The 72,089-nt window shown below is 43.0% G+C and overlaps 1 protein-coding gene across 1 annotated transcript; it reads right to left on the minus strand.

Annotated features, from left to right (window-relative positions):
* Positions 1 to 22,060: 22,060 nt before the first annotated feature.
* NICOL1 (NELL2 interacting cell ontogeny regulator 1) lies at positions 22,061 to 32,927 on the minus strand. The gene is made up of 3 exons (XM_009482975.2): positions 32,780 to 32,927; positions 26,002 to 26,090; positions 22,061 to 22,126 (listed from the first exon to the last, which is right to left on the minus strand). Exons 1-3 carry the CDS (start codon positions 32,910 to 32,912, stop codon positions 22,061 to 22,063), a joined length of 288 nt encoding a protein of 95 aa, XP_009481250.1. The 5' UTR covers positions 32,913 to 32,927.
* Positions 32,928 to 72,089: the final 39,162 nt, after the last annotated feature.

Below are 72,089 nucleotides of genomic sequence, written 5' to 3' on the forward strand. Positions count from 1 at the left end.
TGCTACCTAATATTGCATGAGCATGAGAGCTCAGAGAGGTCCTGGTGACCCTGCCTTGAGGGATCTGTGCCTCCAGCTACACAACAGCCTGGTGGTGTTAGCTGAAACAAAAGCACAAAGCTGAGATGTCTCAAATGTGTGGGCCAGCTGCATCTGGACTGATGATTCTTGTGCTTCATTTATTTTGTAGCTGCCTGTCAGTGCCCTGATAAAGCTCTTGCTGCCACACAGGCATCAGACTTTCATGCTGGACCTGTGTATTTGGCCTCAGACCTGAGCAAAGCCAAAGCATTTAGCACATCGTTGTGCTCCTGCTTGCACTCTCCACAATGAATGTGTATCCTCTGTCTCTGTTGCCTTGGGCCCTGAGATTACAGCCAGCTTGCCCAGCTCCTGCAAGTGCTTACAAGCTCCCGAGTTGGCATTCTGGTTAAGATATTGTGCTTTCAAGGTGGATGGCATGTAAACACATATAACACTCAGACTGGTCAAAGATCACTCATTATTGTAGGAAGAAGGAGCCAAAGGGGCAGAACAGCGATCGCCTAAACATTCTTCCTTGCAATGCTTCCCTGACAGACTGAATTGCTCCTTGAGCTGGGGTTGGGTGATTCCAGATCTTCTCTCCTCTTGCACCTCCACGGCTCCTTTGTCAGCAAACCTGCTAACAGGCCCATGAGTCAACAAGAACTCAGGACCAGGCGATACACTGCTTAATTACCAACCTGCCTGTGCTGACTACATTGCTTGGTCTGGCCTCTTTTCTGACCAAAGGATACTGCCATACAAACAGAAGATTTCCAAGGTTCAGTGACTATCAAATTTGGGCACTATGTCATGCCCTCTGGACACTATTTTGTCCCAAAAATAGATGTAAAGAAACAGAAGAGTAAGATCAGCCCTACATTCAAAAGAAAGCTTGTAATTCAAGCAAGATACACATATAGCAAGTCCTCAATATCAAACAGAATTTGTAAGTTGTACAGACAGATTTTCCAGATCACTGCCAAGCTGTTTTATTCATGTACCACAGCTGTCAATAATGATTTGCAGTTGCTGCTAAACAGCACGCACAGTGTAGGATAAGTTCCAGGATTGTGGGGCAGGAGGTTGCAAAACCAACGCTCTGGGTCTTTTGCCCTGGCTTGGACAGTGTGTACAGTGCTGAGGAGAACCTGGTGTAAACAGACTTAGTTTTTCATCTCTTCCTGCACTTACTTGGGCATGTATCTCCAAACGTGACCTCCAGGGGCTCCTTATCTTTGCAGAGGAGTAGCATGCTTTGCCTCTTATAGGGACTCCTGCCTAATTCTGCGCTTGTACCCTATCCTAGCCGGTCACATAGACTCCTAATACCCAGGAGCTTGCTCTAGGCTTGCTTAGCTGTATCTCTGCTGCCACATATGTGTTGGAAAGTATTTCACAGCCCATTCAGGTCCTGCTCCCAAGCTCATCATAAATCCACCCTCCATTCGGAATCCCAAGACATGCTCCAGACCTACAGCCTGGGGTCACAATCTCTTAAACATGCTCTCAGCACTACTTTAAACACCAGAGTGAACAGCCACATTTCCAGGAGCTCAGACAAAATGTTGCTACAGGAGTTGTCATGTCAGGAGCCGCAGGATTGCAAGCACTCTGGAAAACCCAGACCTTTTTTGGGGTCTTCCTGATCCAAAGCTGTTTTGATAAGCTGTGCCTCTCTGGCTGCAGTATCATTCAAGATGATGTATTTCAAGCAAATATCTGTTTTCCATTCCAGAAGTCAAAAAGGAATGCTAGTGACCCTGAACTCAGACTCTAAAACACTGTGAGCAGGGATGTTTTTCACAGCTCTCATATGTGTAAAAGTAAGGATCATTTTAAGGCTCTCCTGAACACAGAGGCTTGGCAGACATGTATGGAAGTGGGCACTGCTTCTAGGTCATCTCATGTGAAATAGCAGGGCGAAGTTTATTGAAACAAATACATACACAGTATTTGTATGCTGATGATTTTTTTTTAATGTCTGCTTTTATGTTACATTATTATTAAGCAACTGCCTCTGCCAATTTTATCTAACTGTGATCCTTTGTGTTACTAAGGCAAATTGATTTTCAGGATCGTATTGAATACATGGAGGGAGGGGAAAAGGTTTTGTACAATGTTCTTTGTTTCTTTTTTTCTTTCTCAGTTTTGGGGAATTTCTCCACATTAAAAATACAGCAATGTTTTGTCTGCTGCCTTGGTTGAAATTATACAATGTTAAGAACTGTGTATTCACTTAAGTTTTAATTGTCAAATGAACAGGTTTTTTTAAAATAACATGGGTTTAGGTGTAACGTTGTCCTTACTGTACATCTGATGTTCCAGTCCTGAAAGGATTTTGAATTAATAGGCTCAGCTTCTTATATAATGAAAGCTAGAATAGAAGAAAATAAATATACATGAAGATATTTAGCTTCTGATATTCTGAGTTTTCTAAACTCCCAGTGAATTCAATGGAAATTGAAAGTGTAAAAAATCAGCTCATGAATGGCTAGGGATGAGTTTGTGGCTAATAAATACATTTGCTTGTGGCTGATGATAAAATGAATGTTGTTTGGATGTATTCATGAAGATATGAAAAACTTACTTGAAACGATGAGTTTCTTTAAGATTTCTAATGTTTTGACATTCCATTTACATCTTATTCCTAACACATCTTTGCCCTGTGAGCACTACAGACAAGTAGATATGGTATAGTTATATTTACATTCCAGATTAATTTTAAAGGCCTACAAGGATGGACTTCATGATGAAGATGGAAAGTTGGAACTGTGATCACTTTTCAGTTCTTCTGTCAACCACCTTTCATGAATCACATAAGTACCAGCACTTCCACCATTGTCCATGTTTTAGGAGGAAAAATAGCAGGTGGCTCTGAAACCCAGTGCAGCTTAGGAAAAGGTTTCAGACTGAATCCCAGTTTCACCAGGGTGCTTAATGGCAGCCATGGGGAAAGTCTCCAAATCCAGGTGAGTGCCAAGAGAGTTAAGATACATCCCTGGCACTGGCACGCTGGCTGATTTAGGAGTCATAGCAAATCCCAGCCTTGGCACTCAGCTCTTCCATAGTCTTGTACATCTGACTCATCCCACATACCTCTCACCTGGAACTGGAAGTCACAGCTCACTTCACATGTCGTCCCTCAATTGCCTGAGCTGGACAGCACCTATGTGATGGCATAGCTGCACTCCCCTGTCACTCTGGTTTGCTGCAAATTTTGTGCTCAGAGAGCTGCTTAATGGTGGGGATGACAAGGGCCATGTTGGTACTTAGATAAATAGTGAGAACCAGCAATTGAGCAACTTAATCTGCCTCTGAGAAGCCACTTTGTCGAAATGGCACGCAAGGGTGGAGGGGGTCACATTTACTGCTTCTCAGGGTAGCAATGCTGCCCTTCCTGGTCCTGGCTGCCACCTCTTCACCTTTCACATGCATGGGGACAGTCACCCGTTCTGGTGACAGTGAAGAGGTGGGACAACCCGGTTAACCCTTGCGAGCTGTACTAGTCCTGCAGGCTGCTGCTTGCATGGGAAAGCTGCCTGACTGGACACCAAGTTGCTTCAAGCAGTTTCACCGCTCCTCTGATCCATTGCACTTCTCCTGGGGGGCTGAGATGCTGGTCTGAGGAGCCATGCAGAGAGTGGTAATTAATCAATTTGGATGATAATGAGCCACTGAGCATTTCTGACACTGTTAGGCAGCAAGCGGTTAAAGCCCCAAGGTAGTACAGTTTTACTTGTCTCCCCTAACGTCAGATCTGACATGAGCAGGGAGCAAAGCCACTGAATAAGAAAATGCCATCCTGACAGCCCTTTTTCAGGGTAAAACTGCCCTTTATCTCACTCAAACAAAAGTGTGTGTAATGTTTTTCACAGTCCCAGGACAAGCATAATAGTTGCTGGCAGTAGATCTACTTTCATCATTATCAAGGGCCTTGTGATTATGTGTGTTATTGGTTCCTGTTGAGATTGTTACAGTGAAAACCATTTGTGGAAAATTAAAATGAACAAAAGCTTAAAAACATGGTATCATATTTCACTCTTGTCTCTTAAGGAGTGAAATTAAACTATCTATGTAGGGAAGAAAGAGAAGAGATCTTGTAAACAGGAACATTTCTTTGCATGGGTGTTTATATCTAACAAATGTGCTTTATCCTTGATAACTGGCCCTGTTTGGGTCCAGGAGAGCTCAGTCATCATTTAAGCGTGGAACAAGGTGCAAATGCTACTAGCAAAGAAACTGATGCTGGATTGAAGTGTGTCCACATGAGAAAAGCTTGCCTGTAGAGTATACTGATCCTTTGACAGGCTTTGGCACAGATTAGAAAAGTACCAACTGAACTAGAAAATAAAAAATCAGAGAAGTATCATTGGATGTGGATCAGCTGGACCAAATTTCCTGACTTTGGCCCTACCTGATCAAAGGTAGTGTCAGTTTGAGTGAGATAAATGAAATGAAGAACCAGCCGCGATCACAGCAGGTCTTCTCCAGGAGAAGATCTAGCAGATCCATCCTGTATCATGGAGCAGATGTCCTCAGAAGGTGCAATGCCACCGAAATTCATGTCAGTGATAAAAATCCACAAGGCAGCACTGAAATAAGAAGGTCTTTCCATTTACTTCGTGTTCAGTATCAATCAGCAAATGGCCTATAGGATGAAGGGAAATTTTAGGAAGGACTTTCTCCTTCCCAGTTTCAAAGGGATCAAAGTAGAGGAGGCCATGAGGTGACAGAGACATTATTTTTATTACTTCTTATTTTTATATCACTGGTGTCCCAGAGGATGATGCTAGTTACATGATATTTTTCCTTAAGCCCTCGCATCAGTGGTTCTAACAGGGTTAGAAGGTTCTCACTGTGCTAAGCACACACCTGAGGCAAACTCATTTGTGAAGAGGCCTTTCTCACAGTGCCCCAGCACATAGTTTTATCACTCCATTTTCCCTGGCCTCCCTGGCTTAGCTCATTGGGTTACTCAGGACTCCAGAGCCTGATCAGTGAGAGCAAGGTGGCTGAGATGGCACCTGGTAAGACTGGAGCGATGCTGACTGGCTGGGGAAAGCATCCAGAAGAGGCATTTGGGATGATTTTGAGCTCAGCCATTTGTTGATGGAGTTTGTCAACTGAGGGCTCAGTTCAGCAGCCCAGATGATGCCAGCAGGAAGTCTGAGCCCCTGGTCTGAGTGAAGGATGTGCAATGGTGAGGTTAGGTACCGCAGGGCTATCTAGTCTATGCCCAGCCTCTCCAGGAAGAGTTTAGCTGCCGGCTTGTTCAGTAACATTTGTCAACTTTGGTTATGCATCACGAGGTTTGCAATGCTCATCGCACCTTCTTTTGCTCTATAGCTTCTATTCCTCTCCCCACATCCTGATACTGGGGAGAATTTCTATTTTATCTGCATTGTTGGGAAGTTAGCAGTTTTGATATGCGGTGACTGACACGTCTGTTTACTTAGCCATGTGTTTATAACGGTCATGGGCATAACTGTAGTGCAATACAAGGCCAGCTACACGAGAGAAGCTGTTTTCTAGTAAATCCAGTCCCCATTTGTACCTATAGTTCACAGGGATCAGTAGATAAAAGGCTTCTCTACATATTTCACTGAAATTAAGCAAGCATGGGTAAATGAGTATTTTATTGTAACAAAAAACCCAATTAATATCTAGGAGAGATACCTCTAGCAGGAAATGGCAGAACAACATGAAGAATGGTGGAACATCTGCTTTACTTTACCAGAATAACTGTCAACAGCTGGCCAAAAGGATGAAAAAGCAAGAAGAAAAGCAAAAAAAAAAAAAGCATGGCCAAGAAGTCAGGTTAAAGAGAGGAGACAACTCTACAGAACTACAAATCACAAGAAGGCAGCATAAATATGTACCATTAACATCCACTTTCTAGAGCAGGCAGGATGGCACAGGGGTCTGTGTGGAATACTGACAGTAACTGCAAAAGCTGCTGTTAAGCCCTTGCACTCTGTTCCTGGCTGTGTGCTGAATGCTGCTGCAAGCATTCAGACAGGGGACAACTGGTCTATACTGGGTTTTGCACTAGAGTGATTTTTGTATTATTGTTGAAAAACATGAATCTCAACCACCAGCTGAAATCAGGTGTCCTCCTCCTGCAGACCTCTGCATATGATAGGACAGCTATTAACCCAAATTGCTTCCAAGTAAAACAGAGCAGGCACAAGAAAAAGGGAACGTGAGTTTCATTCAACTGGAAAGTGGGGCACAAAGGGATTACAGGGGTTCCCAAAACTGCTCTGGAAGCTGAGCTGGCTTCTGATGAGCCTTGAAGCTGTATCTGTGAGCCTTACCTTAGTGAAGAACATCAGGTGGTATTCCCCAGTGAGCTATGATGTTCATTTTAATGCAGAAAGAAAATTTTTGTTTCCTAACAATTGCTACAGAGAGAATGATTTTTGGCCTCTTTCTCTCTGTTACTCTTATGTAAGAACTTCACTTCAACTCTAATTTTTCCCTGAATAGATTTTGTGAGGCTGCAGGCTGACCCAAAAGCTCTCAGCAAGCAGAAGAAAAATGCTAGTGCCAACAGCTCTGTGATAGCCTGCGGCAGCTCAGCAGTGCACTGAGGAGCCAGAACATCTGAGTGCCAGTTTGGGAGCCCATTGCTGCTCATCTCCACTGTCTAATTGGCAGAGAACTTCCTAATTGCTACAAGTCAACAACAGCAAGAGTTCAACACAGAAATCAAACAGGGGGGGCAAATTAGACGACTGTACATGGCAGGTACATGCTTCTAGCAAGAGAGCCAAAGGCTATGCATCTCTCAGCAAGTGAACTATAAAGCAAGTTCCTAACACATGCACATAACCTCCAGCATGCAAATGTTGTGAGCTCAGTGAAAATACTGATGAGCAGGGAGTTTGGCATCTATATAACTCAGGGCACAGGGAGGGAGCTTTACATAGTTAGGTTAGGAAGCGAGAAGCATTCGCCTTCTTCTGTAAAGAATTTATGAGACACACCTAGGCCCGTGAGGCCAGGCATAGCTCCTCACTGCTCAAAAGAGGAAAGCAGGTTTCCAGCTCTGCTGTATTCCCATTTGCAGGGACCAGAAGGTTTCTAACTAACCTCATCTAAACCTTGAGAAACATCTCTCAGTGAAGTGCACAAGGAACATTCAAGGTTTATTTCTTTTGATTCATGTAACCCGTCTAAATGGCCTTCTGCCTAGACCCTCACGCATTCCCTCTGCTGCATCATCTTGTCTCCCACTTCTCTGCAGACTCACAGAAGAGCAGCCAAAACATGAGAGCAGAATGATTTCAAAGCACTAGTGCCAGCCTGCCCTATAAATAATGCATAGAGATCTTTCATAGTGGTGAATTTTTCTTCTGAATCATCAGCAGTGTTATCTTTCCCATTCCTGCCTTCTGCTGCAGCATTCCTGTAACCCTCCTAGAATTAGTTATGTAAACAGCAGATTTGAAGTGCGATTTTTTCTACAGGTTCAGCAACCCACCGAATGGCTCCTACTACTCCCTGACTGCACAGATGAGCAGATCTCCTTTTCCAGGCAACAGGCAGCTGTGGAGCTGGTGCTCAAAGACAGCAGTAGAGAAGAGGCCTTGAATTATAACAGTGCTGCAGTGCTCAGTGAGAAAGGACATTAAATACAGTTTTTGTAAGTGAACAGGACTGCATCCAAGAAAAGCCTGACCTTGACCATCCATTTTTCCACTTCAGGGGGCAAAAAACCCAAAGGTTTCAAATGCTGGCAAGTCAGAAGTAGAAATTCAAAGATCAAATCAGACATTTGCCTATAAGCCAAAATCTAATTACCTCCAATTGCTGACTTAGAGATAGCATGCTATACCAGTACAGTGGGGTGTGAATAATTGGCTAAGATACATGTTTGTGCAGTTCCCTTCCTTAAAACAAACACAAAAGTGTAAGACTTGTAAATTTAAGAGCCATTGGAACATTAATTTTTTTGCTTTGCTCATGGAGACGGAGAGCCTGCTGAAAGTGTCATTCCAGCTAGAAAAAGAAGTGGTTACTTCAGGAATTCAAATGTGGGGCTGAATATTGCACCTCCATGTCTGAAAGGTCCCCATAGTGAAAGAAATAAACAGCTCATCATAAAGCCTGAATTGTGGCTCAGCGCATTTATAATTGTATCAAGCGTACTAATGGCCCTGAAGCAGAGACTACGTGCACGAGAAAGCACCCATGCCTTTTGCAGAAAAACATAAACAGATACTAAAAGCAAAGGAGATAATAGGTTTAAAAATAATGCCCTGCAAATCTCCACCAGCTGAGTGATATTTATATAAGAGGTGCTTGCCAGATCCAAAAGCACCCAGAGGAGTACTTACTGTCACCTCCTGCTATCCACCAGTTTGGTCTTGCTGGCTCTCTGAGGCTGAGCACAGAGGCAATCCAACGCACTTGGATTCTCCAGAGGTCACTGCTGACAAAAGAGATCCAGTTTTTGCTCTTCCCATCCCCTGTTCTGCCTTGAGAGGATGAGCCTGCTTGTTGGCCACTCTTGCCTGAACTGAGATGCCAAGATCTGAAGTGAGCCCTGCAGTTGTGTCTTATGGGTCTGTAATGCCCCGTATTTTTGGATGCCAGTGTCATAAAAGCAGTCCAATTCTCAGACAGCACAGATGGAGCAATTCTTAACTGAAGTGTGTTTTCTGCAATGGCAATAAACAGTAGGGAAGCACTCTAACAACCCAACCTTTCTGACTAAATAAGCAATATATTCCCAATAGCTAACATGTATTAGCACATAAGACACAGTCCCTCCCCACCATCAGTAGGGACAACTCCCTCTCCCAGAACTGTAGAAGTCCCTCTCCTAGAACTGTAGAAGCTGGTCCCTTCTCTTTCTCAGGTTGTTGCAAAGCAAAAGCTTGGGGTAGAGATGCTCCAGATTGCTGAGCTCTTCCTTTTCCTTTCTTCTGCTTCTGTAGGGACAGTGTTGGCATGGAGGTGGCAGGATGGAGAATCCAGAGTAGCACTGGCTGGCTGCTGTACACTGGTGGCAGCCCCACAGCTCTTGGAGTGCCCCTCTGCCTCCCTGACCTCCCAGTGCTGGGAGCACTGGCAGCATGGGGACAGCGTGCTGGTGGTCTCTGTATCCTTTCTTTTCCATCTCCCTGCCCCTGAATTATTATGTGCCCCAGGCTGGCACTGTCCCCTGTGCAGTGGGTATCCCACTTTAGCTGAGGCCTTTAGGATACCACAGTTACTTATTCTGTTCCCCAGAAACAGCACATGTTCTTAGTAATTTCTAGCACTTTCACTACCTCCCAGCGTATTGTCCCCTGAACACTGGGTTCTCCACATCTAGCCCAGGAACAGACTGGCACCTGGGTCACTTGGATGTAATTGCTGGCAGCACATTCGTCCACTGACATTTCCATTCCCCCTCAACCACACTGGATCATTAATGAGTCTGTTACTTAGATCATTAACGAGTCTGTTACTTAGATCATTAACTATTATTTATGCAGAAACTCAATAGAACATTGTCAACTTGAAAAATCATGTTCCTAGATGAAAACATATATTATGGCTAAAGCTGAGAACCAAGTTTGACCAAGTTTTCTTTTTCAAGTTCTTGATGCACCTGCCAGTAAGCTGAGCAGACCCATGCCACTTTCTTGCTGCACTTCCATTTGTGTTCTCCAACTCAGTCCTTACCACCACTGTTAGACTCTTCTCAGAAGAAACAACAAAACTTGATTATTAGAATTGTGGAAAAAAATTATTTAGGACAAGCTTCCCTTTCTAAAGACATAAACCTTCATTATCACTTATAGCTGTGCTTTCCTCAGGCACTTTCTAGCAGTGACTCTTTCAGTCACAAAAGAATAAAGCTCCAAAGCACTGTGCTTGAAAGTGTGCCAAGCTTTATTGACAAGGAAGCACCAAGGCTTTGGAGGACTGTGAAACAGAAGCCTACAGAGAGGGAGATACATTATGTATAAGAACATATTGTAGAAAAAACCCAAAGGGAAAAACTAGCTAGCCTTGAACAACTGTGACAGAGACTTTCAGCCTCAGTGCTTACATTTCTGTTGAACTATGGCGCGGAGACCTGATCAAGAAGCTGAAATCAATGAAATATGACAATTCACAGGTTTCACACAGCGATGAACCTCTGTAAATCAGTCAGATGGACAGGAAAAGGAAAGACAGGTGAAAGAGTTGGTTGCTTGTTTTCTGTTACAAATTAGTAAGAACTGGGTTTTCAAACTCCCTAAGAGAGAGGAGAATTCTAACTTTATTGTCATAAAAACTCACAGGGAAATGTGGAACTGCACAAAGTTAACAGATTCATGGAAACTAACTGTCAGCACATGTGAAATTTCAGCCTGGATATCTGCACATATGTGGTAGGCAAAGATCCAGCAGGTACCGGAAAGGCCTGGAGGTCCAAATGTACTCAAGACATTGACAAAACACATCATTGTAAACCAAAAATAAACTAGTCTATGACTGACTTTATATTGACTGTGACTGTAATTTATACATTCACTGCCTCAAGTCCTTCTCACATAGTTCAAATTCTTGAGTGATCTTACATATGCTTTAGTTTGGGGCAGCCACATCTATCTATGCTTTGGCTAGACGCTCCTAATGTTTCAGGCCCCTAGTTCCAATAAGGAGCTTATTCCTTTACCATTATCTTAAAAGCAAGATGAAGGTATTGATACACAGTACAGTTTAATCCATCCCAGAAGATGACTCCCAGCATCCCAAAACAGAGCCTAAAATGGCCATAGCCTAGTCATGCTTTTCCAGACAATAAAGAAAATATATTGTTTAAAGTCTAGCAAAGGTACAAATGCCACCATTTTCACTTGCAACAATACAAAGAGCACTTGTTTTCCAAGAAAACTCGTCAACACAACTTAAAACCCACTGTGATCTGCTTGGGCCCTTTTTCCCCACCCACAATCTCTTCAGTGCCCTAGAAGCAGACCCGTTTAAGGAGATCCTAAGGAATGCCTCTTCCATCTATGAAATGTGCAGGCTGAGACAGCTGTTGGCTTGTTCAACGTTTCACCACAACTTTCCCAGCCTCAGTTTCCAGCACCGCATGTTTGACAGGAGTCAGCCTGAAGCCCTTCCCCTTCACACTTCCTCAGACAGTCCTGATGGATAAATCTGGGCTACTGAGTATAGTGGCATCTGCTTCTCTCTTCATTTATGAAAATTCATCTTTAAATGCTTCACCCTCAAATTTCTCCAAGTTAGAGCTCCAACCCTACTTTTCTAAATATTTTTGAAAGAATTGTCCCCAAGGAATGGGCTGGAGCCTTTCTGTTTCCTTCAAACATTCCTAGCCAAAGCACTACCTTTTTCATCAGGGCCTGGAGGATAGCTACAAGGGTCTATCAATACAAAGCCCTCTGACTCACAAGCAGCATTTCCTAAAACAGTCCTGCTGGGGTTCCCAGCTCACTGCACAGGAGGGCTGAGCTACCCTTTATGTTCTTCTAGCTCTTGTCCTGTGGGGCACCCCATGAAAGAGGACCTACCGGAGCTGGTCTGTGACTTCAGCTGGCCTAACTCTGCAGCCCAGTGACAGTGTAAAATGAAGTGTCCCATGACACTGTCTTTAAGTGGGAAAAAGCTGCTGGAAGCCACATTGAAATTGCCTTTCCTGTTCTTGTTAGTGCCTGTATTATAAAGTCCCAAACAATTGTTCTGAAATGCTGTTTGCAAAAACATTTGGATAGTTTGCATGCTACATCCCATCTGGAGCTGGTCTTTTTTTCAGCAGTTCCAAACACATGGATACATAATGGAAAAAACTGTCATGGCTTGAACAATGCCACCATCGAACAGAGAGAAAAACTCACCAAGCGATGAATCCCAAAGAGTACTGAGCCCTCGAGGTCCAATTTTTCAAAGCTGTTAAGCATGGATGTATTGTGTTAAGCAAGCTGCTACTGTAGCACCTTGCAAGATTTATTGTTCCTACTCCAAAGGCACATATCGATACCTGGGGTGTGCAGAACTGAAACAGTTGTTACACAAAGTATATCTACAGCATCAGATCTGGAGCATTGTATCTTGGCTCACTGTTCCATCCAATCTCTCTACCTTTGTTCATCAGTATCCCATGCACAGATACCCTGTCTTGCTTTTCAAGCAAAACTTCTTAAAGCATCCCAAAATTGAATTGATTCTAAGATCACACCTAGGTCCCTTGAGCTCCACAATAATTTCCTCAGGAAATATTTGAGAAGCCATCTGTGTGCAAACCCAGTATCTGCTTTTGCTTTATGAGGCACAACAAAAGGCAATTCAACAAATTGAGTCCAAGTCTACATCAAAATGTAATGAATGACGCGATGTGGAAGCAACCTTTGCCTGATTCACCAGACTAAATTCATCAGTGGCTGAACTCTGAGAAAGTCGATGGAATTCTTTGACTACAGGCTGCAGGGATCTTTGCAGTAGCATAGGACTCTTCATCTTCTATCTACTATAACAACCAAAGGCAACACATTAAACATCTCAACTCTCTGGGTTTACCAGCTTTTCAGATTTAATATAATTTCTGCACTATTTCCTGCTGTAATTTCCAGCTAGCGTGACTTAAAGTTTGAAAACTGGCACAAAATTAAAAGAACCAAAATGGATATATTAATTTTGTCTTGTGCTTTTTATAAAAATCCCATTAATTCTCCTGCAGTGCTTGTGATTCTGGACTCCTGGATTTGGCAGTGCAAATAACGTGGCAGATTCTGTGACTGACAGTGAGGTTGTAACATGGTGGTTCCCATGTAATTTAATCACAATCATGCTATTGAGATAATATAGTAGCAAAATGCATTTTAGGTCTGCTCCTTCCTTGCAAACGAACAATACACCAGCATTATGCTGGAATCATCCCAAATTCTGCAATATGGCTGTCTCAAAATGAAGGGGCAGCTTTGAGCCATGACTGTCAAATACTACAAGGCTGGGGTTTTATCAAAGGCTGCTGGAAGCCAGCTCAGGCAAGGGGAATGCCCTTCCTAAGGGGCCAAACCCAAGTGCCTCAGGCAAAAAGCAGTTGGGGATCTCCATTCCCATATGAAGCCTGCATATGCTTTTCTCCCATTAACACACTGGTGTCGGCTCACAGAGCCAACAGAGATAGGCAGAGTTGTTGGTTTCTTTCTGTATTTTCAGGTATGTAGGACTCTGTCCTTCTGCTTGGGCTTTGCATTTGCTTTACAACAGACGGGCCCAAGGGCAGTTCTAGTCCCCAGGCACAGCCTGCTGAACACTTGGGGAAGTCACATGTCCAGGAAAATGGAGGGTGACAAACACCCGCCATTTCCCCCCCCTGCTCCAGATGTCTGTCATGGGTCAGTGCTCCAGAGTGAGTGTTTCCATGCCCACAGGAAGAAACAGAGGCTCCCACTGCTGCCAGCAACCTCATTCTCTGGGGTAGAAGCCCAGGTCCTCAGTGTGGTGACAGCACGGCTGTCCTCTGCCCTCAGGCTCTGCCCACTGGTGGCCATTTTGTCCACCCCTCTCATAGGTGCCAGTCTAAGGGCATACAAAATGGCGCCTGGTCTAGGGCACACAAAATGGCGCCGTAAGTTCTGGGCATCCAAATACAGCACCTTGAAAGGCTGATTCTCTTCACTGGGCATCCCTTTTCATCTTGTGCTTTAGGAAACTTTGGGGCATGCCACATCTCCGGCATGTTTGTGTGTATCAAAGATGTGCAGAATACAGCTGGTATCAAACACAGAACCGAGATTTTGGTTTCTGAGTTCTTCTTAACCGGTTCAGGTATACCTTGACATGCTTCTGTGCGCCACAGTGGCTGCACCACATCTTGCAATGTACAGCATTCTGCTCTCCATGCTCAGTGCTCGGCCACGCCATGCTAGTCAGCCTGCAAAATTTCTCCCTGCGAGGATGACAAGCATCCATGCCATTGGGTTCCTCGAGTGAGGTGCTGGTGGCTCCATCCTCCCAGCCTTTGTGTGCAAGAGCACTTTGTCAGTGGGGCTGTTCTCCTCAGAGCCAGTCAGTGACTCAGGCAGAAGTGGCTGGATGCTTTCTCCAGGTTGGCAGTGACTGGGAGGAGTATGTGGGCGTCCAAATGACCAACTGTTTGCCAGTGTCAGCCAGAAAACCTCACACTTGTTAATTCCAGACTATGAATCTTGTTATAAAGTTCCTGGCCTGATGTACATGAGGTATCTGGTGGCATTCCATGAATAAACTGCAGGTCTAAATGGTAACTAATCTTGAGGAGGCAATGCAAAAAAGTTGTTTACACGCCATGTACAATGAACATTTTAAATGGACATGGTATAAATCAGACCTCATGTCAAGCGGAAAGCAGCTAAATGCATTTTTCCCGAGTTTACCATATTTGTCTTCCCAGCCTTTAGCTACCAGTTTGACTTTTTTTTTTTTCTCAAGTGTTGCATATTTGCACTTGTTCTTAGACACCTGGCCATGGTTCAGCACTCATTAAATCCATTGAGGCCTTCATTTACTTTCAGGTCCAGGTCCTCTCAACAAATGTTTAAATGAAACTCAAACTCCATCACAAGAAAACTGTTTGTTTCTCTTATATAACTGTATGTATGGGAAACACCTCTTTATTTGCAATGAAAAAGGTTTTAAATTTTGTAACTTCTCCTTGGGGTTTTTTTTTTGCACAACAATGAAGCATTCTGGAGTCCCTACAATCCATTCTTCAGAATTATTTCACAAATTCAGAATCACAATTATTCAATGCATTATTGGGCATAGAGTACTTTTCTGTTGCAGGCAATATACAGCAGTATATTTAGATACAGAACGTCATGTTATGATGGGTCTTGCAGGTCACATATTAAATCTAGTCTCTGAGCAGAAATTTATAACCTTCTCCTTAGTCCTCCTTTGTGAATGTTCATAGAATAACCTTGGTATTTCCTTGCTGTTGCCCGTCTTGGTATGGAAACATACTCATGTGGTTGTTAGGGGAAAGGAAATATAAGAAGCGTAGTTCAGGAAGATGTGTTAGAAATGTGGACCAGAACTTGAAGTAAAGTTTTTTTCATTCATTTTCAAGTAGGAAAATCAATGATTTTATAAAATGTATAACACACCTCTTGATTTCCTGTATAAATTATCCAAATGTTAGCTAAACAAGCAACAGTTAGACACTAATTTTTTGTATCTTTGACACTAGAAGTCATACAGAGCTACGATGTCTACAGATTTCACCTTAAAACAATTGTAACTTGAGGATTTTGCTATTTTCATATATAAATGACATGTTTGCTTTTAATACATCCACAAGTGAGACACAGTGGTCTGCATTCTTCTTATGAAAAGATTATTCCTCCATTGATGAATTTGGAGGCCAGAGATGGCAAAGGAAACATGGCCTGTACCTCAAAGCACCTGAGTGGCAAAGCTGTATCACAGTTCAAGAATTCCTGGTTTCCAAATTCTTCTTCAGGCTTATACTACACTTAACTGCTACTGATGAGCTTTACATGCTTTACAGTCTGCTATACATTCAACTCTCATGCACACCTGAGTAGTGAGATACAGACGCAGTTTCTTAAGCAATTAAAAAAAAAAAGGAATTAAACATCAGAGAAGGTACACTTGTTATAATATCATTATTGTGTCTTTGCAAAAAAAATGCATAGATCCATAGTTTTACCTCACCTTTTTCATTTATTCATATAGAATGAAATCTGACATAAAGACAATCCATCCTCTTGAGAAGTGTAATTCTGTCCCCATCTATAATGTACAGACCAGTAAAAGCAGGTTGGTGTATCAGCATTTAGAAAAAACAGATACATCCAGTAATCGGTGCTGCACACACCATCTATCTTTAGTACCTTAATGCTTTTAAGATGATGAAATACCTTCTGCACCACTACAAAAAGGCTAGGCTTCTGTTTGTTATTTCACATGGTCTGTACTTAAACTATGGATAACATTTAATCTCGAAGCCAACTCATGATCAGCTTGAGAAATACAATTTATAGGATCACATTTCTTTAGTCCTCAGTCCCCTGTTCTGTATTTCTAGAGAGAGGGCACAGGGGCTTTGCTCTCCCCAGGAAAACCTTTTACAATACAGTAAGGGAACTGTAGGAAATCCAAGAGACAGTTATTTTAGACATCCACAGAGTAAACAAAGCACTGTCAGTGTGAAACAGGCCTGAGTCACCTCTTGTGGTTTCCAGTGAGTTCATGAAGAATCCCATGTGGGCATATAAGGGTAGAATTTGGGCCACAGTGTTTAGAAAACAGCTCTGATAATGATTTCAGCATGAACAGAAACATATGGAGTTCAAAGAATGCATTCAAACAAGCCAGGTTGAACAAAAGGTCCATCATTTACTGGAGACTTTTCTGCAAAGAGCTATTGCATGGAAAACATAATGATGAATGTAGTGAACTGAAGCTTTAGTAATGGACGTTAATGAACATAATCAATGTTAATTCTTTTTTATCTGCTAGGGGCAGGGCTGTGTCTACACACACACAGAGCAAGTGGATACTTGGGGTTCCTCACTGTATAAAGCTCCATTGTGGATGGCTGCTCTGTGTTGCAGCTGTTCCTTTGTTTTTCACCTTCCTCTCCATCATCTTTGAGCTCAATGGTCAACTGGAACTACATCTTTCAGGGTTCCAGTTGTCTCCCCTTTGCTACCCAGCCCAGGGAAGGAGCAGGTGAGACAACTTTGAGGCAAGTGGGCTCTGGTAAAGTTTACCGTGTGCTTCAGTCTCCTCAGGAACGATGAGAATGATGAATTGGTTTTCTAACAGCTTCCTTGTGTTTCTCATTCCCCCCTTCTGGAGTTCAGGGAAGCCAGTTAATAACTTCAGCTTCTTTTCTAGCCATGTACATAGAGAACATGACATAAGCACATAAGCTTGTCCACACTGAGTTAGAACAAAGGCCCTTCTAGTGTGGGATCCTTCTCCAGCAGTCAAAAAATTATCATGAGCGTATGGAGGGAAAATTCTCCTTCCTTTGCCTGGGTGGAGCTGCAGAGATGCTGAGTGCATGTTCTGAACAGAACCCTAAGTCCTGTTCAAGGCAGAGCCAGAATCAGAAATTGGAAAATCACAGTGTCCTTTCAGAAGTTTAGCAGAAAGACCCATCCTGCTTCATCCATCGCTGTCAGAAATTATTTATTCAAGATGTTTACTGGAGCAAAAATGAGGCTAAATATTTTATACATATATACATATTACACATACATATATATATATATATTTGCAACTGATACTAGTTTTCCACCTCTATTTAACTTTTTCTGCCAAGAACACTCTTTAAGTGAGTGCTGCCTTTCTCCTTGGCTAGTAAAAGCACCTGCAAATTAGTGTCCCCTTAATTTTCAAATCGGCAAGTACCAGTTTGCAAAAGGTGCTTCCCGCTCTTCTGTATTTTCTTTGGGAACAAGCACAGCACAAAGCCTCCCTGAGACTTTCCATGTTCTGCACAGCTCCAGCTGAGAAGCACAGGGATTGTTCACAACCACCTCTTCCATCTGCATTTCATTGCACAGCTCTCAAAAGCAGGTTCTGGAAAGCTTGGAAAATTCACATGCTATGCTTGATGAGAGTGGGGAAAGTAATCCCTTCTTTTGCATCAGTGCACACAACGTCTCTGTGCTCCCCATTTCAAATCCTGTTCCCAATACCGCTGTGCTGGCTTTGTCTGCAGCACTGCCCTCATTCCAAATGATTGCAGCCTCCGCTTACCATGCACAGCATATAAATCCTGAGGAAGCTGCAGCTCTGGTTTCTCAGTCAGCAGCACTGATTTACCAGGAATTCAGCCAGGCTGCAGAAGGCAGGTATCTCTTTTTCCTTCCACACTTGCTCCCCTTTTCTCTCACTCACTGAGTCCTGTCCAGGGAAGGACTAAGCAGAACATTGTTGTAGGCAAGGGGGTCTTCTTTCCTGTCTGGCAAGAGACGCAAAGGCAAACTTTCTGCCTTGTGTCAGTTCCAAAGAAAAAACCTCCTTTGTGCTTCTCTGCCTTGGGGAAGGCACAACAGCCTCAGAGCCCTTCTTCTTTTAAATTACCTTTGAACTAAACTAGAATTCCTGTTAGCTTCCTTCAGCACAGCAAATGCTTTCTCTCAGCAGGGTGAGATCTGTCTGCTGGGAGCAAACAAGCCGCCAGCATCAGCCCCCTCCACAAGTCCCACTGCTGCAAGAGGAGGTCTTGTCTCTGGGTACCAGCCTGGAGCAGGTGAAGGAGAGGGTGCAGAAACCATGTGGCTACTCTTAAGGGAGCTACCTACACACTTTATAACTATTCCTTAGAAAATGGGGAATGTAAATTGGTTGCTCAGATCACCCAGGAGTTACCTACAGACTAGTTCAGGGTACAAAGATACAACTGATTTCTATATATGAGATTTCCATCTGGAGACGGTATTCCATGGGGCTTTCAGAGCATTCTACATAAAAATGTGGGCAAGGAACACCAGCCCATACACTAGCCGGATTCAGCTAGCAATACTACTACTTAGGTTTGATATTTGAGGCCAGGCTGAGAGAGTTGGGATTGTTCAGCCTAGAGAAGAGAAGGCTGCGAGGAGACCTTATTGCAACCTTCCAGTACTTAAAGGGGGCCTACAGGAAAGATGGGGAGAATCTTTTTAGCAAGGTCTGTTGTGACAGGACAAGGAATAAAGGATTTAAACTCAAGAAGAATAGATTTAGACTAGACATTAGAAAGAAGTTTTTTACAATGAGGGTGGTGAAGCGCTGGCACAGGTTGCCCAGAGAGGCAGTGGAGGCCCCATCCCTGGAAACATTCCAGGTGAGGTTGGATGGGGCTCTGAGCAACCTGATCTGGTTAAAGCTGTCCCTGCTCACTGCAGGGGGGCTGGGCTAGATGACCTCTAAAGGTCCCTTCCAACCCAAACCATTCTATGATTCTATGATTACCTAAAAGGAATCCTCATTACAAGCAAGATGAATTGTGTTCCCATTTTTCAGAATGAAATCCAGAGACATGTCTTCAGACAGTTGTCCTGAGACTCAGCTCAAAATTACTAACTTAGAATACACACAGAATTACACCCAAAGAAGGCATTACCTCAGGTATGAGAAGCTCTGGAGATGTGGAGATCATTACCAGGATTTACCCATCACCTTTCCTACCCAGAGATAGCACCACGCTAACATGATTATACCATTTATCTTCTAAGGAGGATTTGTCTGTGCGTCTTTACAGCCTACCACTTGCACTCCACCTCGTGTACAAATGCCATGTGCCCAGGGCTACCTGCAGCAGCACTGCACCAGAAGAAAAGAAGACACAGCTTGGTTTCAAAAGGTCATGAGAACTGCCTTGGCTCCACAGCAAAACAGTGCTGGAAGTGTTGTGTGGGAAAACAGACTTTCTGCTGTAAGGCCTCCTGAAATTAAATCCTTTTGTAAAATATACAATTTCTTCTAGTAAGTGGAGACTCAAGGGGGTTCTGAATTTAAATTAACTTCATGAGCAATAATAAATTAAATCTATGTAGCTCAATTTTTTTTCTTCATGCCATCCAGCAATTATAAGGAGCTTTATCACAACCACCAAGTACAGAGTATGGGGTCCTTAAAAAGGCTCAAAAAAATCATTACAGTACTTCTAATTTCAAATAAGAGTGAGTTCGATTTTATACTTCAGCAAATAAGAATACATTCATAAATTTAGCCCAAATACAAGAATTCTTTATTTTTTTATTCAAAATAGGATTTTTTCTCTGTGGATTTTCTACCTAATTAAAGACCAGATATTTATACATGCATAAGCACTATCATTTTTCAAATCAGTAACGAAGCACAGCAAATACTATAATGCATCTTGCCCTTTTATTGTATTGTATTATAGACAAAGAGGAGTACATACAGAATAATCACTGCCATCACAACCGTACAGTTGCACTCTGATCCCTTTGGGAGTCAGAGAACATCCACTTGTCATTCATTCCACCTTTTTATTGTAACAAGCTGCATGTATCAAAACTCAGCTGTAAGCAATCATTTCTCTAAATAAAAACACAGTCAAAAAACCAGTGCTTGCTAACAGGACTTTGCAAGATTCTTTAAGGTACCAGCAGAATAAGCATGCACAATAGCAATACAAAATCATAGACATGCTGCCCCCTGAAAAGGTGAGCTGTGCTGGAAAATTCACAGGTTCAGTGCTGGAACTCTATCTCCTGCAAAAAGCCAGCTCAAAATCTGTGCATTACTTTGGTTCAAATCTAAGTGGGAGTAAAGTAACCTAAGGTTGGTATTTTGCAAAGGAGTTGTTGTGTTAAACCTATTGTTTTATCTGTAAAATAAAATACGGTCTATGATAAGAACCTCTATTGCTTCCCATCAGTTACCAGTGCTACAGGAGAATGTAATGCTACTAGAAGCAATGTGTTGCTGTGTCATACTGCTTCTCTTTTATACAAACCAGGTCCTGATGACCTATAAAGGGCTTTTCTAGAATACTACAAAGGACAAAGCAAATTTCCTACTTGAAATGCAGGTGCAAGGAAGCTTTTCCTTGCTGAAAACCACATGTCTTTCAAGCAACTTTGGCAGAGTATATAGTAATACACTCCTTCGTGTTACTGAGTATAGTAAGTTGGCAGTGGGTCACAGTTCCCTGTTTCCCTGTGCCTAATGTGGGGGATAAAATGGGAGAGAAGCAGTTTGGAAACACACAGATAGCTATCATCGTAACATACAGAGCAGCCTGACAGCAAAATATCAGCCACTTATGGGAAGACAGACATATTAATAAGAATTGGTAAAATGACTTTGAAAACCACTGTTGTCGATACTGCTCCCATACTGTTGTTTATATAAAAGTTTCTAGCCTGTACATAGATGCTTTAGCTGATATACAAATCACTATTAATTATACTTCGGGGATGATATTTTAAGCCCTATGAAAAATCTATTACCTACAAGAACTTTCCATTGGGGCCATTTTCTGCTCTCCTCCCCAAAACAAAGGGAAAACAACGAGAAAGGATTTGCTATTCTTTTTCAAAGGTGCAATCTTGTCGTCTACTACTACTACTACACTGCCTAAATTATTTTGTTCTCTCTTGTCTCACACTGACTGCAGCAGGAATATTAATAGTATCAGCACTGTAACCCACCGCTATGGAGTATAAAGTCCATGCAACAGCTATGGACCATTTTGGTATAACTTAAATATTTCTCAAATTACAGTTTGCAAGAGACTCCTGGGCACGCAGGCGTTTTGTAGGCTCTCTGCCAAAACTCTCTGTAGAGGCCAGTTTGAGTGGTTCAATCCAGTATGTGATTTGCTTAATGAAAGACACTTCTCCAGAAGATTTTGGCAGACGCAATCAGTTCAATTGCCAGGCAGTATTCATGTGATTACAAACGTTACTGATCACATTAGATACTTAATAAATCTCTCCAAAAAGATCACAGCTACTGTGTGGCTCTGAAGAAATTAAAATTGTGATACAGATTACTGTGTGTGCTATGCACTGGACTATTGATACAATTGGAAGCAAATACCTTCCTTGGACTGCCAAGCAGTCAGTGACAACTATTAATTTCTATATAAAGCCATGACTGCTTGTTTGTAAATGTTTAGCTATGCATCATTGCAAAGTAGCTTCCTTTTCATGTTAGGGACACATTCTACCATAAATATATTAAAGAATTTAACTTCACTGACTTTCACAAATCTATGGCAATTCACATGTGCTGAGGGGTTGGCCTGAGAGTCCAAGGACAATTTTTGGCTTGAAATACCAGAAAAGCAAGATGCTATCCTTATATAAAACCCATGAGCGAGACTTTGGCACTGTTTCTTCTGTTGACATTTCAGCAGACGCAATTTCACATACAGTAATGATAAAACACATCAAAGCAAAGATTATCTAACTGAGCTGTACCTGTTTGGATAAAAATCGTTTTCCTTGTGGTGTGGCACAACCTGCACTCTATCTTCCTGTAATTTATTGAACAGCATTTTAAAAATGAATAAATGTCCATTGGCCAAATCCCAGTGCTCATTTCAGTGTATTGCACGAAAGCAATCACACAGGCCTCTCTTTTCCGCTCTCATGAGGAGGGTTTCTGTCTGCAAAAGAACATGAAATCAAAGAACTGAATATATCACTTTAGAAGAGTATATAACTGATTAGACCTAATCCCTCTGCACAGCTGCAGTCAAGGTGCTTTGCTGAGTGAAAAATCATAGTTATTAGTGCTGGTTTTCATCCAGAAAAAGTGATGAAATAAGTATATTCAGATCTGAGATGCACGGAGAGTATTTTTACAGTTTAAATGTTTTCATTTTCACAGTTAACTTCTAGGGAGTAGGCTGTCAAAGTTATTACAGTGTCCTTTATAAAAGCTGAGAAAAATTCCACTTTCAACTGCACTGCTCTTAATTCCTTTGCAGTGATTGATGGCTTCCTGTTGATGATGTCTTCAGTACTGTATTATTTAATTGCACCAGATAGCATGCGCTGAGGAGCCAGTTGTGCTCTCAGTTACACTGCTGTTTCTCTAGAATAACTCTGAGTTCAATCCAGCTGTCAGTCTAACCTTGTTGTCTGAAACTCATAATCTTTCAAGGCAGTTCTAGACTTGCGTTTGTGGCTCCTATTTTAACCTGAGTTAATTTACTGACAGATGCCTTATTATCAACTCCATTTGGAGCCATGCCCCCAGAACTCCACCAAAAGCTTGAAAACCATTCTCTATATACATGATTTAAAATTACTTGCCCTTGTTTTTGGAATGTCTTAGTGGAAAAGCATTTCCAAGTTTTTTTCCTCTGTGTCCAGGGAAAAAAAGAATTAACTTCAGATCCTCAAAGATATTTAAGTATCATTTATTTAAGTGTGATCAAATAACAAATCTTTTGTGGGTCTGGGTCTCACTCTTTGAGAAACAAAGGCTGACTTTCTCAAATGGCACCATCATTTCAAAAGCTGAGTCTCTTGCAGGGCTTAAAATAAAATTGTTGGTGCAAGCAAATCACATTAGCAAGTGCAATTGTGACTGACGAGAAACTTCTTCCTGAGCATATCTTGTGGTTTTCACTCTGTGGTCCCTTAGCTAGTTTGTAGACTGACTTTGAAGGTTTCTTGAGGGCGGAAAAAAGTTACCAGGCTTAAATTCACCATGAATGGGTTTACCATCTGCACTAGAAAAAAACTTAAAAGATAGAAAACCACTTATTAACAAATTATCTAAAAGCTCTGTGAAACAACAAGGTTTCCAGCCTGCTGGTGTTCCTCTGACATGATGCCTCCTGACAAATTAGAAACAGCAAAGGGCTAACTAACAAAGACACACAGTTTCCAAAGGAGTAGCGGGGCACTTCTACCTGGGGACCCTGCTCCACCAAGCTCTGCGCTGCTTGGCCACTCTCTACTACTCATTTCTTGTTCTCAGACTGCAAGTTTTTGCAGGGAGAGGCTGTTGCAGAACTGCTTTTCCCTCCCCTCCACAGCCCTCTATCCTTTTCAACTCAAACTTTTGACATCCACCTTTGCATTAAAGAGGACTTGTTCACTTTCCTTGTCTGCTTTCACTTATCAGCTTAGTACAATGGCAGGCATTATTAAACACTGCTCCTCGCTTGTACAGTGCAATCCTGGATGCGTGAATGATCTCATTTTGGGACCCCAGTAGAAATCATAGAATCACCTTAACATCAAACAGGCTTATTGGATTTCACTGTAATGCCAACAAGCTGTCACTGTTGCCACAAACCCTGCCTAGGCATCACTCATGACTATTTACAGGCAGGAAGAGCAGCTCTGGGAGCACTCAACTGTAAACTAAAAGACTATGAAAGAGAAACATCAATTACAAAAATTAATTGCAGCCCTGTTGGCATTGGCTTAGGAATTCCCTGATAGGAACAGTGCTGCATGGGGCTTGCCCTTGTAACAACAACTTTCAAGACTCAGCAGTTGTTGAATGAAGTTATTTGTGGGTAAAACTTGAGAAATTATAGTTGATCAGCATGAGCCAAGCACCAGCGATTAAGTAAGGATATGAAGACTGTACCTTTCAGAGAATAGAAGTCCACAGTGTGCCATTTGTAGGGCCCTGGCCACTGCATTTCACTTTGGTATCTCTGCATCATTCAGTAATTTGTATTTAACTAAAGCATCTCTTCCAGAAACACCTTTGGAGTCTCAATCCAAAGGCTGGAAAAGATGGGCAGTAATACACTCTTTCTTTACTAGCAGTATTAAACTCTCACAGTTGTCAACAGGTGGGTGATGTTCCAGATAACTGGTTACATTTGTTTTGGCGATGCACCATTCCTATGCTCCTTGTTCTGTAATACTGAGAGCTGTCTGAATCAGTGCCTTGGCATCGCAGGCCTGCCCAGGTCCTCACAGAAACAGAAGCTTATCTTACAATGTTCTGGGACCAGCTTCTCCCTTAATACTCTGCCTCACCTCTTACAAGACAGCATTGCTCTCTGATGGGTTGTATTCTCACGCCACCCTCCAAATAGAATAGCCAACACAGATATGTCCAAATATCTCTGTAAGTGGGATTAAGGAATTGTGCTGCCTCTACTGCATTTTAAAAAATCTTCCCAGTGCAGCTTAGACAGAAATTTAGTACCTTCTTTAACTTCCCATGTAAAGCCTGGTGACAGTATAAGAAGCAACACAGCTGCAGTTGCACATGGTCTTGCCACATCCTGCACAGGTACAAAACATTTCAGCTGAACCTAATCCAAACAGGTGAAACCGCGCTATGCACCAGAACAGCCCAGCACAGCTGCTTGGAGCTAAAGCCTCTCCATTCACCGCCTACCACTTAACAGTTATTTAGTATTACGCTAGTGCATGGGAAACTTTTGCCATGTAACCTGTACTGCAGAGTTCTGTCCTAATCAGTTTGCTATTGATAGTTCAAGAAAGCTAAAGTCACTCCAACCTTATTGGGTGGGGCTCTACATGATTGCCCAAGGTCACAAGAAACCAAAGGCAAAGCGACATAATTGCCCTTCTGTGTTACAGTTTGAGACACGTAATCGATTTACATCTCTTTGGTTGACTCTGCTGTGCATGACAATTTGAGCGGAGCATGACTTTAGAGGAACAAGGAGCCCTCCTCACCTACCAACAGAGATGGCACTGGTCAAAGGCACTGAGTGAACACCTAAAGGAACTGGGAGATGTGGCTGCAAACTGGTTTCACTCATCACAAGTTGCTTTACTGTCACGTTGCCAGTGTTAATGGAGCTGTTACGGAAGGAGAGGTAGGACAAGACATACATGGGGGGACTTTATTAGAGGTGAGAGACCGCCCGTCTCTTGCAAACTTCAGACAGCATGGGAACCACTGTGGTAAGTCCTACCCCAGCCCGTGTTTGTGCATATTTATGAACCCACCTATGTATGCATTGCTGAAGTCAGGGCATTTAACACGCCCTCATTTTTTGTTCATTGGGACCTCTGGAGCACAAGACCAGCATGTGAAGTTGCAAAATGCCCTGTGTGCTGTGATAACTACCTGAGCAAATGTGCTTCCCCCTTTTTCATGGAGTATCGATCCATGAGCACGTAATATATGTGCTTCCCTTTCCTCTCTGCCAGCCCTGCCTGCCACCTTCTTGCTCTCTCCTCACTTTCTGCTCCTGCCCAGTGAACAGTCAGTCCACAGCTCGGAAGCAACGCGAGATAAAGAGTAAATAATCTTTCTTGTTCTTCTCTCCTTCATACATCATCTTTCCTTCTCTGTTGGATGCGGGGACTGTCTGGGGTAATTCCTTAGCCTGTTACGCAAGAAGTCTGACTAGATGATTTTTAATGAACTTCTCCAGCCTGTGAAAAATAATCTGTACTTGGTACAATCCTATTTGCTGAAATGGAAGTGAGTCAGCAGAGATGTCATTTCTGCCGTACACAGACAGGCAGACCTGGCCACTTGGAGATAAAGGCTAAGTAAAAGCATTTCTATAGAAACACATACCCGTGTGTCTAGGTTATACGCCGTCTTCTTTAAATCCTGCAACGCCCTCTGCATGAACTCAAACGCATGGCAGTCAACACAGGGACGACCTGGAAATAGGTACAGAAGAAGACATCACTGTCACAGCATGAAATTTGGAGTGTGGCAGTACAGAGAGGGAATACTCAACGGACCTTGCAATGCCAGGAGAAAACCCATTTTATCAGGCACCAGCATCTGCCCGTGTACAAAGTTAGGGCTGCCGGTGGACAGGGCTGTATCTATCCTTGTGCAAATGCGTAAGGACCAGCAAAAACACAACAGCATTTTGCTGCACGTGCTTTTCTCAAAATAGCCCAGGCTTAATTCTGCCTGGTGCTGTGTGCCTTCAGCCCCCAGCCTCTCCCCTTAAAATGGAAAACCTCAAAACTTCTCAGACATGGTTAATTCCCAACTGATACACTGAAAATAGCAGTTTGCAGTGGTTCAGAAATCAGACAAGCAGGTCTGTTTTTACAGGAGCTCTTACAGAGCAGCTTGGCAAGGGACAGCGCCAGATCTGTATTTGCTTCCTTTCACCTGCTGCTGTATTTTTTCTCTGCCAGGAATGCAAAGCATCCCACTGGCTCTGCAGCTGGTGCCAGTGTGTGTGCACAGAGGGGCAGGGCAGGGAAAAGGCAGAGAAGAGGAAGAGGAAGAGGAAGGGACTTGACAACAACTAAAATGGCTCACTTCTGGACCTGGGTATTTCTGCTCTGCTAGATTCACCCTGCACTAATCTCAAGCCCTTTCGTTCAGTCACAGAGTTAATGAAGTGTGGGTTTTCAGAAGAGGAAATGGCAGACACTGGAGGAGATGCAGGGGAAATGGGGAGAGAGGACATTTTACATTGATGACAGAGCCCCCATGTTGGGGGGAGTGCTGAAATCCGCTTGTGCTGCTCTGACAAAGCAAAGAGGGTGCAAAGCTGCTGCTGAGATAGCTGGGGAGCTGTCCGGGGCCAGAGAGCTGCCATGCAGCACTGCAGCACCCCGTGGCTGGCACCCTGCTGCCCACACGCACTTCTGAGCTGGGCCTGATGGAAGGGAGCAGCCCCAGTGCTTCTCAGTCCCCAGCAAGCCTCTTAGGGGCTTTGACCTGTTCAGGGGGTGTTTCACTCCCACCCATCCTCCTCCATCTCCCTTCCATGCAGCTCACATCTCCAAGAGACCCAGACGTCAAGCCAGGAATTTAATTTCAGGGAGATGCAAAGTCCCCACCTCTGTAAGAACAGCATCACTCACAAAGATTCTCTCCAGGCCTGACAGGAGTAGGAACAGGATGTTTTTGAGCACATTTTAAAGATACTCAACCCCCTCCTGTTTTCAGTACTTCAGCAATTTCATTGTTTTCACTTCAGACCATGGAGCAGAGCCCTTAGAAAGAACCTGCATCCTCAGTCTGCTGTCAGCAAATCCATCGTTCACTTGGTGCCATGGCCGGCTCCCTCCCCTTGCTGTGGTCTTCTCAGAAAGCACCCTGCCCTGGCTCCACCTCGGTGAAGTGCTGCATACCCTGAAGTGCTTGTCACTAAAGTCTGCTCAAAATCACTTGGAGAAAAAACAAGCTACGGGTCATAAATGAATGTCTCCTGCTCCAGGAGTGTGTAGAAGGTATCTTTTAGGAGAGCCATGAATTCCATGGTCAGTCACTGCTTGCCACCCAGGAAGTCTGCCCAGACCCTCATGAAGGCCATGGCTGTGTGGGATCATTCACTGGTATTTATGGCAGCCAAGTGCTCCTGTGTGGACAGGGAGGTACTAGTGGAATGGCACAACCATGCCAAGTGGTTATTTCTGCCACCCCTGTGAAAGCAGCTGCCCTGACATCAAAGCAGCTTCTGCAGGAAAATGGTGGTTGCACAGAGGACACCTGCCTGTGCAGGCTCAGCACATGTGAAGTTCCTAACACGGCACTGCTCTTCAAAGCCACAGTGCGGATGCAGCCAGTTCCACCACATAATGGGATATTCACTCTCTAATATTGCTTCCTGGGCTGTCCTCCTTGGTGGAGGGTCCTTGTCCAGGCACAGCTGTCTCTGGGTCAGGTTAGCACCCCTGCCTGCTGGGAGCTAGCAGCCCTGCAGCACTGGCAGTGGGAGAGTGCATGTGATTCCTCCAACCAGCTATATCCCAGGGTGGGACGCATCATTTTGACCTCCAGCGGCGTGGAGAGGACTCACTGAAGCAGCACGACTGGCAGATGAGAGGACAGCTGTACCTGGGAGGAGGTGATGAGCAGCTGGGGAGGTGGCTGTCTATAAACTCTTCCACCCATGCAGCCCTGCAGAACATGCATCTGTTCAGCACTTTGGGGACTGAACTAGGGCAGTGCTGATCTCTTCATCAAGCATCTTGCACTAGCACGGAGCAACTTGAATGCAGTTCCCCAAATAAAATAGGGGTGATATTCCACTACCTGGAAAGCCTATAGCTACAGTTGGATTTTTACCAGCAGAGCTGCCCAAGTCCTGACTCTAGCCAGGCTTTTAATATATTATACTAGCCAGACTCTCGCAGTAGCCAATAGCAGATACTTAAGGAAGATATAAGAATAAGCCTCTAGCAATGTTGTTCTAGCCTACCAAGAGGTTGGAGGATATCCTCAGTCTGGCTGGTGTTTCTACATCTGATAAGCCCTCCATTCATTTTTCTCACATTAAGTTGCCCTGTTTCTTCCTGAATCCGTGTAAACTTTTGGAATTGACAACATCCTGTGGCAATGAGTTCCACAGCTCAGCTATTCACTGTGTGAACAAAATACCATTCCTCGCTGCTCTGAAGTTAACATCTGCTGCTTTCATTTCCTGCCTCTAATTTTTGCACTGGAAGAGACAGTTATTAAATATTCACCATCTTTGTCCCACTTATGACTTTGCTGCTCTCCATCATTCCCTGCCTCGGTGTCTCTTTTCCAGAGAAGAAGAGAGCTGGGCTGGTAAGCTGGCCTATCTAGCTGGACTTAATCTCTCTTCGTGCTCACAGTATTTTCAGTAGGATGCCTGTGGACATTTCCTCAAAGTAATGATGTCTAAGGGTCTGTTTTGACAAAGGTTTTAAACAAATCTAAATATGTGCTGTTGCCAATAGGAGCAATCCCACCCTGCTTTCTGTTCTCGGCTATGTGTTCCCACACCTTAGCTTGCTCACAGCAGAAGTGACCATGCCAGCTGGTTTGCTGACTTTTTTTCTCCAGATCAGATCCTGAATACCCAAGTTCTGAGGCCAGCACAAGAAATAGGGCAAAGACAGGAGGCCAGGTTATGGGAAGGAGAAGGGCAGAGGCAGCGTAGGCTTACATCAATTTAAAGCAATCATGAAACCAAAGCTTAAGTCACATCACAGCAAAGTACAGCAGAGTGCTATTAATTCCTTGCTGACAGCTGGGAACAGACTATCATTCATAGGGAGACTTAACAGGTTTGTGGATTAACATAATGAGAATTATCAAGAGTCAGCTCTAATTCTTTAAGTGGGTCCTGTCAGCACAAAGATTGCATGTCTTTGTGTGTTTGGGGAGAAGTGGGGGAGGAGAGCTTAAAATATGCTTCTTGGCTTCTTCTTGGTGAAAAACTGGAACTGAAAGCACTGTGGAAGTCTAATTTACTCTCCCTCACATGCACATGGTGTTTACTCTTTGTATTTCATGCACCTTGGCTAATGAAAACAGACCGACCAGCTTCTGTTCTTCAAATTCCACATTTCAGCTTTCACAGTGGGTGATCTGGGCTATAAATGCAATGGGAGGTTGGGGAAATTACTCAATTTTTTTGGTGGATTGCACTGAACTTTAAAGAAAATAATCCACAAACATTACTAACACCACTCCATACTTGAACAGTCTTTATGTATTTACATATTATTTAGTCTTTATGTATTTACAGGCATATGCAGAGTGCTGTGTATAAAGTATAAGGACATGATTAATCACTGCTATTTAGCATTATTCATAAAAAGCTGGGCCTGGCTCTCTGGCTGGCAGAAAGTATGCCAAGTGGAGAGCAGGTGATGGTATCCCAAGCCAGATATCGGTGCCACACACAGGGCAGGGTCTCTCTGCAATGCTAAGGAGAACTCTGACTCACTCTCACGCTTATCTCCTGTGACTCCTGCACCTCCCACACTTGCACGAGAGCATTGCCGCCCCTCTCCTGCTCATGGTGCTGCAGGAAAGACACATTTCTCTCACCAAGCGGGAGAGAGAGGCTGTAGTGCTGTGTGGTTGATGAAGGATTGTTCTTGCTAAAGGCATGTTCCCAGTCCCATGTCACATACCTGGGAACAGAAAAAAGCATCAAGCACCACACTGGTCTGCCCTGCAGAAGGACACTTAGTGTGGTCCATGTACATCATATATCCCTGTCAAGAATATGTACTAGAGCTCCCTTTTTCTCCCTGGGTCATCCAGGATCACACAGCCACCATTTTACCTGGGCTGACAGTATAGACTTAAGCACCAGCAACAGGGAAGATGTGGGCACGTGCTGCAGTAGCACTGCCCCCAAAATGGGTCAGTGCCCCAAAGATCAACTCCTTGATGAGAAATAGCCAGTGGAGCTGACATCAAGCAGGAAAAGATCCAGGAATGTCTGTACTAGATCATATCAGAGGTCTACCTGGCCCAGCGTTCTGTCTTGCATAAGCTACATCTCTCATAGTACATTAAATGTGTCTAAGACCGTTCCCAAGCTTTGAGAGCAGCTGGCATGGGACAGTGCATCTCTGGAACAGTAAACTCTGTTTTCCAGATAGGCAAATGGCCTCCTGTCATGGACAAAAGTGTGCCAGGGACCATCCTAGCAGGTTATTAGTACAGTCATGTCCCCATCCCAGGGAATGGCCATGGACACTGGCTGTAGATTGTGACCTTCATGGCCAACAATGGATGCCCATTAGAGAGCACAAGAACACACAAGAACAGGGCAAGTATGGAGGGATGTGTCCCCGAACACCCTCCCAGGCCTCAGGAATATGCTGAGGCAGCCTCTAAACCAGAAGAACTGCTGCTGTATCTAACAGCCCTTTCTAAGTTTTTTTCCCTTGAATTTACCCAATCAGTTCTGCAATCCCGTGCAAACTTTTAGCATCCACAGTCTCCTAGGGCAGGAGTTCCACAGGGTGACTATCAGGAAGAGCTGTGATGGGCAAAGGAAAGTACCTGGAGCACTTAGCAACTATGCAGTTCTCTCAACAAGTGGATGATTAGGAGCATCCCGAGTTCCTTGTTGCTTTAAAACTCTGTCTCTGCCGCAGCACAAAATAATTTACAATTCATCATCAGCTGAGAGTCTTCCTCCTGGCCTGGCCTCAGACATAAATACTGTTATGCATTCGTAGCAATGCTGCCAGCCTCCATTACTCAGGACAGAGCAGCATGTCTCTGCAGAAATACTGGTCACAGAAACACTCTGACCTGCCCTTCATTCCTCACTCTCACATGCAGGAGTAAGACAAGACGAGGAATCTTTCTCAAGGGCTCTTTAGGGGATTAGTAGCCTGGCCAGAGGATATCAAAACCATGAGAGTGGGGTCAGAGACCCTGGCCAACAGTTTTGTTCTACAGATTAAATGGGAGTTTCCACTACACAAGCAGAACAAGGAATCACCATTTATTTTTTCCCCAAAATGTGTTGACTTGTGTCTGCTAACATGGACCCACAAAGGGCACATTTAAGTTAATTAATGCCTAGAAAACAGACACACAAAATAGAGATGAGGTCTGTTTTAAAACAGACCAAAACTTAGCACTAGTAAAAAGAGAATGGAAAAAGACGGGAATTCGGCTTTTAAGTCCTGTAGAGACAAATACACATAGGTGTATTTGAAAACTATTAATGGAATTATAGGAGAATAAAATGCAGCAACTAAGTCAGGTCTTGTATTAAGTATTTTGGTAGTCATGTAAAAAGATAGCTGTGATACAAAGTAAGCATGACTAAGAACTAGAGATTCGTTTGTATGTAATTGCCTGCCTTTTTTTTTTTCTCCTCCCAAAGGATATTTTAAGTTTCTAATGTGTGGCTACTTCCCACTTGCTGTCACCAAAACACCCTGAGAACATTGACTCCATCCCCTAATATCTTTGAACTATTGCCTCATTTTGGAGCTGAGAAAGTTTAACTGGAGACTTGCTCAAAATGACAGAGGAAGCTCATATAGAGCTCCACGGTGTGCTCAAGCCAGTCTGTCATATTTATTTACTTTTTAGGTTTGCAGAATAGCAGCAGGATTTCAGAAATCTATATATGTTTTACAAATACACTGTTTGGGTCAACTTCCCTTGTGTCAAATCTATAGTAGTTACAAGAAAGTTGAACTTGACCCTGTTGTTCCAACCAAATACTAAAATAAGCAAAATGTAATGCCCTAGTAGAAATAAACACAAATTTTCTCCTGACAATATCCAGACTAGCAAGGACATCATATGTATTGTGGCAAATCTGGAAACGAAACTCTCGAGAAGCAGATCTAAAAGACCTACAACCGAAGAGCTTTAAAACAAGCTCCACTGAAAATTGTAGTATGCAGTTAGTATTTTTTCCTAAATAACTACTAATCCTTTGCTTGCTTGCTGGTTTTATAAGCGCTGTTTTCATGTGCTTTGCTGATGCGTTACAAATTCATCAGTACTCCCTCGCTAATCAGGTAATGCAGTGTTCCCCTGGAGCTTAAGATCTGTGTGGCTGCTGTGGGTTAAGTGGAGGAAACAAAGCAGGACGCGGTGCAGCAGGAGAGCATGAGTGCACACAGCAGGTACATACTTTCTGCAGGAATGACACTCCCAGAGTCCTGGCCGGCTCCGACAAGCCTCACGCTCAGCAGGCCGACCACCGAGATGAACGGGATCGCCACACGCATCACGCTCCAGACAGACGGCAACGCCATTATTCTCATCAATAATTCAAGCTTTCTTCCCTGACTGAAACGAGGAGAAATAGTGAAAATCAGCAGTTTGCTCCCAGCACGCTCCCCACAAAGGAGTGGATGAGAGGTGATAAGCACAGACCCACATGCACACGCAAACCCACAAAGCACACATCACTGCAGTGACACGCCACGGGCTTGCGATGCACCCCAAGGACCAGTTTGCCAAGTACCTGATCTTTCTCTTCGCCTGTGTGCCAGACCCTTGGAGCAGCTGTAGTGAGCAGGCGAGGCTCCAGCAGCCACTCTGAGCATGCGTCCCCCCCTTCCCTGATTAGGGTCATTGCCATGGAGATTTGCTATAGCAACACTGAAAAATTGGAGCTGCCAAGTGGAGAAGAAGATTTAAAGGGACCACAATGTGGTGAATGGTCGCTGCTGTGCTCCTCCTCTGCCATGCTCCTCCTCTGCCTCTGCTCCTTGAAGGCCATGTCCTCTCCTTGGTGAACGCTGGCTGCTGCCACCCACATGAGAGGGTTTTAGGCAATTTTTGTGTTTGTTGCTTTTATTCCCAAAGGGACTGTGCTGAAATATGCAGCTCCCATACCTTGCTTTAGCTGTAACTCAAAGTGAGATTTTGTTCCGGGAGGTTCAAATGAGATGAAAACTCAAAGGTTTGCTTGGAAAAATAAAGATGCAGGACCTACCGATGGTGACCGGGGCTCGGGGGCAGACTCCATTACAGGCTTCGTTTAACTACACTGAAAACAAAGCCTTGTGGACAACAGCAACATTGGCACATGAACCAACGAGGAGCGTGGATCCTGCATAGCATCACACGAGGTAACCATGATAAACAGCCCAGCCAAAACCTACGCACCGCAAAAGTTTAAGGATGCTCACTTCAAGCTCAACTCTTGATCTGGGATTTTGCTAGTAGGCTGTGTCCTGGCAAAGCTCAAGCATGAGCCCTCCTGGATAGGAGATCTCGTAAGGACCTGGCTGAAATCAAGCATTCAGACAGCAGAGGTGATACCTTTTGGAAAAGAGAGAGAGAGGCTCTCAACACCTGTTTGCCCAGGGTGTGGTTAAAGACCCATCTTGCAACACAGCTGTTCAATTCATGGCTTTGTCCTTCTCTCAGGGGAGGACGCTCCACCTCCTCTCACCAGGGAGCAGGCTCCGGCCTTCCTGGTCTGTACAGAATAACCAACCTGCCAGGCTGTGGAGGCATCAGCCTTCCTGGGCTGAGACACAATTTGTCCCTGGCTTTCTTCAGCCCTATTTTACTTGTTCCTGTGGCTTCCTCAGAGTTACTTCTCACATCCCTCATTTCAATGCTTATGATTTTAGACCAGGTTAGTTTAAAAGTCATCTCAGAGGACTCCAAGCTTTTGACCACTTTCTGGCAAAGTGGAATTGCCTTGTGCATGCAAGAAAGGACTTCGCAGGGGGGCAGCCCCGAGTAGTGGAAGCAATTCCTGCAAGAATGACACGCTGAGCAAACTTTTAGCCCAAAGTGCAACTGAAACTCAACTTCCCTTGCATGGAAGGTCCAGAGGAAGGTCTCAGTCAACAGGGTCTTCATAAGGTGAGTCAAGGCACATGTGTGCACCAACATGGCTCCACTGACTTTATGAGAAGCTGAGACTCCTAATCCAAGCTCTGAAGTTGGGTGCTTGAAGTGAGGCTGTGTGAGATGGCCCCATTTAACATGGTGTGTCTCTTCACAGGCCTCAGATGCCTGTTAAAGGAGCATCTCCGTAACAGTCAGGATATAATGGAACAACAGTTTGACTATACACTCATCTAGGGCTGGTCACATAGTCTAGCCCTGATCTGCAGTTTTAAATAACACCAAATGGAAATTCTGGCACAAAATCCAAACCTTACACTTCCATTCACCCTGGCATATGTGTTTCTTGTACATACTCTCATTATGGTCCCATTGCCATATCATACTTTTTATGCATAAGCTTCAAGAAAAGGACAGAAAGGAATTGCCTACAGATGCAATAACCTTTGATAAGGTGGAAAGCACTGTGTGTTCTAATATTTTTTCAAGGTAGCAATATAGTAATTTCTAAAACTGTAACTATTTTGTAAAATCTTTTTCATAATTGCTTGGTCTTTTCAGTAGGGAGGTAGAACAAGCACTAGAACCCACAAAGAGGTAAGGAAAAGAATTTGACATCTCAGGGTGGAAGGGCAACCCCAGAAGTAAGCAGAGGTGTTACCCATCTTAACTGCAGAAAGTATAAAAAAGGATCAGAGCAGAGAACTTAGGAAAAAAAGTTGGAATAAAGAGAAGCTGAATGTCCTGAAATATGTCATTCCCAGGATGCCAAGGCTCCAAGGATGCCTACACCTGGTTTGGTGATATCTCGTTATTAGGATGTATATAACATAGAATCATAGAATGGTTTGGGTTGGAAGGGACCTTTAAAGGTCATCTAGTCCAACCCTCCTGCAATGACCAGGGACATCTTCAACTAGATCAGGTTGCTCAGAGCCCCATCCAACCTGACCTTGAATGTTTCCAGGGATGGGGCATCTACCACCTCTCTGGGCAACCTGTGCCAGTGTTTCACCACCCTCATTGTAAAAAAATTTCTTCCTTATATCTTGCCTAAATCTACCCTCTTTTAGTTTAAAATTATTACCCCTTGTCCTATTGCAATAGGCCCTGCTAAAAAGTCTGTCCCCATCTTTCCTACAAGCCCCCTTTAAATGCTGAAAGGCTGCAATAAGGTCTCCCTGGAGCCTTCTCTTCTTCAGGCTGAACAACCCCAGCTCTCTCACCCTGTCCTCACAGGAAAGGTGTCACAGCAAAGTTTTGCATAGTTGCATATGTATCCAATAAAGCTTCTCTGTAAGAGGATGGACTGTCTTTGTCTTGGTTTCTGACTGCTCAACCACCCACTCTCCAGACTTAACACTGTGATAGCACCACAGAAGGAGTCCTTGCTGAATTGGACTACTGCCATCCAGACAGTACAACACCACTGAACCTGCTCCCACTTGTGACAGTGAGGGGGATCTGCAGTAGGGCCCTCTATCCACCATCTAATGGGGTGGAAGGTGTTATTTCTGTGCTACAGCACACTACTAAGCTTAAAATAATGTCCTTTTTTTAACTGTTTGGTGCTAACATAAGACAATCAGACATTGCACTTGCAGAGTCAGGCCAGTTTTTGCATCAAATGCCATGCTCTTTAAGAAGCATGAAAAAAGTTCCCAACTCCTCTTGCTAACAGAACTGTGTGCTCCCAAGATGCAGATCTCAATTCACAGGGAACAGGAGCCAGTCGGCATGGAAAACTTCCAGAAATCTGTGTTGTTCTATCACCTCCAGCAAAGCTGAAGAAGACAGAAGCACGAAAGCACTTGCATGACTTGCTTTGCTATTACATCCACTATTGCCTACCACTATGACTAAGGGATACCAGTACTAAATTTACTTTGAAGGATGAGAAAATTCCAAGAGATTCATAGGAGTCCGTTTGCTATCTGAAGAATGTCATAGTGAATCCCAGAGGGCTGTCAGAAATATTTACACTTTGTTTTCTTTTTCTACAGAGAATCCATACCGAATTATCATTTGCTAACAAAAGAAGGGTCTCCTCCAAAATAATCAGAAACATCCAGACATTTATTGGGAAGATGACTAGTGAGGATAGACATCTGGTAACTCCCTCAGAAAATCTCTTACTGATGCCCAAGTGTACAGGTATTGAAAGTTGCATCTTTGCAGTGGAGGAAGAAAATGTATATGCCTAGTTAAAATCACTAACGTTAAAGGTCTGAGTTAAATACGTGTGCGTAAAAGGAAGGTGCAGGCAAAGGTTCTAATTTTAGAAGTCCATTATTATAGTCATGGGTACACATGGCAAATAGGGTGGTTAATCTCAGTCTACTATGAAGTGCTAAATCATTGCCTGCTAACATGGCCATAAGTCCTTCGTTGAACTGAAACAGAAGAAGAAAGCACAGAGACAGAAGAATCTGTGTCTGGTTACTATTACTTGAATAATAGAGTGGCAAGAGAATACAGGCACAAATCCCGAAAGGCCAAGAAGCAGAACCAGATGCAAACAGTGAGAAACATGAAGAATAGCAAGAAAGCATTCTTTAAACACATAGGGAGTAAGGAAGACAAAAACCAAGTGAAGAGTTTGTTCTCTGTTCAGCAGAAGGGGAAAGTTAATGAAGCTGATGCCTAGAAAGTGATACAGGGCTTAGCATCTACTTTATCTACCAACCAAAATAATGCGAACTAGTACACAGGAGGCTAACACAACTAATACCAGTGAACATGTTTTAGGTAAGAACATTTAGCAGAAATTTGCTTTGGTTACATATGCTTGTAGGTTTGTGCCAGGTCACTTTTCTGGGTTTCAGTCTGCCTAGAGCTCTCATTTTACTCATGGCTATCCCTAGACCTACCTCAGGATATTTAAAGAAGAAACGAAAGCAACCACCATCAGCGATTGCTGCTGAGAGCTCAGGGAAGATGTGAGTTATACCAGCCATGGAAAAGAGTAAATGCAGTGACTATCTTTAAAAGGGGGAAGAGAAACTGGAAAATGACACACAAACCAGTTTACTGTCAATCCCTGGGAATGTTTTAGAAGCAAAAATCCCATCAACAGTTTGTAAGCATTTGGAAAACAAGAAGTGGAGTTGCAAATAAGAGGTATTTGTCAAGAATCAAGTCAAACCAGTTTAGTTTCCTTCTGTGACACGGTAACAGGCCTTGCAGGTAGGGAAAAGCCAAATTTAATCAACTTTAGGAAGATTTCTGATGCTGTGTCACACAGCATTGTCAGAAGCAAAGAAAGGAAACTGCTCTGAGGCCAGCAAAACTGGCTGGGTCACTGGTGAGAGTTAGCAGTGGGTCACTGTCACCATGGAAAGATATCACATGGGGTCTGCAGAGACTCACTTAGGTCAAGGGTTATTCAGCATTTCATTAGTCAGCTGGATAATGAATAAGTAAAGCAGTTATTTAAGGTGTAACATCAGCCTGGGAGGTTATAAGCAATGCTGGGGGAGAGGACTAGATTCTAAATCATACAGACAAGTTGAAATAAAGGGTCTAAAACCAGATTAAAATTTGATAAGGATGAGAACAAGGTGCTACACTTCATCAGGAATAATCAACGGCTCATATTTAGAATGGGGAACAGCAGGTTAAGTGGCACTTCTACGGTGGAGCTAGGGAGTCATGAGCTGAAATCCATCTACAATATTCCATCATTGCCAAAAAAATGCAATTATACTGGGATATACAAAAAAAAAGTGCAAGAGTTTAGACTGCCTTCAGCAGAAGGTCTGAGCTGTAGTACTGCATCTGGTTTGGTCACTGCAATACTAGGAACTAGCAGGGACACCAATGACAGCAGAAATAACCAGAAGTTTAAATTGCATCAAGAAGGCACCATCAAAGGCCCTGGAAAACTTCTTAATAATAGGGATGGCACTGAGATGGATTGCCTGTGAAAGACAAGGGGTTATTTAAGCCTGTAGGTGTATATTAGAAATCATTTGGGAATAGCATTGGGATAGTCGGCCCAGGGATGGACTGGGTGATTTCTTATGGATACCTTTCCCTTCCTGTTTTTTGTGATTCTGTGATTATGAGAGTCATTTTGCTTCCGAGGCAGTCACTTCCCAGCTCTCTGTGTTGTAATTCCAGCATAAACACAGACACCCTTGGGAGAAATGCATTGCCCTTGTGCAGCATCTGGAATTCAGACTATTTCTCCTTCCTCAGTTATCAGGGCAAAGGCAATGTTTGTCTGCTCTAAGCAAGTATGATGGCTAGAGAACATTCCCATTTTGGGATGGGTCACTAATAAAGGAATTCAGAGACATTTGGCTGCAGGGTAGCTGCCAGGGCCCACAGCTTCTTAATCCTCCTATAAATAATTATTTCACAGTCTTGCAGATGAACTGAGAGGTGAGAGGCTGGTGCACTGTAGATGTTTCAGTCCATAAACAGCATAAATTGTATTGTCTTTTTTTGTGACAGCCATCTCAGGCCCTGAGAAGGACTGAAAATTAAAGCACCCTATACTTATCTTGTCCCTTACGCCATGAGATAATGATCCACCTTTGCTTGATGGTTCAGTATCTTCTTTAAACACTGAGGGGAAAAAAAAGTCTTCCTCATGAAATGACAAATTTGTTCTTGGCATCATTGCTTGACAAGTTCCCCATCTTAGAGCCTCCTGGAAAGCCCTTAAAGAATCCAACCACAAGCTGAACCTTGGTCAGACTATGAGGCTTTGAGACACTGCAGCTGTCCCAACAAAGTCCACACAACACTGCAAAACAGGGATAGGGACTATGATAGAAACTTAGCACCAAGATCCTTTAATACAGGAACCAGTCAACTCCAAGAGACCTCTTTTACCACAGCGTAAGATGTGGGAAAGCATCCAGGCTTGATCAGTTCTCCAAAAATCAACTGAAGCCAAGTGTGACAAGTGTCTTTAAACACCTTCTAAAGCCTAGAACACTTTCAGCTATACAGGAGAGGCTGCTGTCAAGCTATTGTGAAATTAAGGTCAGTTCAGGCTTTTGATTCCAAGAAAAAGTAAGACCCATGGGAAAAATACCAGTTTTCCTCATTTATATTTGAGGTTTGCATTGGACTGCTGGAAATCCAGCAACTGATCACTGTGCTGGACATGGGGTAAATTTATAGCATAGACAAGGGTTGTGTACTGTTTGTGTACACTCAGTCTGAACGCCACTGACAGTGAAGCTGAGCTATTTGCCTTGCTACTGCCAGTCTTACCCCTGCCTAGGAAGATGTAAGCATGTCATTTTTTACTTGCTAGAGAATTGTGTGTAAAAATCCCTTCTGAATTCATGTGTTCTGAGAGCAGCTGATGTTCAGTAAGAACCTGTTGGTTGTTTTTTTAAGTGCTGGGGTTTGGGCATGTTATTCTGTAGCTACCAAAACCAGAGTAACAAAACGCACAGGCAGTTCTCCTCTGCACAGCCAGTATGTGCATACAGAAAGGCGAGGTGGGGAGACCTCATTTTATTTTAGAAAAGCTATTGGCTTCTATGACACAGTTCAACCTTCCATGGGTAAAATAGAGTTTGATTTTACATTGTATATGAAACAAAGTGTGCTTTAAATGTGCAATATACCAGCTGCCTAAAGGCATTTAAACATTGTTCAATTCCCACTTCAATGCAAGACTGAACTGTGCATTAGTTATATTCAGGGCTGTTGGCTGAAACCAGGTACTTTTCACAAGCTGGATGCTTTATTACTGTGTAGATATAGTCCAGGATGAATGCAAGAGCTGCTTAGGCAAGAAACCATGTGTATCAAATTTACTGCAAGGCTGAAGTTCTGCCCTTTAACTGGGGAAGAGAAATAACTCCAGTTTGAAAGTCAACTTACAGCACTAAAGATGGCCTCCAATGAAAGCCTTGACTATAAGCATTCACAGATGCTGGTAACTTTGATTTTGGTCCAAAAGTTTGTGTCTTTCCCCAGCCCCTATATTAAACTGAAGAGTTTCAGAGTGAAACAGTGGTCATCTTTTTGGGTTGTGGTCACGAGCTGAATAGATACCACCTCATTAAACTTCACATCACTGGCAACTTTAAAGTCTGTTGGGATTTATGGAAAGGAAAATGCCAAGTTTCACCAAGCTCAGTGCAGAAGCCACACAATCTAGTAAGTTTTGTCAATACTGTTTGCCTAACTGAGCATTGGTTTGCTCAAAAGTTAGTCCAGATTTGACATAAAAACATAGTTTATGTTAGCAGATCTTTCCATCAATTTGGACCGGACACAATTCTGTTATATGGACAAGCTCCTACACTTTCTGCTCATTTTGTAGAAGAGCCCCTTAGATAAATAACCTTAGGAACATCAAATTGGCATGCATTAAACTTTCTTTGCACTTAAAGCTAAATAGAAGCTGTGTTTTGACTCTACATTCTCTAACAATTAACACAAGACCCTAACTGCTGTAATGCAACAACTGACACTTCACAGAGAAAAAAAAATCTGCTGTATTTACACTTTCCCAGTGATGTGATTCCTTAATTTCTCTGTCAGTGGTATCTACTGGCTTTTGCATAGCCAAATATTTTATGGAGTTTAGGAATAAAATAAAGGATTAGGGTAAAAATAAAGTTCTAATCTTAAAAAAAAAAAAAAAGGAAAATAGCATCGATGCTTAGAAAACATCTAACAATTATATGTTAGGGCTCAGGGCTCAGGGCTGAGGCTGCCATTATGTTTGCCTGAGCATGAACATTAAGTTTTAAGTGCAGCTATTAATGCAAACACTCAGAAAATTCAGATCCCCCCACCCCAAAACAAGAACTTGAATACTGGCCTCCCTTGAAACCTGTGTCCTGCTTACCCTATGGAACGGTCTAACTTGCATCACCAGTCTTTCCGGTTGAGTTGCACTCTCAAAGAAGAGTGAAGCTATATAAAGAACAATGAGAGAGTTGCCAGTCCTGTTCCATTTTCAGACTCTATTGACAAAGAGAACAAGCTATAGTTTTGTCACTTATATGACCAGAAAAGTGCAGTAACACTTACTTTGATTTAAACAGCAAAAGGCACTCAAGGCTAATGAAGACAAGCTGATATGTTAGTAGGTTTTCAGCAAGTACATGGTTCAGAGCAGAAATCAAATGATGGCAGCCTTGACTATCAAGAAAGAAAAGTGTAGGCAGACCAATTTAAGAAATAGAATATATGCAGATATTTGCATTTCCTTTCTCATGGCATCCATGCCTGGAACTCTTATGTTTTTAAGCCACTTTTTAAAATTCAGGAGCTTAGAGGCCTTGAAAACACCATCTCTGCCACTCTCCATCTCTACAAAGTTACAGTCGGAACGGCAAGCTGGAGTTAGAAGGTTAAGGAATACCTACATTGAGATTAAACTGCAAACCTATGCATAAAAACAAATACTATGCTTGAAACTAGAGCAGCAGGCCAGCATATTTTACATTGTGATTTTTATTTAGTAAGTTCACAGCACTTGAAGGTGTGATGGCCACCTTCCAGTGCTATTGACATGACAACTTCTTTGCCCCAGACAGCTTTCAGGGGCAGTCACAAAGCAAGAGACCACCACATAATGCAGTACAGTGAATAAAACAGGACAAGGTGTACAGTGAGAAGTAGGTATGCATGTTCTGATGGCCCTATTAAATACATATGAAACAACAGTTAGGATTTAACAGGGACCTTTGGATTTTGAGGAGAAAAAATGCAGTTCTTGTAGGAGGCACAGCGGCAGTTTTAAGTATGATGGGAAGAGAAAGCCTGTTTGTACTAACGTTTTCCACTTTTCATGTTAAAAATGTCAGGCTTTCAGAGGGCAGAGAAAACACTATGTGTAGATGAAGAGGGACAAGAGGCAAAACAGTGCCAGAGCCATCAAAGACATAGGACCATAAGTCTGGAAGAGATTTCCCAGCTCAGCAGCTAGACAGGACTGGGCTTGTACACTATGCAGAAGACCCTAATAGCCAAGTAATTACATAGCTTCTTCCTCGCAGTAGGCAAATGTTTTGAAGTACCATTTCTTTCCATTCAAAGAGCTTTACTCCTCCCTTTGGAGCAGTCTCTGCAATGTACTGGGCTGCAGAAGCAGGGCCACTGGCCTACTTAATGATCCCTGGCCTTGGGCAATGGGGAAACCCAGAACTTCAAGACTTTTAGAAAGTGTTTGTTTCTAAGGGATAAAAAGGACTGGCTCTCTGGAGCACAGGGAGGTTTGCTTTATGAATTTGGGAAGAGGCTCATTTCTACATATAAGAACAACTGCACCAGATCACTCCAAAGATCCTTCTGAGGCCAGTATCTCGTCCTTGGCACTGACCAATAAGAAATGTGTAGGGGAAAATATAAAACCAGGTCAACTACAATGTCTTCCTACAACACTGTTAACCTGCAACAACTTGTGTTTCAGGGACCTCCTGAATCAAAGTTGGTGTTTTTGTATTTAACAGTTTGCAATAGGATTTTCAGGCATGAGTCTGAACAGCTACTTTTTAAACCCATGTAAATTTTTAGCATCAGCAACATCCTGCAATGAGGACTTCCTCAACTGAAACACACAGTAGGTCAAAAGCGTCACCCTCCTATTTGCTCTGACCCTGCCTCCAGCTGTTTTCATTCAGTGCACCCCACTTCTTGTTTGGCAAGGGACAGCAAACAGTCACTATCTGGTCACTCAGGGTTTTATCATGTCCTTCTTCAGTTATTTCTTGTCCCGACTGAAGACTCCTAGTCTGTACATCAGATTATCCTAGCTGCTTTTGTCAGCAGCTTATCTGGTTCTGCTGTATTGTATAAAAACAGTCTTGACTCTTGTCACTGTGTTATATTAAACCTGAGTTTATGTATTCAAATCCTTCAAAAGTTTCTGTTCACTTGCCCAGAACACATATTCTGGTTGCTGGGTGTAATTCCCAGACCTCCCTGCCAATCCTTTTCTAGAACTGGTGGTACATTAGCTGTCTTCTGCTCTCCTGCTATTTTGGTGGTTTTGAACAAGAGGTAATACAGAACAGTCATTCAACTAAAGGAAAGTAGATAAGGTGGGCTTTAAAGGATCATACCTTTCTGCTAGGAAATTCCTGGTTATAAGGGATCTTCTGCAGACTGAAAGGAATCTTTAATTTTTCAGATTCTGAGGAAGAGAATGAGAAAGTTACTCCCCTTTCCCCATCTACCCCCCTCCTGGCTGCTTTCTCCTGGGGCAACAACTGTTATGTCCTGTATCTCACTACCCCAGTTCTGGTGATGTGAATCAGAAGGTAGAGGTGTAGCAAAATGGCTGAAAGAAACTATTTCCACATGGTCAGATTTTCTTTTGTTCAAGCCAGTGTCTGTGCAGACACCAAGGGAAAAAATCATCAAGATCTACAGGTGTTTCCACTTGTGCCAGAACATCTATTACTCAACACCTGGCAAAACCAGCAGCTGACTATGGATGGGTTCCTGTCCACACTTATAAGAAGCTGGTGAACTTACAGCGTCCTGGTGGACAGTCCACGGATTAACTCAGCTTTGGGAGCAGAGTTTTCACCACCGGGACTGTTCTAGGACTTTCTCCAAGTTCTGCAATGGGAGTGTTGGCTTCCCAGGTAAACAGAGGCCCTTCCCCACAATGTCTTCACTGGATGGGGAATGAGATATCAGTGTTGCTTGGCACCGTGTTCACTCACTCCATGGTAAATTGGAGTGCCACTCATTGCTCCTGCAGTGCTGCCAGTTGGATCTAAAGAGACTGCTGACCTGAGGAGTATCAGCCCCACTGCCCGTACTTGCAGCAACTACACACAGAGTCATCAGGACAGGGGGCCAGGGATTCACCAAGAAGTCCCTGGGTCTAGAGAAAGGGCAGTGCCAGACTGGAAGGGTGAATGGAGGTTGCACTGGAGAGGAAAGCCAAGGCAGATCCAGAGCAAAGGAGAGGAACAAAGCCAAGCTAGAACAAGATGGGGACAACCCAAGTACAGCAAAAGCCAAGAAGCTCTGAGAAGCCATTCTGCTACAGCCAGGATCAGCTGAAGCCCTCCAAAGGAGGCTTTGCTCCAAGAAGTCCATAAAATGCTCTGCCATGCATGAGTAAGGACTGCTGCCCCTTCCCATTCTCTGGGAGTGGAGCTGCAGGTGAGGCTTACAGTTAATCTTATTTCACCCAGCAGCCAGATATGAGCAGTGCCAGTGCTCCAATGCTGTGTGAATGGGCTTAGTGAAAAACACACAGCATAGGTGCTCCTTGAGGGAATTTGGAAAAATAACATCAGAATCCCCTCTCCAGTTCACACTGAACTTCTGTGGTCCCATGCAGAAGGACATGCTGCACTTCTCAGCATGCAGGAATTGGTTTTCCAAGCCCTGGACAGGTTTGGCAAGCCACTGATGCTGTCTATCAAGTTCCCCTACTCCCCCAGCTGTTACCATACCTACAGCTGCACTGGCAGAGCAGTAGTGGTGTGTCCTCTCTCATCCACTTCCAGCAAAGTCCCACCAATTTAGTTAGAGAAGTAAGGCCGCAGGCAGGCACTTTCTCCCAAATTCAGCTGAAGAGATTTTGGCCTTCAGATGTCCACATCCCATCCACTCCCCAAGCCAGGTTAGCACCCCACAGCTCCACTGTTAGGGTGGTTTGAGACGGCTCTAAATCATGTCAAACAAACTCAGAGCATCTACTCAAACTGCTCAGCCTAATTCAGACTTGTGGGTGGACATGTATTTTAAAATAAAGTGGTAGAGCCGAGGATAAAAATCATCTCAGCTTTCAGATACACAAGTCTTTCTTCATGCCTGAAGCAAAAAAAGCAGCTTTCTAAAGCAACTACAAGGAAAGACCAAAAGGTTCAGAGTTCAGTCCACGGAGCTTTCCTTCAATGTGATGTTGAGCAGTTGCTGGTGGTAGCATTCGGTACAGCTGGAACTGGCAAGGCTGCCTAGTCACACCCTTATTCTCCTTTTTCTACTCTATCCATTTAACCTGCTAAGATAAAGCTATTTAGAGATACAGTGGGATAAGAATGGAGTGTCCAGGGAAGGAGGGGAAGAAACTAAAGGTTTTAATTAAGACAATACTCTTACGCAGGATACCAGAAAACTCAGCACTGAGATATAACCTGTTTTGGTCCAAGTACAGCATACATATACCTCCTCATGACACACACCTCATTACAACAGAACTACAACATGCCTGAATGTGGTCACAGTGCAGACACCAAACAGAAGGGACTTCCATTATCTTTAATACACAGGCAAAGCCTACAGAGACCACTGTTCCCTGTCTCAATATAACTGGGTAAGTTGCCACAGAGATACGTTCATATTAGAGAAAAAAAACAGCTGCAAGTGTCTCTAGAGCACTGCTGGCCATATTTATCTTGTGGGTTACACTTGGCCAACTCTGATTTAAAAATCAAAGCAGGTACATTTTTCCCCCACTTTAATACCAAGTAACAGATTTACTAAATTGAGCCCTTACTGGCAACCCAGTGGATGTGAAAAGAGGTTACTCTCTTAGAAAAAAACAGAACAGACAAATACGTAAGACACAGCCCACCAATTTCCTCGGTACATTGGGGCATACATGCTTGCAACATGAACTCCATAAAGCTGTATTTTATACAGCTGCATTTTAAAAACCGCTGAACAGGTGATACTCCTTAGCTGGCCTCCAGGATTCAGTTCAGCAGATTTGCAGTTACACAGTCGCACAGATTTCTCTTTTCCACCTGAAGAAGCAGAGTTTCTGTCTATAGGAGGGGAAACAAAAGCAACGTCAAAAAACAAGTGTCAGTGCTGTAAAGCTAATTAGCTCCCGAAGAAAAGTACATTCTACTTTTATTCTAAGACTTGGAATTGGTTGTATGAGGTAAGGCTTGAGGTAAAAATCAGAGTTATTGCTTACTGGTCTGCAAAGTAATTTAGCTTTTGCATGATTAGTTGGCATACCAACATGGCAATACTTCCTGTGACATGGAGAAATTCAGTCCAGTACACATTCATGTTTTTCACATTAGTACATTCAGTATGTGTCTGGGTGCTGTTATTTTTGTTTAAAGTTATTTGTCTTTCTTACAATCTTACTTCAACTGCATGAACTGGAGCATAAGCTCTCAAGTTCATAAGAGGCTTAAAAAAACCCCCAAACCTGTCAGAAATTTTAAAAACTACTTAAAAACAGACTAAACAAATTAAATTTAGAGTATTGCAGCCTGGACTCACTGTTGAAAGTTATACAGAGAAAGTAAAGCATAATTTAATTATAGAACCATAAATCATAGAATATCTCAAGTTGGAAGGGACCCGTAAGGATCATCACGTCCAACTCTGCTCCTCGCAGGACTCCCTACAACTAAACCATATGACTAAGAGCATTGTCCAGATGCTCCTTGAACTCTGACAGGCTTGGTGCCATGACCCTGGGGAGTCTGTTCTAGTGACCGACCACCCTCTCAGTGAAGAAATTTACTTCCATTTTAACTTCTCCTGCTTCACTGTTATCGTTAATATGCTGTTGGAGCCTAAAATAGATGATAGGTGCTGAGCTGGCATACAGCCATCACTGTTCAAACATGTGGTGCGATTGCTGGCTTCTTTAAAGAAAGGAGTCCCAAACTGGTGAAAGCAGAGGTCTCCCAGTTGAACTGGGGTTCATCAATATCAGGAGATCATTGCTGCCCACAGGGTTTTCTGGAGCAATGAGGGTGGGTTGGGAACTTCTCAGAGCTGGAGCTGCATATGATCAGAAAGGCCTGTATCCTCTCAGCCTACCTGTGCAAGAAGGGGCTGAGGACCAGGGAAGGGACAGCAGGGGTGCGTAAGGGAAATTTGGGGATCCTTCCTCTCTAGCACCCACACACTTTGGTTTTCCTGGCTGTTTGGAGCACTTGCAGCTTCAGTAGATGCATGACGCAGCACAGAGCTGTTTGACATCAACGTCATATCTTCATCTCAGTTTGTCTATCATGAACTGAAGTTGTATCTGAGAATCAGTCTGATCCAAGAGAAGACTTCCTCCTTATTGTCACTGGGATGCACTAGTTGTGGGAAATCCAGTCACCAAATTAATCTCCGCTGGTGTGACCAGCTACACAAAAAAAGGGCATTATGAAGACTACCAGCTCTAAATGCCAGTGAAATCCATCCTTAATCTGCCTGTCTTACGATTTTCACATGAGATGGAATTGCCATGTGATCAAAGGCTGTGTTTTAAAAGCTGCGTTATCCATTGGCCCACATCAACTAAAGACACTTAAAGCAGAGCTGGGCTGAAGCATCCTGCTTACCACCTGCCTCCTTAGTACAGGAAAAACTATCTATTGGTCAGGTTTTTTTCCCAGGTGATAAATCGCTAGACACAAGCCTGTGGTTCTCTATTAAATCAGATATCGCTTTTGATTGTTTCAGCTACCCTGCAAAACTGGAAAGATCTGACCAGACTTTGCTAATCAACTAAAAGACACTCAGTCACCACCTTCTAACCATCTCCTTGACATCATTTGCAGTGGTTTGAATAAGGGAGGTTGACAGCATGCCAACAGCTTTGGAGCTAAGCCCCAAGGCTGCTTACCATCTTATATATCTTTAATAACATTTTCAAGCCTTTGTTTTTACTTTCATGGGCACATCTGACTTAATGTGCTTTGAACATTCCAAATAACCATTGACAGTTTAGAAAGCAATGAAGAACAAAATGAATAGCACTAAATACAGCTTTGCTGACTGTTTTGTGAGCATGATCACAAAGCCATTTGCACAGAGATTTGTTATTATCCCCTGGTGGGTTAAAACACATTTTTTAAAAAAGAAAAACACCCCCAAAAAAACCAACAAAAAACCCCAAACAAGGCAGGGTCCAGATTCTGAAGCTACAAAAAAGCTGGTAAGTTCCAGCTAAAAATGCAGTTCCAGAGCTCCTTAAAGTTGCAATGCAATGTCCACTGGTTAACTCTTGAAAAATGTGTTGGAATTTTGAAAATAAGAGTCTATAGAGCAGACTTACAGTGAACTATGTAGCCCATGGACTGGATTTGTTTTACAGGATTTGTTTTATGCTTGCTCCCTGCTGGCCTCTGTCTTGAGCAGGTTTTTGATGCAGTAGGGAGCTGGCTGTAAACTGGCTGAATGGTTTTGATGGTAGCGGCTCCCTCCCAGCAGTACAAGAACCCTCCCCCTATTCATGATCAGAGCTGCACCTGCCACATACTGCATTTTGGCTGAGTGGTGAATCAGATATCCCCAGAAAAGATTGCCCGGAGTTGGTTACTGCTGTTAACACAACTAATCCAGCCTGCAACCTGCTCCAAGGGGCCAGCAGAAACAAAAGGGTGGAAAACAGTATGCAGGGGGGCAAACAGTTCTGATATGTGCAGGGGTAGTAGCCAGCCTCTCAGAGGTGGTCTGTGACTCTTCTCTTACCGCATAAGTAAAATGCAGCCAGCCTGTCATTCAGTGATCATCACATCAGTGTAGGTTACAAGCATGTCTAGTCTTGTAAAAGGAAGGAGATAGAGCCTATGGCCCCCATAAAAGGTTATGTGACCTATGCTAGAGTCTGTTTGCTTTGTGAGACACCATGCAGATCAACACAGGGCCAAATTAAGTGTGTAAACTCTTGAGTTGTGCAATAAAACTATATGGTTTCCCCTGTACAGAACTGCAGGGTGAGATTTGCAGAAGGAATTAAATGGGAATTTCCTCTCTAAACTTTTGGGAATCCCTTCCCCTCCAACACAGTTAGGAGCTGCTTAGTCATCATCTAAAAATCTTGCCTGCAAAAAAAAGAGAGTTTTTCAAGGAAATGAGTGTCTCCAGTGGGAATGTTAACAAAGGGAATTGTATTTTTGGGGACAGAAACATTTGCCCCACTAAGAAGCAAAACAGACTAAAATAGTCAAATGTAAAATATATATGTGGCTGAAAGCAATTGTCTTAAAACTCCCAGTTTGCATCAAATTAGGCCACAGCTGAATAATAAAACTAAGAATTGAAACACTCTAGAAGGCAGTTCCAAGAAGTCCTCAACTATTAAATATTTCCATGTCTTTTGAAGATGTATGCAGAATTCCTAGCTTAATGACTGGAACAGGCCTGTTCTAGTCCAAAGGCACTGAAGGATCTCAATATGGATTAAATTACTTAGATTTTAAATTGATAAGGAAACGATAGGTTTGTTTTGGTGAAAATATATCATGGAGCCACATTTTCAGGCTTGCTGTCAAATCTAAAACTGTGAAATTCAATAATAGAACGTTCCTCTCAACCAAACCTTTTTTGTATCCTCATTTTGTCTCCTTGGCTGTCTTTTCTTTTTATTTTTTAAAAAGTATTAAAATCCAGTTGCTATCTTTGGGGCTTTTATTGCTAGTCCTGCTTTGGATATCTGTATTTATAAAGCTTCTCTCTTGGTGTAGGTGTCATAAAGGTCACTGCCATAGCCAGACAACCAGAGAAGATTTTAGTAGTTGAGATATTTTTTAATCAAGATTTAGAAATTCTGGTGAAAAGTTAAAAGGTTTGTAAAAGAAGGAAAAGGTGTGCTAGAACTACTTTACGGCACAGTCTGAACATCTTGTTTGGGCTGTATACAGTGCTCAGCAGATGTATTCATTAACAAGATTTCTTCATGAAGGAGCCCAAAATATATTTGACCCGTAATTATTGAACAGATTTTATTTAACTGTAAATGTGCTACCTACCAATCTGGTTCTGCTGGAATGTTTGTTTGGTTTTTGCAGTATGTCGCTATTCAAGGCATCTTCATTATTGTACCTGCATTTTCACCTAAATATCATGGACCCTGCTCGGAGTTACCTCAAACCATTCTTCAAAGACGCCAGTTTGCAGGCTTTGAACTGTGAACAACCTTGACCATAGATTAGAATAGCAAAAAAAGTTTGAGTGCCTTCTGTTGAAAAATCTGTGGAAGAGTGTAGATATAGCACTTCAGCTAAAGGGTACACAGGAGGTGGGGAAAAAGCTACCCTCCTGAGACACCGCTAGCTGACAGCAGCTGGGATACAGCTAGTCACAGATTGCAGGTTGCAATAGCAAGAGACAGATTCAACTTCCCTCACAGAAGGAAGATACCAACCTTGGCAAATTCTCCACACTGACTGCAAGCCAAACAAGTTTCGTTCCCTGTGCTGTTCTACTTTGTGGCATTTTTCATCATTATGGAATCAGAGCAATGTAAAAAGTACCTATGAGATGATGTTTCCTCCCGTAGCCTCTCCCTGGGGTAAAAGCATGTGCAGGGGAGTATTTTATTTTAGTAGGCTTTCTGTTTGAGCTGGCTCTCTCCTTTTGGGTAATAAGTATAAATGATGCTCTCACCTCACTCCCCCTAACATAAAAACAAAGGTGTGCCCTCAGCATTTGGAATAATAGCAATGCTAATGGCTGTAACTCAGCAAGAGAAGGACAGAGGGCTGAGGACTGTCAGTTCACTCTTTCCTAAGCTTCCTCATGTCCCTGATACCCCAAAGTAGAAGAATTCCACAGATTATTGCATAGCGAGGTGAAATGTCATTACCCAGCCTCACCTTAGAAGATAGCACAGTAGCGTTGACTGTCTTGTGCAAAATCCATCCACCTTATCTACTTTTATCCACAGTATTTTCTTCCATATTAAAAAAAAATAAAAAATGGAATGTTTCCTTACCCGCGTGTCTAGATTATATGCTGTCTTCTTTAAATCCTGCAGAGCCCTCTGCATGAACTCAAATGCATGGCAATCAACACAGGGACGACCTAGGAGAGCATTTAGGAGAGCATTTAGTAAAGAATCATGACTACATGGCATGAAGTATTAAGTAGAAGGAATAAGCAGTGATTTTGAGTATGAGGAAGAGCTACAGAAGAGCCCAAAGAATGAGTACTGATGTATATGCTCTTGAACAATCCAGGTAATTGTAAATGGTCCATCATGATGGTCCACCCAGTCTCTCCATGACAAAAGGATTACTTCAACAAATTTGCATTAAAAATTTTCTTCCTCCTTTATTGCTGTTCCCCTCGTCCTTCTCTTGTCACAGTTCATAGCGTGGAAACACTAAACCAATAACTTGAGTCTCATTTTGTTCCACCAACCCTGAGCACATTTTCAACCTCATCTTTAGATTTCTCACATTTTTCAGAAATCACCTCTGAGACCATGAACCTGTTCCCTGCAAAATCTTCTCTCCTAATCTCACAAACTTGAGCCCTAAATAGAAAGCTAATGGAATAAAATTGACTACATTATCACAAAGACAGATCACTTAGCCTCTAACTTTGAATATGATACAGCTTTGTCCAAAGCTGGTGAAGCAAGCAGCAGATAAACACAATGCCCTGTCATTAATGGGCATTGCTGATAAGCAGAACTGCTGCATTCTGGACTAATTGCAGAGTTTAAGATACAATTCCTATATCTAGATATCCAGACTGAAGGTCACAAGGCTTGCTTTGCCTTGATCATCATGTAACACAAAGCTGTGCCCTTAGAGATAGCAGTACTGAGACAGAACAAATATAGACATGATGAAATGTCTTCGAATCATCAGGCTCTACATATGCTCTTATTTGCTTCTCAGTGCCTGTGCCTCTCTGACAACTTCATAGGAAATATTGCGCAAGTGAGAAATTCTGAGCCCAGGTTTAGTTTGCTCTTTGAGGTCTGGTAAGGAAGAAGGATGAAACCTAGAGTGATGTTGGAAAATCCTGCAGTGTCTGTCAGCCTATTTTGCAAACACTTGATCTTTGGCTGATTACTACATGCCTCTGATAAGCTGGAGTATGAGCTTCCAGCTCATGATCTGTGTGCTAACCAGCAGACAGGAATCCTGCCTGCTGGAGAAATGGAGTCTGCCAAATTCCTTAACTGGCTAGGGGAAGAAAAAAAAAAAAAAGAGATAAAAAATAAACATTGAACAGTATTACAGACCTCCTCTTTCATTGTTGTACCACCACCCAACCTTACTGTTATTATATATGCACCAGACAAGGAGAGGACAGCATTTTCCACATCAACAACTTGATGCAAGGACCTGCCATTATGTTTATGATGTAAATTAAACTCAGCACAGATCAGCAAAGGAGAATTAGCTGGTTGAAGGCTGCAAGACTAAGTGTCACACACACACAAAGCACAAGGAGTGCTTTCTTGGCATCTTCATTGTGAGTTTTTTTAATAAAAACTACTGACTTTAATATAGTAGACATTACCAAGAATGAAAGACGTCATGAACAGTCAATGTCAGTTGAAAAAAATAAGTCTCAAGAATGTCTCTGAAAAGCAAACAGAGTGACTCCTGGCATAGAAAGGGCTAACACAACGAAACGGCTGTACAAAATAAAAGGTACAGAACAGTGGCAGATTTCAGGTACAACCAAGACAGCAACAGGCAGGAGATAAGAGAGTGAAGAGCCTTGGATGCAGAAGAAAAACAGCACTGGTATGCTATCAAGTTGTGTTTTAAAACATCATAAGCAAGACATGTCCAAAATCATTTGAATTATTTGGACAAGCTTCAGTGATAGGAAATCCTGCAACGTTAAAACTACAGTACAAGCTATATGAGAGGACTGTAGGGTGGTACGTACTTTCAGCTGGTATGGCTGTTCCCGCTTCTTGATCAGATCTAACAGGCTCCGCAAGAAGCAGTGCAACCACAAAAACTAAAGGAACTGTAAGGACCACTCTTCTCAGAAGGCAGGGTGCCAGCATCTTGGGAATGGGTGCTCCTCTGTTTATCAAGAGACACAAACAAGGCAGTGACGAACATAACCGATACAAAGTTTTGTTACAAAGAACTTAATGTTCCTGATGGCTAAAGCATTAGCAGTCTTCCTTTGAAAGAAAAAAAAATATCAGAAGATCTAGAGCGTGGACAGAAGTTCTCCATACTTTTCCAGCAGTGCACATAAAACCTAACAGGGAGAGAATGTCCCCCTAGACATGAAGGAGAAGATCAGAAGTCCCTAGACAGTTTTTGGTGTCATTTGCAAGCCAGGATGCCAGCAACTTTGCCTGCTCTGTGACTCCAATCTTTTTTCTAACTACACAGTCCCAGACCAGCACATGAATCTAGACAGCTGGTTTACTGTTAGATTTCGAGATCAAAACTGCAGGGATTGTAGAGCTGGCTGAAACAGACCTGAACTTGGAAATGAAGTTCTTACCCACTTGCTCACTTTACTGATGTATCATCTTTTCACAAGTATAATAACTAAGGCTAACCGTTATCATTAACTACGCGCCACACTAATCATAAAAACTTACTCCTTCATGAAAGTAGCTGAAAGAAAAGACTTCTGTTAAACCTCCACAAATTCATAGGCAGAATTTCTAATGGTAAATGCAGCAAAACTCTTTGACCTTCTGTTTCCCCTCCTAATCTGGGCTTCAGACCTTTATTTGCAGCCATCCATTTGTTCCTGAACATCACAGCCAGGCTACACCATGCCCTGAAGACAGGTACCGTCTGGTCCAGCAACACTTCCCCTTCACACAGAGGTAAAATTTTTGATAAGTACACAGGTTTCAAATGAAGTATTTTCTTGATCCAACAGGTAAACTGTTCAAATCAAGAGGGAACATAGGAAACTTGGACTGGCTTAGGCTGCAGCTGTCCATTACAGATTTCAGTCCAAGCCTCAAAGATCCTGGCAAACTGCTAGGTCCTTAGTTCAGCCAAGTTTACCTGTATGTTCAAATGGAAGAAAGAAAGAATCAAATAAGGTTAAGTTGTAGCAATACAATAAAATCCACATGAAAATTCTCTTTAGCTGAACCCAGGAAAGCAGGACAACATTCTGTCTCTTCCTGATTTTTAAGTTGGTGCATACTAAGCAGAAGACATTGCGTAAGAACATCAAATCTGCATGTGCTGAATGCAAGAGTACAGCACTCCCCAAACCAGCTTGTATTTCACATTTGGAAGGGCAATAGAAGGAGGCAGGAAGGGAAAGGTTTTTCCCCATCTTGCCACAACACAGAATGGAACAAGCTTGCTCTTCGATATACGCAATCCACCGTTTCAGACACAGCTAATCTGAAGCTGCAAATTCTGCACGAACACTTGCAGCACGTGCAAACCAGCAATTCATCCAGGGAAGGAGCAGCATTATACACATCCCCTTCCTGTGCACCTCAACCTAAACCTAAGACTAGGGGATGGTTCAGAAGCAAGAGACACACACATACACATAGAGTCACAGGTATATTTGGGCCCACACCAAAAAATAAATCTGGTAATGTAATTCCTGTAACCTCAGAACTGGGCTTCCTATCCCTCCCACTATTTAGAAGTGATCTGATATGATCCTTTTTCTTATTTCTACAGTCCTTAAAATAAAGGGATTAAAATCATAACAAACAGCTTGGATTTTCTGTTTTAATTAATGGTGATCTGCAATCAAAGCAAATACAATCAAAGACACCAGGCTTTGCAACAGGATGCAGCAGTGTCTCCAAGTAACAGTAAATCAGGGTAATACCAGCCTCCTTTGAAAGTACCTAATGCAGAAGCCTCCTTGTCAGCAGGAACAGAGACTATTCTCATAGTTGACTAGGAGTGCTAGAAAGGTTCAACAAAACAAAGCAGATAAGCTATTAAACTTCTTCGGGGTACCTTACACATCACCCACCCCAGCATCAGCTCAGCTTCATATGCGAGCCCTGCTGCAAAATAATTGCTCCCTGAGTGCAGCAGTCACCTCAGGCCACATCTAACTACTGCCTCTTAGTTATTTTGTGGGAATTTGCTATCTGCAAGGAATAATCACGACAGGCTTCAAGGGTGGTCTCTCTCTGCAGTGCAACTGGGAATGGAAACAGATCTGTGCATGGACTTCTGTGAAAGAGAAAAGTAATCCCCTCTAACAAAGGAAAAAAATATAAGTACCTGATCTCTCTCTTGTCTTTGTGACGGTCTCTTTGAAATGGCCGCTGCAAACTGCTAACAGAACAAGTGCAGCATTTCTGAGCATGTGCACTGTCTCTTTTTAACCTTCTCTGAAAGAGGTTATTACTATGGGGAGATTTCTGCCATGGCAACAATGCAGAGCACTGCAGCACACAGCACAGATTTAAAGAGGAACAGGCTGTGTCTCCCAGGTCTGGGGAAAGATGTTTCTGTTTTGACATGTGAGTTCCAGCAGTGACTTACCTGCTCTGGGTAAGGCTTTTAAAGCCGGGCCGTTCGATGCATCTCTCTTGAAGTCTGCTGAATGGTTTTGCCGAAGTCTGCTGATGCGGTGCCTGATTCAAGCAACTTTCTTCCCTAGTGCCTGAAAATAACCATGACAAATTACACCTGCTTTATGGGAAACCAGGAAGAAACATGGGATTGCACTCAGAAACTGCAGGACACGTTGCAGGTGAGACTTTGGTGAAGGCCAGGAATTGTTCAGTGCACAAGCTGCCATTTGAGCAGTTCTGAGTTACAAGCATCAAAAGCACCTATGCCTGCTTTCCTGGGCATTTCTGTGATCCCAGTCTCAGGGCTGCCAGGAACAGCTGCAGGAGTGCAGGCACTTAAACTCTGAGTGGGAACTTGAGTCCGAACTCAGAGTACACTTCACCCCCCCTTTTCAGCCTGCACCTCTGTTCCCCTTTCAAAGCTCCACGAGCTATACTCCAGAACAACACCGACGGTGCTCGTGCTGAATGCAATACAATAATGGAGCGCGGATGATAAAAGTGCTTTTGTCAAAGCAAAGCTAAGTTCAGGGGTCACATCTCCCCCCAAAACACATTTCCCATCACGAACTAGACACTAGCAGTTCTTGTTCCAGAGAGAATGGCACAGCTGAGGGCAGGCGCAGCACTGAGAAGCATGCATAGAACTTCAAAGCGACCGTGCCCTGTGTTTGCTTTAGCCGGTCCAATAGGGACTCAATTTTAAATGCTTTCATGATAAAGCTGGGGGCACTCAGTGTCCAGGAAGGTCAGGCACACAACCTTTTTTTTTTTTTTCCATGAGCAGAAACTCCTTCTCAGAATTATGACTACATTGCTGGCTAACATTTTTCTTTTCAACGTGCTCTATAACCTGTCTCTCCTGTGCAGCCCTAGGGGAATGGTTTGCTCCCATTAATTCAACATTTTAAGTAAGATGCTAAAATTTCAGGTTGTTCAGTGTGTAACTATGATGCTATATGAAGTTACAGCATCCATGAGCAGAGTCAAGAGGGGATTAATTATAGTACTGCCATCCTTATACATCAAAAAAAACAGAAAGAAGGGGAAGGTAATTTTTAGAGACTGTTCTTTGGGGCAAACAAGATTTAGCATTGCTCTTGCAGAGATAACCATACAGGATTTGGTCTGATTAAGTATCTGCCTATACACAAATTACAAATGCAGACCTTTATTCATGATCATTCTTAGCCATCTGATCTCACACCTTGGCCTCTACTCCTGATAAATAACATATTCACATATATCTATATATACACATATCTATCTGTCTACCTACCTATCTATCCTGTGCTCTTGATCGTTCTCAGTAAATCTTACCCTGTTCTCCTGAATCCTGTCCTTTCTCTATCACAACAGTAACACCAAGCAGCCAGCCCTGGTAGCTTGGGTGTTATCACTGATTCATTCCTCTAGACCCATGCAATCGGCTTCTGACTCCATTAAATACCATTTAAAAAATCTGTTTCTGCCATTCTCAGCTGCCAAATTCCTTGCTCTAAGCATCTCATACCAGTTACTGTGACCACCCTTCTTTAGCCTTGTCCTAAATCTACTTGTCCTGCAAGGAACAACTTTTAACCACATTTCCTCTTTATTCACTTCTCCCCGCTCTGTACCAGCTTTTCTCTTCACTGAAGCTAATATTTTCTTAACTGGAAAATATAAGTTCACCAAGGAGAAGATTTTCCATAGAGGAGGTAGAGACCCCATTTTAGGATATTTTTATTTGAAAAATGTTTTGAAATTTTCAAATTGATAATTTCTGGCTTTCTGCTTCAAAATTATTTCCTTTTTAAACCTAAACTTAACATAGTAAAAATACATTTCATGCTCGGTTCATGGAATTGCAGAGCGGGAGTAGCTCTTATGTTAAGGGTATTGGGGCACATCCCCACCAGGACATTACAACCCCAATAAAATCTTTCCTATTTCCCTCACGCCCAAGGCATGGGTGGCACAGATGCTGGCCCAAGGGCACCCCAAAACTGGAAGTACAGACCAGAACTGGGACTACACAGCACCTGCACGACAGCGCTGTGGCAATTTCACTGGTGTACCCAAAGTTGCAGCGGTGGTCATGCGGCACCTTGGGCTGAGCGTGAAAAGTGACATTTAAGTGAAAGCTGGAACATCCTGACTCCCCAGCTGCCCTGAGGGATCATTCATGAGGTAAACAGAGAGGATTTATAGTTTCTTTTTATAATGAAGTTGAATACAATGGACTTTCTTCCGAGATCTCCACCAGCTAAAAAGCATCAAAGCACTGTTTCTGAGATTTCAGTTTTTCATCTTGATAGCACATGTTTTGATACTATAAATATTACTGTGGGATTGGGAGAAAAGCTCAAGCCTTTACCTCTAAGCCTCTTCACTGCTTGGTCTCTTCTTGGCTCTTAAATCTAATACTCTGTCACAGCAGAAAACTTTCTTCTCACTGAAGATAACAGATTCTGTCACTTCTCCTGCAGACACTTTTATGCTTTCTCACAGCCTGCCCTCTAAATCATGGTAAAAATCTCCCCACAAGGTACCATCTTGTCTTCCATCAAATCCTCTTTTAAGCTTTACCTCTGCCATGAATCCTGCAAAGCACTGCTGCCTGGCAGAGCCTGGGGAGGCAGCTGGCTGTGACGGCTGATGGTATGCAAATGTGCTCGTTATACCAGTATCTCGCTGCCTCACACCTCTGGCTGCCTCCCCCCTTGTCATCCCACTGTAATCCTAGGCTGCGAATGCTCGAGGGCAGGGGCTGCGTTTGCGCTTGCTGGCGCAGCACCACCAGGCTGGAGTGTTGATTGAGGCCCTCAGGCAGATGTGATGAACAATAATGTCAAACTACCTAAAGCTGATCACGTTGTCCCACACTCTGATATATGAGCTATTCATAGAGCAAGCCTCTTATTCTTTTCCTTCCAATTTAAAGCTCTTGGGAAGTGTCAGAGTGACCAGATTAAGAAATGAAGCCTTCCTTTGTTCCCTGAACAGGTCTCGCATATCTTGGTAGCAGCAAATAATTGAAATTGTTCCTCCTTCCATTTTCCCCACCAGTAATTTTAGGAATAATTTCCTTGTCAGTAACTCTGATTCCTGCACTCCCCATCCGTCAGAGTATGGCTCATCTGAAATCATTCTAGGCCCCCAAAGTCTTGCGTTTCTGTGCAACACTAAGGCTGGGCTCACGTCCAGGTCTGAAGTTTCCACACAGCACTCAGGGAGACCTGCACTGTCAGAACTACTTACTGCTTTTTGGATGAGATGCTAAACTGAGGTCAAATCTTTCAGCATCCCTTTGGGAGCTCAGAAGCATTTAAAAATCCCATGGCAATATTCAGGAAGGGTTAGCGTTAGCTGAGCTATTCTTGGCTTGCACTATCCCTATCCAACCTCCTGCACATGCATCTTTGGGGAAATAAGCTGTGTTCGAAGCTGTGCTTGAGCTATTTCTAGGTACATAATAGTTGCAACTTTAACTGGTTTGCTAAGTCCACAGGGATGTCTTGAGTACTTTGCAGCAACTATACAAATATGCATGTGTATGAACAGGCTTTGAACTGGAGTGGAACAAACTGCTATCTTTACAAGCTTTAAACTGGAGTGGACAAACTGCTATCTTTACAAGCTTCCCATTCTAGAACCAAGCTTCAGAGTCCAGGGGCCTCTTCTAACATGGGTGGCCTAGAAAAAGATCTCTTAGCTGTGCAGCAGTGCACCATTAGCCAGTTTCCTTGCAAAGGCTGCCTTGAAAACTAGCAACTGAAGAAACTAAAGGAAATAAGACTGATAAAATTGGAAGTTTATCAGTGACACTTTTCTCCCCAAAAGATATTTGTTATCCAAAGTCTGCCTAAGGACTCTCAAACTTCAGAAACTGGAAAAGCTGTAGTCAGGGGGCTCCAGATCCATTCCCTGCTCTAGGAATCAACTGCTTTGCAGGCAGTTACCTGAGACTGATCCAGGATGACTTTTATGACAGCAATATTTGGATCTCATTGATAATCAATAATTCTGACACTAATATCTCTATGATTTAATGGCTTAAAGATGGATATACCTTCATACCTCTATGTTTGAAAACAGCATCTTTCACCTGAGTTCATGTTTACAAGATATTTGCAAGCTGACAGATGTGGCTTCTCCTTTTTACAATTTTTTTCTCCTTTCTACAATGACAGTGCTACAAATTGCAAGCTGGTTAGTGCAGTACTATCCTGATGTTGCACTGTGACTGCATAGTTTCCAGCTAAGAGCTTACCTTAGCTTAGAGTCTGCCTTCAAAATGCCCTGTGAATGAGTCCCTCATTTATGATCCAGGGATGTTTTTAGACATTCACCAGTGACAAATGAGCAATTAATGTTCCTTAAGTATCATTACAGTGGTCACAATCTGGGCTGAGATGCTAGAAAACAGACCAGAACCTCCCCTGCTAAAAGCATGGCTAGTTACAGCATAAGTGACTGAGTCAAGAATCAGTGATCAGAGCTGGGACAGACTCCCATCCTCAGGAGGTCTAGAACTCGATCTAGGCAGGGACCAAGCTCTAACACACATTCATTAACAGATTACACTCCCCAACTCCTCAAGCTCACCTGGTTATCGTTCCAGAAGGGAGATGCAGTGACCACCAGGGCAGAATGGGCTATTTGTTCCTTGGAGAACTTTTTCTAACTGTTGGCAAAAAAAATGTGGGTCTACAACCCTCAAAACAACAGTTTGGGTTCTCCTGAAACAAAAAGCATAAAGAATCTTACGTTAGTCTTCTCATTTACTAAGTTACAGTTAGTAGTAGCAACTACTGCCAACATCTGTTAGCACCCCCAACGCCAAAAGTGCTGTCCACAAGAGCTGCAGGACACTTCCCACACTGCAGACGATTGCCTTTGTACACTCTGACATCCAGGCTTGGTTTCTAAGCAATGCATTCTTTCATTTCTAGCATCCTGGGAAGTATCTTTGCTTTCTTCCGCACTTGTCCTCCTGGTTATGTTATGGGCTTTCACTGCACGGTGCTGTAAATCACATGTACGCAGCAAGACAGCATCTAGGCTCTAGCTAGTACAAGATTCCCATCCAGTTTTAGGCAGCCAAATCCATGGCAGCTCTGCTTTAAGACTGTTTATTCGCTGTCCACTTCCAGTACCTGTTAGAATATGCAGGCAGTAAGTATCTCATGCCCCAGCGATATCAAACTCATGTTACGAAACACAATGGCAGTTCTGCAGCTCTGAGACTATGCAGAATGTACTTTAAGATTGCTGAGAACAAAACAGTCTTGTTGAGGGCATTTGCCTGCACAAGTAGCTTCAGAAGAAATATGGTGAATCCAGAGTCTGACCAGAATTAGAAAATGCTGCAAAATCTTCCTCTCAATAAAAGCTTTCAGTTAGCAGCAACGTCCCAGGAGGCCGAAATGCTGAAATGCTCCACTGAAACACTTCTTTTTCTCTTGAACTCTTTCTAATCTTCACATCTACTCACTTAAAAAGCAATAAAAATCCCTACCATGGGCAAAATCGTGTTTTCTAAGGGGATGAGGATGCAGAAGGGAAACAAATATGCCATGATGATAGGCGCATTTAAAAACTCTAAACAGATGGATATATGTTATTTTAAGGTCATGCTGGATCGGACTTTGAGCAACCTGATCTAGGGAGAAATGTCACTGCCCATGGCAGGGGCGCTGGACTAGGTGATCTTTAAAGGTCCCTTCTAGCCCAAACCATCCTTTGATTCTGTGATTAATAGATGGCAGAAAATCTCAGAAAACTGAAAAGCCAGGAAAAGCAGTATTTTCCTCTTATGGAAAAAAATAATAAACTGCCCATCCATACAAAGAAAACTCTTTGTACTCCCATCCCTCTCCATGGAAGGGCAAAGACTCATCTATAACTCATTTACTGATATGAGAAGCTGATAACAATAAATTTAATTTTGTCAAGTAGGCTGAAGGACATGTGGGGAGCAGCCCCACATACAGGTCAGATTGAAAGGAGATTTCCTTTTGTGGAGAAAAGAGCAAGCACGGTCATGCAGGACGCAGACAAAAGTGGGGAGCCGAAGTTAACATAGCCACAAAGCAAAAGTTGTATGAGATAAGCAAGCAGGTTGAGTAGGGGAGAGACAAAGAAGGGCTGGTTTATCTGGAAAAGTGGAGGAAAGATCCATTTTCTTAAACCTTTGAAGTCCTCAGATGAGATTGGTATAATTGTGATGGACAAGAATGCTTTATATTTGGAGGTGAACAACAATTTTTTTCTAGACGCTCTCAAAAATGTCAATAGTGATATACAGCACTCTGAGGAAGAAACAGATATCCTGACTTTGAAGGTCTAGAACAGATCCATGAACTACAAAGTGTTGCTCAGGGGATGTAGACATCAGGGTGGCACATCATAAGGAATGGGATGCCATCATGCAACTTTGTTGTGTGGTGTACTCTCTAGGCATGTCCCATTACCATGACTTCTATGGATTACTGTTTTTAGAAATTTAAACCTCAGCAAATCAAGAACAACAGGATTTTCACTGTTATGCTGGAACTCAGAACTGACAGAAAGCCGTAAGCATGTCTGTCTGATAGATGAATCTGCCTGCCAAAACAGCTGAACACTTCTTCCAAAACTCAGTACTGCCTGAGTAGGAGTTGGACAGGTGCTTATACAATTTTAATAGCTTGAAACAGTGCTTATGTTTAAAAGCAGGGGCAGGTTATTTACAGTGCAGCCAAATTTTCAAGGTGTGCAGGAAGTGAAATCACAGAAGACATTTTACTGGGTGCTTAGAGATGTGCACAGGACAGTATGGCAGCTGAGAGAAAAGGAAAGAGGTGTCTGTCAACTAAGCTCGTCCCTTTCTTACTTTGCCTCTGCTCCATTCATATACCGCTCTTGTCTCTTGTACAACTTCTGCTGTAATTATTCATTCTCTTTCTCTCTGTCTCTTAGTTCTTTGTCCCCCATTTGACATCCTTTGTTCTCAGCCCCCGATATTCTCCTGCAATCTGATGCTCAGCTGCAGTGAGTGAATGCTGACCCCTGGTTTGGGCCCTCAGCTGCCCGAGTGCAGTTTAGTGACCCTCCAAAGAAACAGTTGTTTGTGCACCTCTCCACCACCTTATCCCACTGCCAAAACACTATTGTTCTCTAGAAAGATGGCTGGAACAAACACATTGGCTTCTCATCCCCTCGTAGTTGATAGTTTGGCATAGTATGCCAGAACGGATCATAGAGCGCTTTATAAAGAGCAACGTGGAGTGTCACTGAATGACTACATGCTTGACCAATCTGCCAGAATTAGCATCAGCTCAGCTGGCTTTCTGTTCCTAACACAGCTAGCTCCAAGCGGTGCGGACTGTAAACAAAGATGTAGATGAATGTAAAACAAAGAGAGAGTTCCGTTTTTAAAAGTCATGTAACCACCTTGAGAACTTCAAACATGCATGGAAGTCTCTCAAAATACTGCACAGATAGTGGCATAGGTTCCCCGAGATCAGTCAATAAATCAATATGGGTACTGGGACTGTGCTGAATCAGTGTATATCAGCTATTTGGGGACGGTAAGACACAAACATACACTTTTTTAAAAAGGAATGTTATAGGCAGGGGAGGGCTGGGAGAAAAATCTGCCCAATCCATCTCCCGAAAAATAACAGCTGCCTCCAAGTTGAACCCTCAGCCATTAGCAGGGGCCCTAAGGTGCTGAAAAGGCCGTCACTAGAGGTTCTCCACCTTTTCCACACTGAGGCCCATTTCGCCTTTTCTAGGACTTTCTATTTATTTTTAGGGATACGGGAAAGGCAAGGCAGTAACCACCTGGTTATTCCTGTTCATTGCTTCTGAACGAGGAGTCTGCAACAGGGAGAACCGCCCTGTCCCCAGGAATGTGGGCAGCCCAAAGCACCATCCTGCATTAAGTGCTGTGTTTGAATCTGTGATAATGCTCAAACTACTTCTCATCTTCACATCTCAAAAAAGGGAAGAAAAGAACAAGGCAGAGCTCTCAGTTGCATAAATACTTTTCTCTTGCTAAGGAATCTTCTCTGGGCAGGCATCCTGCATTTTTATCCCAGAGAGCAGCATCCTCTCCTCAGAAAACAGGTATCTAAATTAGTTTCCCACTACATTCTGGAAATTGCATCAGGAGAGACAGAAAAGAGATTATGTGAGGGTTAAAAGATGCAATTTTTCAAAGCATAAATTCCTGCAATGTCTATGCTAATGGTGCAGTTGTGATATGCTAATTTTGCTAACATGAGCAGCCACCTCGCAGGAGTTACTGTCTAATCTAATATGACCCTGAATCACTATGGGGCAATGGGTTCATATCTAGGGCATGTAGTTGTCATATGGGGAGATGTTTTTAATAAGCAATTTGAAGTAAATATTTCTCAAGATTTAAGAAAAATACATTCTAGTGGACTTATGTCAACTTTATAATATAGTTGAGGCTAAGAAAGGAAGTAACATTAGATGAAGCATCCTTTTGACAAAGAGGTACCAGGGCTCTCTACAGTGTTTGAAAAAGCATGCACTACACATGGCAGATAAACGTGGCTACAGTGTACTGGGTTGTTAAAGCTGAATTACAACTTTGTGAACCTCACTTAACCTCTCCAATTGCTAATTTTTTCATACACTATCCCAGCACAGAAGTTAATTTAGAGAAAGCACTTTAAACAGAATTGAGGCACTGGTGTGAGAACAAAACAAGCCTACCATTCCTCATTGGTTCCAGTGGGTTTTTTCAGCCTGAAACACTCCCACTTGGCGCAGCTGGTTTTGTATTTAAACTTGAATGGTTTTGAGTCAAAAACAAAGAACATCTGTTCAGCAATTTTAAAGCTAGAAGTATTTAACATTCTTCCCTTGATGTGCACAATTTGATTCACTGCCCTGCGCTATTGATGTTACTGGAGGGGCTTTGAGTGTGATTTATTAGACAGATCAGCAATGCAGGACACCCAAGATGGCAAGTGGGTAGACAGCATGCTGTTGGGCTGGTGCAGGGCCAGGAGCCACAGCTACTTTAGAGAGGCATTTGTGAGAGGCAGTAGCTGTCAGCTCCTGGTTCAAATTGAGTTCTGAGCCCAGCAAGAGCTACTGCGTTCCACAGAGGCAAAGTACCTCCCATTAGCCAACCAGCTGCAGGACCTTGTTTCCTTAAGAGGCAGGATCACCTGGTTCCAGCCAGGTTTCTGCAGGAATACATACCCTCTTTCGGAAGAGAGAAAAATGAGGCACTTCCAGACCAGCAGCGTAGTCCTCTTTATCTTGAACCTCAGGATTGCCTCATCTCATTACTATCACTTAGACCTGCAAAGCTGCTTTTCTGCTCCAGGCTTGCAGAAAAAAAAATTAAATAACAGCATATGCATATTCTGAAATTTAAAAACTCTTAAAGAGAGGAAAATATTTGCTGGTTTACTATCAATTATGTTATTAGTTGGACTGTTTTTACTCTAGTCAACTATTTTATTTATTGGAGAAAGTGTCAGATATATTTTTTTATTAAAGGCGGTAATTAAGCACAGTCAGGAGTCATTAGCTTATTCAACAAGCCTGCTGCTTCCTATTAACTAACAGCAGATATCAAAACAAGGGGTTTTTTTATGGACTAGGCCTAGCTCTAGGTGTAAAAGTATCTTGGAGGGCAAAGGCACACTTAGAGATCCCATCTTCATGCTACAGAATGAGCCGGCAATGTGCACTCGCAGCCCAGAAAGCCAACCGAATCCTGGGCTGCATGCAAAGCAGTGTGGCCAGCAGGTCAAGGGAGGTGATTCTGCCCCTCTGCTCTGCTCTGGTGAGACCCCACCTGCAGTGCTGCGTCCAGCTCTGGGGCCCTCAGCACAAGAAGGACAGGGACCTGTAGGAGCAGGTCCAGAGGAGGGCCACAAAAATGATCCGAGGGCTGGAGCACCTCTCCTACAGGGACAGGGTGAGAGAGTTGTGGTTGTTCAGCCTGGAGAAGAGAAGGCTCCAGGGAGACCTTATTGCAGCTTTTCAGTACTTAAAGGGGGCTTATAGGAAAGATGGGGACAGACTTTTTAGCAGGGCCTGTTGCAATAGGACAAGGGGTAATGATTTTAAACTAAAAGAGGGTAGATTTAGGCAAGATATAAGGAAGAAATTTTTTACAATGAGGGTGGTGAAACACTGGCACAGGTTGCCCAGAGAGGTGGTAGATGCCCCATCCCTGGAAACATTCAAGGTCAGGTTGGACGGGGCTCTGAGCAACCTGATCTAGTTGAAGATGTCCCTGGTCATTGCAGGAGGGTTGGACTAGATGACCTTTAAAGGTCCCTTCCAACCCAAACCATTCTATGATTCTATGAATGCTGTACTTGGAAATTAGTTCCTTCCAAGCTGGAGTTAAAAATTGCCTCTTTCCAGACACCAAAATTAACACAGGATTAAACTGTCACCTTTTGCATAAAAATGGGCTTTGAAGATTGATTATGCCATGAGTCACCTTTTATCTTGAGATCAGCCATTTAAATCTGATGCAGGTTGCACTTTTTCACTAGCACTTTTTATCTAGGTGGAAAAAAGACTGAATATTGTGGTGTGGGATGATTCTGAATCAGTGAATTCTGGCTTTTCTATCTAACCAGTGTTAAATTGCAAATGTCATTGGAGAAAAAGAGGAGGGTATAAAGGTAGCAGAAATAGTAACTCTCCAGAATAAAGAAAATATAGTCTTAAGACCCCATCTTCATCCGAGATAGACAAATGTTAAAAAATACCTTTGTTGCACCAGCAAAAAAGAGCCATAAGAAAATGTTTGGGCGCTGTTCATGTCACACCATATTATGTTGGCATTTCCATTTGACACGCAGACTTGTCAGTTTTGAGCGTAGCTGTGAACTACAGATGCTTTTAAAATAAGGGATAGAGGAAAATAGATTCCCATTCAAAATAGAACCTGTGCTGAATGTCTATTCCAGGTCTAAAAAGGTCTGAGATTTACTAGTCATACAGACAATTTTCCAGCTGCACTAACACTGAGGGAGGAAGATAACATACTGAGGTGCTCTCTGTCCTTTATCTTTCAAACTGGTTTTGAAATCTCCGAACAGAAATATTTCCTCTGTTTCTAGAGACCAGCTGTTCAACAAGAGGTGGGAAACTGAGGGAGCAACAGACAAGCAGCTTTGAAATCTACTCATATTGGCATGGCTGAATTGTATTAACTCATCCCTTGACTGACAGCATGTAAAATATAAGACAATTCACAGAGGATTTCCCCACCTGTGCATTTGTAAGTACACAGAAGAAAATTAGTTACAGTCTCTTTTTGCTGTCTCTCCAGTGCTAGACATTAAACCAATTATGACTGGTGAGGGGCATCCTTCATTCTGAGTAACAGACTTGCAGTGGCTGGGGCTCACCATGTGTGCCACCTTTTTTTGGTTACCATCTCCTTCAGGAGCCAACACTGACATTGTGGAAAGGTGACCAAACTGAGGACAGATTAAATAGGAAGGCAAATTGCAGGCACTGACAGGCCAGGAGCAGCCACTCACACAACAGAGAGCAACAGAAGTACTGCACAGCAAACCACCTACCTGGTGCTGTGCTGCTGAGGAGCATGTTGATATAACCACCACATCAAAATCCTCCAGCCTCCCTCAAAGGCATCTCCACTTATGACAGACACAGACTAAAGCCTGGAAATCCTCCTCCATATGTGCTTTTACATGGCCTCATTGCTATGTATATTTTAGCATTTTGCATTCATGTGCTGGGCTTAACATCACGTATAATTTTCATATAAGCATTGATGTTCCTCTTCTGCTCTTATAAGGGAGAATGTGAGGTGTGTGCTTCTGTGTGAGAGACAGCAGGCCAAAAACTTGCTCTTCCATCTGGAAGGATGAGTAATAATTTAAGATGGTCCTTAATATCTAGAAGAGTTGTGTCTTCAGTCTGTGAGCTACTCCCCAAAAATCCCCATCTACGTTGGCAGTTATGACTAAGATGAAGGATCACATTCTCTCAGCCACCTAAGCAACCTTCCCTGCATCTGCATCTCACTTGTCAGCACCAGCTTCCATATCTTTTTCCTTAATCTTCCAGTCAGCCCTGACTATGTATTGACTTTCTGCTTTAAGTCTTATCTCTTGTTATGGACAGCAAAGACAGGAGGTATACTGCTATGTGGGATTGCTGCTCATCACTACCCATACCTGTCAGCTGCAGCAGCCAGATGAACTAAATATGTGATACAACTTCAGAAAAGCTTCTGGACTCAAACTGGATGGCTGCTGAGGCTTGTACTTAGGGCATTTCTTTATAGGCATCTACTGAGCTGGGGCTTGAAAGTGACCCTAAAGTTTTCTGTAATCATCAGACATATTCTTATCCTTTCTGTGCATCTATTCTCCAGCTGGCAAATGGGGCTACTTGAAGTTCTCAGCTCTCTCAAGTTGAGAGGCTTTATTTACCCTTGTGGTAGAAAGCTTTGTAGTGCCTCAGGAACAGTACTGTTAACTCCGGCCAACATCCCAGAGCAGTGTCATTTTCAGTTCCCACGCCAGGCTGCGGAGCAGCTGGAAAATCATGACTGAGACCCTGAGTTCGAGTATGGGAAGCCAGTGTGGAGACCAGGAGTCAGTTTGAGATGCATGTGGGTGTTTTGAGTTGTTAAGGACACACACTCCAGTGTTCTGTAGCAGTCGTGTTTCCTGAGGACTTGTGGCATCGTGCCAAGTACCCCTGCAGATCTGAGAGCAGGTTATGTTTCAGAATGCTTTCCTCCGCCTCCAGATCTCTTTACCAGCCAAAATGGGAAATGGGTGTCTCTGGGCGTCTTTCCTTAAGCCTCTGAACTGATGCACTCATGCAGCAAAACTCAGCTGGTACATTCATGTCCTTTTCACCTTGGTATTTGCACTGCATAAAGTATTTGCCCTACCTTTGCTGCTCCTTTGGATGCCCACTGGCCTTTTTGTCTAGTTACCAAAGCAGGAAGTACCTAAGTAGGAACAAAACTGAGTTAAAATCTGACAGATCAATAGCATCTGCCAGATACTATTGGCTCAGGCTTCTTAACAATCATTACTGTTAATAAAAGCATTAAGTTCTATAGGTAGGTGTCCCTTCTGAAGTTACACCACTGAGATGAAATTTAACCCTTCTTCACATTTCCAAAAGTCAATCAGGCTGTCATTGAAGCAATGGAATAATATCACCAGTCCTTGATCTATTCCTGTTTCTATTTAAAGGTGATAAACAGATGATTTCACATAAGATCTCATCAGTGTTCCTTAGTCAGCATGATTGTTCTGGACTTCCTGGCATTCCGACAAACTGAGCAAGTAAGGTTATTTAGGAGCTTAGAGCTAAGATGGATGGAAAAGGAAAGCAGACAATATGCTGCCACCTTTTGGTTATAGAAATGAGAACAGGTATTATCTGGAAAGATCTATCTAGTGGAAATTAAGACATCCATGCTTGTTTTCTGTCATAAAACAACCTGAAAGTCCATATAGTGCGAGATGCATCCCTTCATGTTCTAAACTGTTGCTATGAGCTTAGTTCACATATTTCACATTTGTTCAGTCTTGTTTGGACTAATTAATAATTACCAATCAATAATTAATAATTTCTCTCATTTAAAACATATAGGGTTGAGATCACTCACCTAAAACTAATGCTTTGCATCACTAAACTGATTTGAGGAACATAGCTGCAGAAATAGAAGGTACAGGATCTCATGAATTAGTAGCTTGTAAAAGTAAGTTACTGCATGTCGTAACTCCCGTTTGGCTATTTATATGGACACAAATAGTTAAGGCAGCCTGACACTTTCATCACTAGGTTTGTTATCAGTATGATCAGTGTGTTGCAACTTTTAACTTTAACTGTTCAAGCGAGATGTTCTGTGCTGGCTGACTGCTGAGGACCTGAAGGGTATTTTGTTTGCTTGTTTCTTAAAACGTTGGTTCAGCTGTGTACGAGGATAAAAGATGGAAGAATGACCATCTTAATAAAAGAAATGCAAGATTGTTCTGTTAAAAAGCTTGTGCGCCTTCTAGTTTGATGCAGAGCCTTGAAATTTAACAGAGGAGCTATCTGTATCAGGGATGTGCTTCTCACTGCTCCTATGAGTCACTGCACAAATTTGGGCCAAGCGATAAGCCTTTGAAAATCTCAGTTCACATACGTTCTGTGAAGACTCATGGGAGCTTGTGAGCTCAAGTCCATGAATGTACTGTTACTCTCAGCTCCCATGTGCCAGAGGCTCTTTACATTTACTGCGCATACAGGTTCACTGAGCGAGCCCCATCCTGGGGCACAAAAATCCATCAAACACTTGATCTTCTGTTTCTCGGTGCTGGCACTGAGTTCTCTATCTCTTCTGCTAGTATATGGGTAAAGGGGGATCCTGTCTGCCTCTACTGCAGAAGGGACAGGAATTCTCCAAGCACCATTGAAGCAGTGTTGGTAGGTCTGTATTGACCTATACCAGCGACACATTAGTCCTTGAGACCTGATGTCCTTGATAGTGTGCAAGATCTAGCTCTGGGACTACTTGACAGGGTGCTCTGCGGGACCCTCAGGTGGAACACCAGGACAATATACCCCAAGCGTGTCTGGTTGTGAGATCACCTTACAGGACATTGCTCATACAGCCTGCACAGACTGCACTTCAGTGCATCTCCCACATGAAGTAGCCCCAGTCATTCAACCATGAGCAAAGCTGTGCAGCAGACCTGAACTAGACCCTTATGCCACATCATGCCGTTGTTGCAGTTCACCCATGGGTGCTTATGCAAAATGTCCCTGTCTCAGGAAAGTCTTGCAGACCTTTAATGTACTAACGGTGCCACACCACACTGTCTGCTGCACCACACTCCAAAAGGTGGGAGTTAGAGAGCACCCTTGTACCTTGAGGAGTTCTAGCCTCTCCTGCCATTTGGAAGAGTATCCAGAGGACCACAGACAGGAGAAAACCACTAGGAATTATCTTGTTTATGCACTGATCACTCACTGACAGTCCCAGCAGAGGCACTCAACAGCTTCACAGACACTGTCATATAAAGATCAAGAAGCCAAAGGAGACCTACAAGAAGGCTATTGGTAGGAATTTTGAGGCAAAACAACCCCCACCTATGTGTTATCACTTCTTTAGGGGGTTTAGCTCCACCATCCATCAGGAAAAGGAAGAGAGGAATTGATTTTATCTTGCTCTATTTAAGGAGGGAAGTTTTGCATTGATCTACAGTGCAGTGCTGGGCTTAACCTCTCAGGGTTGAGGGCATCCTGTTATCTTTCACAGGTCAGTATCACGCCATTAGCAATGTGGGTCAGTGGTGGGAAACAGCAAGACACATCCCTCCAGAGGTAAACAAGGCCTCCTCTTCCTACCAGTAAACCCCCCTAAACCTCTTGGCAACCAGAATTCCTTCTCCCCATCTCAGCACTCATCTTCCACACACCTCATGAACTGTTTTTTACCCATCTTCCAAGGGTAGGTTTTTTTATCCATTTACTCTACATGCTCAGCACCAGCACAGACACACAGTTGCCCAAAGCAGTCACTGAAGCTGCATCAGGTTAGAGAGGCAGGGAAATACCTGAACCATCAGGCCTGCTAGAAAGACTTGCAGGGATGGGCTTTTTTTATTTTCTTTTCTCTCCCTCTCCAACTTTTCCATCATTTTTAGGGAAGCATGTCTAGCTTGTTGGTATAGAGCTGTATATAGCTACTCAGTGCACAGAATGGACCGCGGTATGGAGATGAGTCAGGATTGTGTAATGAATCAGATTTTGTCCACAGGATCCTGGCTCTTTTGTTGCAGAAAGTGAACACAATGACTGCAGGAAGAAAAAAAGTGGTTGCTGGCTAAGGTGTCTGTAGGCTGCTCAGAAGGACTGGATTCTATTTTTGTCTTTTGCCCAGACTACTAAATTAGCCACTTAAAAACCCACTCTTCATGGGTGGCCATGAACTGGGTGCAGGGTTTTGTTGAAAGCTTAAATTCTAACCCTGTGCTTTTATGGCTAAAAATGTAGCTGCAATGTAATGTAATGTAGCTGTAACGCTATCTTTTCCTTACTTTATGAGGATGTTATCAAAATACTTTGAATTCTGTTTGTGAAACTCAGCTCCCACACTGTTGTAAACTGTTGAAAAGTCCATTACAAAATTACTAACTGTGTCTTTGGAGCAGGATTTGAACAGTAAGTAGTAAGACATGGAGTCCCACATCAAGCATCAAAGAGAGAACAAAATATTGAATAGTTGCTCATTAAGTGACTACCATCCTTTCTGTGCACTGAATGGGCTCACGTCATTAATGACTACCTTGCAATCAAACACAAGGGGAGGCAAATCAAAGTTCTGCAAATGACATGAATTCTGGCATTTTCTAACTTCAGAATGCTTGACTTTGCAGCCTTAAAAGCTTTCAGATTATTTTTATGTGGAATTTAGATACATTATGTAAAACAAAGCAGTGAGAACCATATAAGG

The sequence above is a fragment of the Pelecanus crispus genome, chromosome 4 (genome assembly GCF_030463565.1).
Source record: "Pelecanus crispus isolate bPelCri1 chromosome 4, bPelCri1.pri, whole genome shotgun sequence".
NCBI classification, from domain to species: domain Eukaryota; kingdom Metazoa; phylum Chordata; class Aves; order Pelecaniformes; family Pelecanidae; genus Pelecanus; species Pelecanus crispus.

Coding starts and splice junctions, on each gene's coding strand:
- NICOL1 (XM_009482975.2), bottom strand. CDS start 32,912: ATGAGAATAATGGCGTTGCCGTCTGTCTGGAGCGTGATGCGTGTGGCG. Junction 26,091..32,779: donor GAGTGTCATTCCTGCAGAAA/GTATGTACCTGC, acceptor ACCTATTTCCAG/GTCGTCCCTGTGTTGACTGC. Junction 22,127..26,001: donor CGTATAACCTAGACACACGG/GTATGTGTTTCT, acceptor GTTCTTTTGCAG/ACAGAAACCCTCCTCATGAG.